Below are 70,577 nucleotides of genomic sequence, written 5' to 3'. Positions count from 1 at the left end.
TCTAATGCCTGAATGCTGGCTCCGGTTCTTCCAAAAACGAGTTGTGTGCAATCGCCAGGGCATCAAACACACTCAACCTCAGTTTTCCTATCTATGAAAGGGGTACATTGGAGCAAATCCCTCAGGCCCTCTTCAGAGTCAGTGTTCTAGAACTCTTCTCAGAGGCCACTAACTCTCTTACCCAAAGTGCACACCGACTTTCCCAGACTGGCCCAGTGAAGTTGGTAAACTAGACCTGAGAGCAGGTGTATCTGATCCTGTCCCCACTTCCAGCCCCTGAGCACAACCACGCCTCTGTCCTGGTAGGGGACACTGTATACTTTCCACTGTATCCTTTCCAGTCCTGCCTGCTGAGCCACGGTGAGCCTGGTGGGAGTGAGGGGCATGCGGACTGCACTGAGTTGGAGGGTCCCGAGCAGGGTGGGACGGGCAGCCAGGGGCAGAACCGGTCAAGCAACGCTCCAAAATGGAGTTGAGGAAGGAAGGAAGGTTGAGTTTGCAAAGTCAGAAGTGGAACCTCAGGAGCGAGGACGATCTGGAGCGAGCTGGCACACGGCATGTAAAGTGGCAAGAGAAAACAGCTCCAGACCAGTTTTAGGCGGTGCCAGTTTATGGCACAGGGCAAGCCCCAAACCACAGAGAGGTCGGCAAACCCTTGGCCATGGCCCTGGAAATCACTAGGGCCGATGCGTGCAGAGTGAGGCTGGAAGGGGAAGGCAGAGACGAGGGAATGACAATGGTCTACAAGCCGGTCCACTTCTCGGCCTTTCCTAAGACATTCACAAGGGAGAATCGACACTGCACTTCGCCCAGGAGCAATTCTATCCACACCCAGGGAATGAGGAAACAAGCACAGAAGACACAGAAAAGCTTGCCATTCCTTAAAATCTGTTCTGGAGGCTTTTGCACTAGAACCTCCAAATGGATGCTTTTCTGCTACTGGTCCAGCGAGAAGGTGCCCACAGGGATCCATCACTGGCTGTAGTGGCTGGACTGAAGAACGGGACATTTCAAGGCCTTGCCCGGCATCCCCAGCCAGTGAGACCAGGACCAGCCTCAGGCTCTGCACACACTGTCCAGCTCTTAAATCATAGAGGGACCACTTAATATCAATTTTCAATACCTTCCGTAGAACAGATATGTATGCCCTTTGAAGCCAGGAGGACTTGGGTTCAAATCCCAGCTTCACCTTTACTAGCTGGGTGACCATAGAAGATTGTCTTAATCTCTTTGTTCTCTACTCTCATCTGTAAAACAGGCATGAATAATGCCTACCTCTCAATGTTTCTGTGAGGTGTTTATGAGAACCTAGCTTATGTCTGTCACATAGTAAGGACTCAATAAATGGTGATCTTCTTTCCCTCTCCTCTTCTGGCCCCATTGGCCCCATCACAAGTTTTAATGCGGCTGGCTGCCTCGCACATGTCAAAGAGAAGTCTCCTGGGGTGTCCCTGAGTCTCTCAGGTGAGCACACCTGAGCATTCACACTGTTTGTCTTTGGGTTTAGGGTGTCATGGGAGTGGGTGTCCTGGAGGGGTCAGGGCCCCTCCAAATCTCAGGTCAACTGGGCCTCCACCTCTTTGCACAGCTGAGGGCAGGGAGTCACTGGTTGTCCTGGGAAGCCGTCAGCAACCAAGGTCAGCGCTGTGTCTGAGCATACAGCCAGAAGCCACCTTTCAAGGCCATTGACTAAACACTGTTGTTCAGGATGACTCTGTTTTTTTCTGGCATGGTTTGCTGATAAGAGTATCCCCCAGACTTAGCTGATTCCCCCCATGTGTATATTCAGTGGCACATTATGCCATCAAGAAACATCTCCTGAGCTCATTGGCCAAGCCCTCGGGTCAGAACCAAAAGGACTCCCTGTCCTCTCCTCCTGGTGAGAAAAATCTTCTGGACTAAGTGTCCCCCCCAGGATCTTCCTGAGCTTTGGGGAAATCCATGGGCCAACCACAACCTGATCCACTCCCATCTTGTATGAGCACCATTTCAAACACCCAAACAGAAGATGTGGTCCATATCCCGTGGGTGGCTCATTAGCATCCTTGATCTGGCCAGATATTAGAGAAGCATCATATCCTGGGCAAAGTGGGATCCTGGACTCTGCCTACCTCTCCACCTTCTATTCACCTCCACTCATTCTCATGATCTACGTTCAGAGCTTGCTGAAACCCTCTGCCCTCAGCCCTGTACAGTCTCCCTAGGCTTCATGTATTGCTCTCTCTGTTTGGAATGTCCTCCCTGTCATTCCCCAGCTCCTCCAGATCAGGGAAGGCTTCCCGGAGGCAGTGAGTCCAGGGATCAGTCTGGAGGGATGAGCTGCATCACCATTTACCTGCCTAATTCCCATTCGTTCCCCCAAAGCAGCACACATAGCTCCTCCCCCAGGAAGCCCTCTCCGACCAACCCCCCCTCCAGGTAGTTAGATGCCCATCAGGTAGCGTTCTTCAGTGACTGCTTTGGCTTCAGTGTTGAGACATGTATCGGGAAGCAGATGGCACACTCAAACTAGCTAATTGAGAAGAGTTCAATAAAGGAACTGTTTACAAAGGTATAGACAGGGTTCAGAGAGAACAAAGAGAGACAGAGCCCACACATGGGACTAGCAGCCGAGGGCAGCCTGAACCACACACAGGGGCGACAGGAGACCAGTGGGGAGTGGTGAGCAGGACCAGGACAGGAGGGCAGAGAGGAAGGAGTGGGGGCTCGTGGGGGGCAATTGCACACATCAGAATGATAGCAGAATAATAATGTATTCTCTGTGTTCATACTTTAATTAATACTTTTGGTTGACGTTTTGTAATCTGTTTATACACAGTTTATATTTGAAAGGTATTAAGGTTTTAGTGTCACTAATTATGTAAAAATAAATTTTAAATACTTGATTTTAAAGTACAAGTATTCACACTAGCATTTCAGCATCCCGTGAAATAAATACTAAGCCACAGTACTATCATTTTGTCCCGATATTGAAAATTAGCATTCTTTTAATTGGAGGCAGTAAGAACCCAGCCCAAACTGGCTTCCCCAGTCTGATGGCTCCAGGCCCAGCTGGGTTGCAAGGGCCTGAGCAATGTCACCAGAGCTTGGGTGACTCCTTCCTTTCACCTGGCTCTCTCTGTTCTCCTCCATGGTTGTCTTAATACTCAGACAGTCTCCTCTTCGGAGTCACTAGGGGGCTGTAGCAGCTCTAGACGTCCGACCCACTCACCTTCACATCCAGCGGAGAGAAGCCTCCTTCCAGGGAGTCCACCGAAGGCTCGCTGCCTCTCGCGGGCTCTGGAGGGGAGACTTGTCCATCGCTACAGCAATCCTGTGACCTGGCTTGTGAGCTTCGACCATCCTGGGGGCCCAGCATGGGCTCAGCTTTTTCTGAAACATAAACATTGAGGATGAGAAGGAGGTGGTTCTCCCAAAACATAAGAAGCTATCCCCCAAAAGTGAGGTCTGATGTCGAGTGAGAAAACAACAGATACCCACCTCAGCCACACCTCTCTACACTTCCACAGAATCCTGGACTTGCCTCGTAAGTGACTCAATTCACACTCTTAAAAACAAAAAACAAATAAGCAAAAAAGCCCTCTCTCTTGGACTGAATTCCTAGAGGACAGAGACTTTCTTGTATTCCCAGTCCCTAGGAAGTGCCTGGCATTCCGGGCTTCCTCCACACTTGTTTGTGGAGTGCACACATGATCACCAGTGCTCAGTAAGAATGCCTTTGCCTGTGGCCATCTATCCAATAGGCTGGAGCTCCGTATGTAGACTTGAGCATACCTAGGAATTCCCGGGGCAGTTTTTTCAAACACCAATTTCCTGGCCCCAATCCCAGAGATTCTGATTCGAGATGTCTGCAGTGAGGCCTGGGATTCTGCATTTGCAGCGAGCTCCCCGGTGGTGCTGCTGCTGGTCCGGGACTATATTGGAGCAGCATTACTCCAGGGAACCTGCAAGGGAGGCCCTGAGCATCAGGGCAAGAGCATTGTTCTGGCCAAGAGTTGGATTCCCCTTTGTGATAAAACAATATATTCAAAATGATGCTCCAGTGACTGCTACATTAAGCGAGCATTTTCAAATGGCTTTGCTCGATGGGGCTTCTAATGAAAGGACTAGAATTTTCAAAACTATCTGGTAAAAGATTTATTCAATTAAAGTGATTCCATTTTTAAAGGTATTTGTCCCTTCGTAGAGGCAAAGACATGCTTTTCTAATTAAAAGCTAATTACTGGCTAATATGCTGGTCTCACTGTGTTCAGCACAATGAAGCAGAGGAGGAAGAGGGCCTGGGGGCGATGTGAGAAACACCAAGAGTAAAGAAAGATGGGCACTCCTCCCCCATGCCTCAGAGGTCTTGCAAAACAAACCTACACCACTTGTCTTTATTCATTCAACAAATGTCTTAAGCCTTTTTTTTTAAAGTTTATTTGTTTATTTTGAAGGAGAGAGAGAGAGACAGAAGGAGCAGGGGAAGGCAGAAAGAGAGAGGGATCAGAGGATCTAAAGCACAGATCCTCTGTGCTGTCAGCACAGAGCCCGATGCAGGCCTTGAACTCAAGAACCATGAGAGTGACCTGAGTCAAACAAAGTCAGATGCTTAACTGATTGAGCCACCCAGGGGCCCCAAGCCTTTTTTAAAAAGAGATTTTAAGTTCCTGCATAAACCAGATTATGTCACCCCTTTGCTTAAGACCCTTCAAAGCCTCCCAATTGCATAAGATAGGTACAAAAGCTTTCACATGGCCCATGAGGACTAATCAGGCCCCTCCCCATCTCTCCAGCCTTGTCCTGTTCCATGTGCTTCTTCTCTTGAGGACCAGCCGCACCAGGCTTCTCTCTTTTGGTTCTTCCAGTGCACTCTTTTCCTGCCTCAGGGCCCTTGCACATGCTGCTTCCTCCACCAGAACAGCACTGCCGGCCTTTCCTGAAATGTCATACTCTTGCATAGACCTTCCCTGATCACTCCTCCCTCAGTCTATTATTTTAGAGAATCCATCAGTGAAACAGATTTCAGATTCCAGAAACATACCCAAATACAGGTAAAAATATAGTACAAGGTCAACATAACATTTTGAATCAGTAGAACAAAGGATATAGTATTTAACAATTGATGTTGGGATAAACTGTGTCTCTACCTGGAAAAGAAAAGTTTGATCTCAACCTATTCCTTACACCAAAATAAATCCCTGATGGAAGAAAAGTTCATATACATAAAACAAAATCACAAAGAAAAACTTTTACATTCTTGGAGGGAGAAAGGCCTTTTTCAAAGTATGATACAAACCCAGAAACTATGATAGGAAAGACTATTACACTAACTTCACAAAAATAAATATTTTCTTTATGAGAAAAAGAGTCATTAGAAGAGTAAAAACTGAGGGAAACATTTGCAACGTGTATCACAGACAAAAGGCCAATCCCTCAATATACAAAGAGCTTCTACATATCAATAAGATCAACACTCCAACAGGAAAATGTGGACAAGATAAAAGCTACCAATAACCGAAGTGGAATGGATTTTAAACATAACAAGATGTGAAATTTTAAATGAGATACCATTTTTACCTATCAGGTTGGCCAAGCTGACAAAGCTTAATAACAGACTATTAGCAAAGGTGTGAAGAAACTAACACGCTCATTCTCTGCCTGTGACCTTTCTAGAGGCAGTAAACCATAATATTTAAAATGTGCAGAGTCACTAACCCAGCAATTGCAGTTGCAGAAAATTATCCTACGGATATTCTTACACATGTGTGAAATGACATATGTATTCGCTGCAGCATCGTTAAAAATGTAAAAGACTAAAAACAAACTAAGTACCCTTCAATATCAGACTAGTTAAATAAATCATGAAACGATCCATATAATGAATAGTATATAGCCTTTCAAATGAATGAGGCGGGCCGCTCCCCTGAACGAATGTGGAGCCTTCTCTAAGACATATTACTATTACGTGGAAAAGCAAGCTATTGAAGAGGGTGTAGACCGTGCAAGAATGTGTTTTAAAAATAAAATGCGAGGCGTGCATATACTTACATATACACTGATTAACTCTGGAAGGAAACACAAGGGCTGGTAACTGAGGTTGCCTTCCAGGAAGGGAACTGGGCGGGGGACTTCCGCTTCCCTGCATACCCTCTGTAACTTTTGAATTTTGTGTATACAATGTATCAAAATGAATTTTTGATTAAGAATAAATGAATTAAAAGCCATTTCACAGTAGAAAAATACCAAAAGGCGGGGAAAAAGCAGAAACAAGATGTTACCAGTGATTGTGTGGTGGTACCGGGAATGCCTTTTACTTACTCTTTGTATTTTTCTATATTTAACCCTGTTTCTTTAATGAGCATGTACTGATTTAAAATGGGGAAAAGAATCGTTTTTAAAAAGCATTGGCAGAGTCACTAATCACCATCTTTCCTGTTGAGCTGCATGTGTTCCCAGCTGGATGTGGCACGAAATCCCCCAGCCACATCTGTTAATCCTGAGCTATCCTCGTAAAGACCCTCTGAGCCTCTGCATGTGGCTTTGGAGAAACAGGTCACCCCAGCTGCTTTTCTGGTCCCACCCCAAGCAGGCTGGGGGCGGGCCCTGTGCATGAAAGACAACAGAGTTCCAGGTCCAAGAGCCACCGTGGGTCCCCCAAATTTGGAAAGACCACGAAATAGCAGTTAACATCTGAACAGTGCCCCGGAGTTTGCCAAAAGCATCTTATATGACATCTTACTTGATTCTCACAACTGCAGTGAAATGCAGCTCTGATTATTTCCCCCTTTCGAAAGCTGGTGAAACCGCTGTTCTTCCAGAGAAAGTAACTGGTCCAGGCTCACACAGCATCGTGTCCTGGGGTTAGGAGTTCAGTCCAAGTCTTGGATTCCAAACCAGAAGCTCTCTCCACTTCATTAAGTTGCTGTGGTATAAACACTCAGTGTGCTCCCCAAAATTGATCTCTTTTCCCTGGGCAAACAGCTAGATTACATTTCCCTGCCTTTCTTACGATTCACTGTGTCATTGAATTAAACATGTCTCCTTAGTCTGATGGTTCCACATCTGGAGTTTTAAGATGCTGGGGAAACTGCCCTCCCAGAGTTACCAGATTTCTAGAGACAGGCAACTCTTCCAAGAGTACGTCTGTCACCTGAAAATTAACCAGCCCAACCCAAGCCCCTACTTTCTCCGCTCTAACACTGCAGGACATTATTTCTCTGCCCGAATCACACCAGGGCCAGGTATTAGACAACTAGGGTCAGCCCCTATACCTTGAACCCCTAAAATTATTCAAAGTAGCCAATCCTAAAGCAGCTTACCCTGCCTCACCCATCCCCCTCCCCATGAAAAATACAGTTAAGGCTTTTCACTCTCCCTCTGCCTCCTCACTGACCCTGCTGCTTCCCTGTGTGGTCCCCATGGTGCGGCATAACAAACTTGACAACTATGGGCAACAAACTCTTTTCAATGGCAGCCTGCTCCTTCACCCCTTATCTCTTGGCCTCACCGATGAGATGTGATCAGCAGTATAAGACAACACACTTCCAGGGCTGATCCACCAGAGCCCCCCTTATAAGTCTCTCTCCCTCTCTCTGTCTCTCTCTGTCTCTCCTCCCTGCCTCCCTCTCATTCGCTTCCCCTGTCTATTAGCTGGATATAGAGCATCCCAACCCAGCAGAGAGTACTTTGAGGCCCTAGGGGACGGTGGGGCTGCAAAATGGAAGGTGTTTGCATGCCTGAATTACCACATGGGAGGCCACCTGTCAGACACACATCAATACTGCGATCTAAGCAAAAACTAAACCTCTACTGTGTTAAGACATTGCAACCTTGAGCTTCTCTACTACAGGAGCTGGACTATCCTGACAGAATATGTTGCTTCCACCTCCTACCACATCCCGGCTTCTCAAACCTCTGCTCCCTCCTCCCTATTCCCCCAAGGCCTTGAAGCTCCTCAGCTCCCCTCAGACTGTCTAAGTCTCCCTAGAAGAGCATCCAATTATATCAAGTATATTCCCCCAAATTCAGCTTCACAAATGCTGCCTAAGTACCTATCACATGCTGGGCACAGAACAAGACATGAGACCAATGTCACAGTCCTATGAGAGGGCTGGCTATCAGCTCCTGGAGATCAGGAGGTAGGATGTGCCCCAAGGACACAGGGCTGAAGCAGAGAGTATCTGCCACCTTGTATTATAGACTCTTTGATTGCTAGGTGTACAGATCTCAACATCAAAAGAAAAGGAGAAGGAGGAGGAAGAAGAGGAGGAAAGAGTAGCAGTGCAATTGGTTGAGACTCAAAGAATAGAGATAAGACCAAGTAGGAGCTAAGGGGGGCTGGGGAGCAACATGAAGAACTCCAATCACAGGAAAAGGGGGCCATAGGGGCTCTAAAAGCATAAGTAAGAACAGTGCAGACCGGCAACATTCCAGTCCCATGTGGTTCTGGAGAGGATGCTAGAGCTGTTTGGTTTCTGTCACTGAAACCAAGCCTTCCTTAGGAAATCCTGGAAGCATCCACAGCTCAGCCCTCCCTGGCCTCCCCCGTCCAGTTAAGAAGCATTTGTGTCTTCACCCTGGGTCTCCACCTTGGGCCCACCGGACTACCGAGGCTCCTCCGTCGCAGCCACACAGCACTCAGAGGCGCACATTTGCCTTTGGCAAACAGGCAGGGTCTGCTGAAAGGAGCTTGGGGTGCAGGAGGTGTGAGATGCTGTCCTAATCGGGGAGCATTTGGCCGCAAGGAACAGAAGTGCCTCAACTAAGCTCAACTACTAGAGGGTTTTATTGAAGGATGATCAAGAAAACTCAAGGAAGTACCAAGCAGGAAGTGAAAGTCTTTTTCACAGGAGCTGGAAAATCGTTCCTCCCATTCAGAGCTTCTCACTCCCTCCCTCTCTCCTGTTTCTAGTGTCATGACTGTGTGTCCAGTTCTCGCTGTATTACAGCTTCGTCTACCCACCATGGCCCAGACTCACCCCCAACACAGGTTTTCCATGGGCATCCGTGTGCCGGGCCCACTCAAGCTTGGACTCTGCAGGACTCCCCGGCTCAATGCCCCAGAGCTCATCAACTCAGCCCCTCAGAGTCCTCATTTCAAATTCTTGAGATCAGATGTGATCACCTGAGGTCACGTGTCCACCCTTGGTCTAATCAGTTAAGGTCAAGGGAGAGAGACTGCATGGAACAAACGAGGTGCCCCTTCCAGCGACTAGGAGCCCCATGAGATGAATAAGTAGATTACAGAGGCAGAGACACAAACCCACTCACATGTCCACTACAGACTGGCTCCAGCTCTCAAAATCCTCACCATCTCCTGGGAGAGCTTGAGCTCAAGTAGATTCTCCATCAAGGAAATGAGAGCGAGGCATCAGTCCCATTTCCCAGAGAGGAGCAATGAGTCCAAAGCAGGAAGTCCCTACGGCAGGTGAGGAATTCAGCTGGACCCTTACTGGCTCCTTATTGGAGCCATCTACCCACACTTCACACAGACATAATCTTTGTCCCCCAGTGACAGCCTGACGTTTGGTCCACCCGGACCTGTAGCCCAAAAAATAACCCCCTCCCCATCCTCAGTCTATCACCAGAAACCCCTGCTGTACTCTTATGTGAGCAGAATGCCAAATTAGAGGTGGCCTTCTGACCCAACCAAACAATACCATGCCCGCTCCCTAGGGGCATAAATGTCAGTACACACCACACGGATCTAAAAGCATCTAAGATGTCACGATGTAAAAATACAGAATGTAAAGGAAGAAAAGCTATTAACAGTGGTGGCAGGAGGGCTGAACTAGAAATGCAGAGACCTGGTTGCCTGTCCTGACCCTGAAACTAGCTCACAAAGTGAAGGTGGACAAGGTCCTTCTTCACTTTGTACCTAGATGACCTCTATGGCCTGCCCTTGCAGCTTCTTTGGCGGAGGGTCATCTTGGACAGGGTTAGAGGGGTGGTGTGTAAACAGGAAGATGGTTCATGCTTTCCCCTGCTTAGAAAAGCGTCCCTGCATGAGGTCGGGTCCAAGAATTGGTTACAAGAGAGAGGGAAGAGGGCAGTAAACTGGACAGAGTTTTCAGGCCTGGTGCCATCTGGGAGCAAGGAGCTGCATCGCTGTCATGTACATGTGGCTGAATAGCGGCCTGGTATCCTGCTGTTGAAAGATATGGTCAGTTGTTGGGGGCGCCTGGGTGGCTCAGTTGGTTGAGTATCCGACTTTGGCTCAGGTCATGATCTCATGGTCTGTGAGTTCAAGCCCCACGTCGGGCTCTGTGATGATGGCTCAGAGCCTGGAGCCTGCTTCAGATTCTGTGTCTCCCTCTCTCTGTCCCTCCCCTCTCATGCTCTCTCTCTCTCTCTCTCTCTGTCAAAAATAAATAAACATTAAAAAAAATTTTTTTAAGGTATGACCAGTTGTGAAAAAGGAAATCCTACCATTTATGACAACATGGTGATCTTGGGGGGTGTCCTGATAAGTGAAATAGGTCAGACAGAGAAAGACAAATACTGCATAATCTCACTTATATGTGGAATCTAAAAAAAGCCAAGCCCATAGAAACAGAGTAGAATGGCCGTTGCCAGAAGCTACAGAGTGGGGGAAATGGGAGATGTTGGTCAGAGGGTACGTATTGCCTATTATAAGATGAGTAAGTTCTGGGGTCTAACGTACAGCCTGGTGACTATAGTTGACAATACTGTATCGTATGCTTGAAAGTTGAAAGAGTAAGTGAGCAAGAGTGAGTGATCTTAAGTGCTCTCACCACCACCACAACAAAAAAGGGAAGTATGTGAGGTGAAGGATGGGTTAACTAACCTTATTGTGGTGATCCAATCATCACATTGTATACCTTAAACTCACACAGTGTTTTACATCAGTTATATCTCAATAAAGCTAGAACAAAAGGTCCTGATGCTACCTCGGGTGGCAGGTATGGGTATGTACAGAGAGGAGCTAGAGTAGTAGAAAGCACACATGAAGTGAAATATTTGCTTTGTGTGGTCTTCTCTATAGGGTCTCCAGGGAGCCTACTGGCAAGTCTTCATGGTATTCTGGTGTGAGTTAGGGGCATTTCTGTCACAAGGCACAGAAACCCCACCCAAATTGTCTTAAGCCCCAGAGAGAATTTAGCAACACATGTAACTGAAAGTTCAAAAGTTCAGGGCTAGTGCTAGCTTCAGGCATGGCTGGATACAGGCGCTCAGAGTATCACGAAAATTTGGCCTTCCATCTCTGCTTTCTCTGGATAAGATCCATTCTCAGAAGGGCTCTTCTGACAGTTACCACAAGATGACTACGGTGCCTCCAGCACCACATACTTCTAGGTTCAAGGCCTACAAGAAAGTGTGAGTCTACTTCCCCAGTACTGAAACAAATAAAAATCCTAGAGTTCAATCCGACTAGCCTGCCTTCAGTTATGTGCCAGTTCCTGAAGCAATTACTGTCAGCAGGGGAATGAAATGTACCCATTATTTAAGCCACAGCCTTATGCTCCACCCCTGGGGCTGGGGATGGAGTCTACTCAAAGTGGAAAGAGAGAGAGAAGTACACCCTCAGAGGAAAATGGGAAAATGCCATTACAAGAAAAACGGGGAATGGATGCTTGAGAAGCAAGTGACTTGTGGCCACTAGAGCAAGTAACCCAAACTGGACATACTGCTAACAGTGCATTTCCACTGCAGACATAAATCCACGTTGAAAAGAATTCCATCACCACTACTTTTGACACGTCGTAGCCTCCTCCCAAGAGCTGATTCTTACTCATCATTCTAACACCTGAAGCATAATACAGGATCCGCCTGGTAAACAGTAGGCTTAGCACCTGCTTCTTGAAATGAACTGAGTATCTGCAGTGGACATAGTACCATTAGCACTGTCTGCAACCTTTAAATAATTTCCCAAGCTCTCTTGTATCCGTTATCTAAAATCCCAGTAAAAATAGGCATTACTGGCCTTGTTTTATAGATGAGAAAACTGAAGATCAGTGAAGCTAAGAAACTTGTCAACTCTAAGTGACTTGCCCAGCTAGTGAGTATTGGAGCAGGATCTCACCCCAGGATTTCTCAGCCCAAAGTATGGGCTATTTCCCCTCCACAGTGTGGTCAGCCAGAGGACCAAAGACAGGACACAAGGGCCAGAGTTTGGGTCCCTGCCACCCCAGCCCAGACAGATTCAGACACGATAAACCACTTCCCCCCACCAAGCTGGCCAACAGGGCTTCCTTCCCTAGGGATGGTCCTGCTGCCATGTCATGTGGCCTGGGGACAGCAATAAATACTCAGCTGAACTCTGTAATGCCAAGTGACCTAATGGATCCTCTCTTAGTGCCCCCACCTCCTGCCACCCTTCAGGCCTCTACTGAGGCTGGGGCCAGGGCAAGGTTGAGTTATAAAGCCCATTTAGTGACATATAAAATCCAAAGGTTTGTTTCCTCAAGATTCCGCTGAGCACACATTTTTAAAATAATGACTCCAGCCACTGGAAAACATGTCTCTCCATTTGGTGACTGCCTTTGAAAGGACTGATATGCTTCTGAGCATTTGTTGACTTAATACTTACAAATTAAATTTAGAATTTTTACAGCATTGATATTAAATATGCGTCACCTATCTTGAACTGTATATAAAAGTGTTGATAAGAACTGTACGCATTTCCGAGTATTTACTTAATCTCCTAAATTAACCTTTGAATTTCTGCAAAGTGCCTCGCCAAGCAAGTCACTTTTTTTCCTCTTAATGTAGTACATAAAAATATGCACAAGAATTGCATTGTTTTTGAGCATTTATCTGCTTAATCAAAATTTGTGTGTTGGCGCATTCATTTAACTAATTGAAGGTTTTTAATTCTCAAGGAGGGTAAAGATGGCTAGCCAAATGTAAGAACTCTGAGCAACCACAGAGTAACTGCTTCTACAACCTTGGAGCAGCGAAATAAATGCTAACGCTGACACGAGGCGAGGCGGGGGAAGTGAAGGTGAGCAGAGGCCTGGGGGTGGAGGGGAGAAAACGAGAAACAGAAGAGAAGACACTGCAGAACTGCTAGACAACGAGATGTTCCATTGATAAGTATTGGTAAGTGTTACGGGCTAAACAAAAAGCATTTATGTCCTCTCCAAATTCATGTGTTGAAGTGGCACCCCCAGTGTGATGGTATGAGGAGGTGAGACCTTTGGGAGGTAATTAGGTGTAGATGGGGCCATGAGGATGGAGCCACCATGATGGCACTGGTGCCCTGATCAGAGGACAAACACACACCAGAGCATCTTCTCTCCACCCTATGAGGACACAGCGAGAAGGCCGCCATCTGCAAGTGAGAAAGAGGGCCCCTCACCAAGAACCAAATCTGCCAGCACATTGAACTTGTACTTCCCAGCCTCCAGAACTGTGAGAAATCAACGTCTATTGTTTAAGCTCCCAGTCTATGCTATTTTGTTATAGCGGCCTGAGCTATAATAAGCATGGTTGGGCCCAAGATAGGAAGTGTCTAACAAATAATGAGTGTCACAGTGAACTCAGACACTATTCACCTCTGACTCCCCCTGTTGCCCTCCATATTCAAAAGGACAGGTTCCTGGGTTTTTCTCAATGATCACAAACCCAAAAGAAAAAACTTTTCATAGAATTTCAAATCATGGAGAATAATATGCTCTTTCAAGACCTCGGTCATTGAGCTCATTAAGAGTTATATTTGAGGGATGCCTGGCTGGCTCACTTGGTAGAACATGTGATTCTTGATCTCAGGGTCATGAGTTCAAGCCCCATGTTGGGTGTGGAGTCTATTTAAAAAAAAAAAAGTTATATTTGAGAAGAATAAGATTAACCTTCACAATGAGGAAGATAAAAATAACATGGTTTTATTAATAGCAGGTGAGATCTGCTAGAATGAAGTATGTTTGTTATACTGGGTATGGCTCACTTCCCATCAGTCCCTGCCCCTAGAGCCATTCTCTACCCTTTGGGTCCTTCTGACAGACTTCCTGACTTCACTAGACTTGTAGAAAGGATGGCCTTGCATTCTGTCCAGGTCTGTGGGATTATACAACACATTGGACTTGGTGATTTGGATTGCCCTACCCAGATAATTTAGTTTCTCCAAGTGCTCCCCACCAACACACAACACACACACACACACACACACACACACACACACACACACACACCCTTAGCAACCTCAGTTCCTTCTCCTCTTCACTCCAGGAGATCCCATCCTGTTTGTATTCCAGGTAATGCTTGCTGTGATCCAAGGATTTAAGTGATTGAAGCACTATCAACCACAAGCACCAAGAGCACAAGCAGATTTATCAAGCCAATTCTTACCATTTTCACCATCATAACACTTGTGAACGATGTGAAGAACTTAAGCATGATAGAGTTTAACAAAACCCTCAAACTATTTTTCAGGGAAATAAGTAGGATATTATAGTAATTTATAATTATTCCATCAATGATTTTTTAATCAATATATAATTTTAGATCAGAGCTATAAATGTAGGCTAGAAGGGGTCTAGCTCACAGAAGTATTTCCATTAGCCTTCATAACATTTTTTTAAATATTGCAATTTTTTTCTACCTTGAAAATGAGATGATTTCACACTAAAGGAACAATCATCTGGGCTTCCAGTTAAGATGGAGAAGGTCAGGAAATACCATCACTCTTACCATAACAACGAGAAAACATCAGGTAAACCATAAAATCGTATCTTGTAAAACCAACAAAGAGCTAAGGATGCAAAGAAATCTAAATGAACTAAATTCTAAAGAGAGACAAGCCTTTAATAAGTGAACAGAGACTAGTGGCTGCTTTTATTCTTGGGGACATGGGCAGGCAGAGAAGCAAATCTGCAATAGATAGGGGTACTTTGCTGAATTAAGAGGAAATCGGATTAGCTCATAATGACCATAAAGCCTGGCATGATGGATTGGATTCTGACTGAGCCCTCACGTAGAGATGGCACTTGCTGTCCACCAATTCTCCCCCACAGGATGTTTGTCACATGCACAGCAGCATGTGATCTGGGCTGGAGAGCAGAGCAAGAATCTCCCACAGAATGAAAATGTGAAGGCAGGAAAGGAAATCAGAGAGAGAGCTTATGATCATTTACTATTTAGATCCCAAGGAGAAGCATCATCCCATTCTCAAGGCATTTGAAACCAATGGTGATTAAACCATTATTTTACTGCTGAAGGAAGAAAGGACATCGTGTTTCTGGGGATAAACCTTACTCACCTCAGTTTCTACTGTCTTTTTACACACAATATCTAGTTTGTGATCCAAAATTACAGTGAACACAAAAGAATGACAACTCTCAGCAACAGAAAAATGGTCAATAGAAGCAGACCTATAGATGACCTAGATAATGAAATTAACAGATAAGAATTTTTATAAACATTTTAAGAAACAAGTGTAAAGTATAAACATCATGGGTAATAAGATGAAGAATTTCATGAGAGAAACAGAAACTCTAAATAAGAATCAAGTGGAAATTTCAGACCTAAAAAAGATATATATATCTGAAATGAAATCACTTCATAATGGACTGAATAAAGTAGAGGAAAGGATCAGTAAACTCAAAAATAGGTCAATGAGAAAAATTACAAAACTGAAGCACAAAGAAAAAGAATTTTAAAAACAGAATATAGCATCAAAGTTCTACAGGGAAAAAAGAAAAAGACAGTGTATATAAATACAATTATACAAAAAGAAGTAGAAAGAGAGAATTGGAGAAAAAGAAGTATTTGAAGAAATAATGGCCAGAATTTTCCAAATTTTGTGATATATACCAACCTACAAATCCAGGAAGCTCAGTGAATCCCAAAGAGAGTAAATACAAATAGTACCATTAAGCAAGTTATAGTAAAACCAGTGAAAAATAAAGATGAGAGAAAATTTTAAAGTAGCCATAGAAAAAAGGGACATTAAGTTTAAAGGAATAACCATAAGATTTACAGCAAATGCCTCAACAATGTAAATACTGTTTACAGCAAACAATGGAATGCAAAAATAATAGGATGACATTGTTTAGACACCACAAGAAAAAATGGTCAATCTATAATTCTATATGCTGTGAAAACATTATTCAAAAATGAAAGCAAAATAAAGCCATTTTCAGAAAAACAAAAGAGAATATTCATCACCAGCAGATTGCACTAAAAAAAAATACTAAAGGACGCTCTTCAGGCTGAGAAACAGATGGAGGCCCAGATCTTCAGGAAGGAATAAAGAGTACAAAAAAAGGGTAAATATTGGCAGTCATATACTACATATATGCTTATTGAAAGCAAAGACATAATATCACTGAACTGTGGGGTTTATATCATGTCCAGATGTGAAATACATGAAAAATAGCACAGGGGCACCTGGGTGGCTCAGTGGGTTAAGCATCTGATTTTGGCTCAGGTTGTGATCTCACGGTTCATGAGTTCGAGGCCCACATCAGGCTCTGCGCTGACAGCTCAGAGCCTGGAGCCTGCTTCTGATTCTGTGACTCCCTCTCTCTCTCTGCCCATTCCCTGTTCATACTGTCTGTTTCTTTCTCAAAAATAAAATAAACATTAAAAAAAAAAAAGAAAAAATACCACAAATGGTGGGAGGTAAAGTAAAAAGAATCATACTTTCTAAGATTCTTGCATTATTAAATGTAATAATACTGATTATATATATTATTTATTAAATATGAAAAATTAAAGATGATTATTATAATTTCTACAACAGACATTTAAAATGAATATGAGACAGGCAACAACAGATGTTGGTGAGGATGCAGAGAAAGAGGATCTCTTTTGCATTGTTGGTGGGAATGCAAGCTGGTGCAGCCACTCTGGAAAACAGTATGGAGGTTCCTCAAAAAACTAAAAATAGAACTACCCTACAACCCAGCAACTGCACTACTAGGCATTTATCCAAGGGATACAGGTGTGCTGTTTCGAAGGGACACATGCACCCCCATGTTGATAGCAGCACTATCAACAATAGCCAAAGTATGGAAAGAGCCCAAATGTCCATCGATGCATGAATGGATAAAGAAGATGTGGTATATACATACAATGGAGTATTACTCGGCAATCAAAAAGAATGAAATCTTGCCATTTGCAACTCCGTGGATGAACTGGAGGGTATTATGCTAAGTGAAATTAGTCAGTCAGAGAAAGACAAAAATCAAATGACTTCACTCATATGAGGACTTGAAGAGACAAAACAGATGAACATAAGGGAAGGGAAACAAAAATAATATAAAAACAGAGAGGAGGACAAAACAGAAGAGACTCATAAATATGGATAACAAACTGAAGGTTCCTGGAGGTGTTGAGGGAGGGGGGATGGGCTAAATGGGTAAGGGACATTAAGGAATCTACTCCTGAAATCATTGCTTCACTATATAGTAATTTGGATGTAAATTTTAAAAAATAAAAAATAAAGTTAAATTTAAAAAATAATAAAATAAAATGAATATGAGAAAGTACAGTTTAAAATTCAAAAAAAGAATAAAATGGAATAGTTAAAAATGCTTGGTTAATTCAAAAGAAGGCTGAAAATGATGAACAAATATATAAGAAAGAAACGTCACACATATTAAAAGGGCAAACTTAAAGCTAGGTATAGCCTTAATTATACAAAATGTAAATACATGAAACACTTCAATTTAAAAAAAAAAAGAATGTCTAGATAAAGAATCAAGCTCAAATTATTCCATTTACAAGAGACAAACTTTAAATATAAGGACATAGTTTGAATGTAAAAGGATGAAAAAAGACATGCCATATAGAGGTTAATCAGAAGAAAGCTGGTATAGTTGTATTCATATCAGACCAATAGATTTCAAAACATGGAGTATCGCTAGGAGTAATAGGAACATGTTATAATGATAAAAGTGTCCACTTATCAGTTAGACTTAACAATCATTAATGCATGTGCACCTAATAAGAGAGCTTCAAATTATATGAAGCAAAACCTCACATATATAAAAGGAGAAATAAACAATCCACAATCATAGATGAATATTTTCATAGAATAACTAGTCAAAAAGTCAAGAAGTATAAAGATTTGGAGCACCTGGGTGGCTCAGTCAGTTAAGCATCTGACTGCGGCTCAGGTCATGACTTCACAGTTCATGGGTGCAAGCCCCATCTTGGGCTCTGTGCAGACAGCTCAGAGCCTGGAGCCTGCTTCAGATTCTGTGTCTCCCTCGCTCTGCCCCTCCCCGCCCCTCTCTCAAAAAAAAATAAACATTAAAAAAATTCTAAAAAAAAAGTATAAAGATTTGAAAATATTATCAACTACTTGACCTAATGAATATCACAGAAAACAATATTCAACACTACAGAATATAACTTTTGTTAAATTCATATGGAACAGTCACCAAAATAACTATATGCTGGGACATATATCAAGTTTTGATAAGCCTCAAAGGGTTAAAATCATACAGAGTATGTTTTATGACCACAGTGGATTAAAATAGAAATCATTAACAAAACAAAACCTAAAATATATAAATATGTAGGAATTAAGTAGCACTCTTTAAAACCACAATAATAACAACTCCAAGAATCAAAGAATAAATTTTCAAGGAAATGAGAAAATATTTTGAACTGAAAATACAGCATACTAAAATCTGTGGGATTCAGGTAAAGCAACATTTAGAGGAAAATGTATAGCTTTAAAGGCATCTATTAGGAAAGAATGAAGATGTATAGATCAATGGTCAATGATTCTACCTCAAAAAGCTTTAAAAAAAATCAACCCGAATAGAAGGAAGAAAATAAACGAGCAAAAATTCAATGAAATAGAAAAGAGGAAAATAACAGAGAAGTCCAACAAAGCAAAAATGTATGTTATTTGAAATTAATAAAATTGGTTAATGTTTACCAAGAAGGAGATAAAAACACAATACCAGTATTAGGTATAAAAAGGAGAGTATTATGATAGATCCTTAAGATGTTGAAAAGATAATAGGAGGATACAATTAAGAACTTTATCTTAATAAATTTGACAACTTAGAAGAAATAAAAAATATCCTTTGAAAACACTATGTTATGAAACTCATCCAAAAAGAAACAGAAAATCCCATATTTGTTAGTTGAATTTGTAGTTAAAACCCTTATACAAATTAAACTTCAGGCCCAGATGGCTTCACTGAGGGATTCTTTTCTTCCTTTTTGGGGGGAGTGGGGGGAGAGAAAGAGTGCAAGTTGAGAGGGGGAGCAGAGGGAGAGAGAGAGACAGAGACAGAGAATCTCAAGTAGGCTCCACACTCAGCGTGAAGCCTGACACTAGGCTCAATGGAGGGCTCGACGCAGGGCTCTATAATATGGGAACATGACCTGAGCTGAAATCAAGAGTCGGTCACTCAACCAATTGAGCCACCCAGGCGCCCCTTCACTGATAGATTCTACCAAACATTTAAGGAACGAAATAATAACACTATGAAGAATGTGAAAAGGTAAGCAACAGACTGGGAGAAAATATTCGCAGCACACATATCTGACGAAAGGCTTGTACTCAAAATATATGAAGAATAGAGAACAAATATATATAATACATAAATGCATATATAACATAATAATAACTCATCCCGATTTAAAAAAGAGAAAAGGGAATTGAAAAGGAACTTCATAAAAGAAAACACTGAGTGGCCAATAGATACATGTAAAGGTGCTCAATATCGTTATTCATCACGGAAATGCAAATTAAAACCATAATGAGGTACCACTCTACACCCACTGGAACAGCCAAAAGTGCTGGTGAGGATGTCGAGCCACTAGAACTTTCATACACTGCTAATGAGAATGTAAGTTGATATAAATTTTATGGAAAACTGTCCATTTCTAACAAAGTTTCATAGACCTATTTAATGTCCTAGCAATTCCTCTATGTAGATACATATTAATATATATATATTAATATATGTACATATATACATATGTACAAATGTCCATATACAGAGCACATATGTGCAGAAAAAAGACTTATACATGAAGGTTCATAAGCAGTTGTATTCACAACAGGCAAGAAGTAAAAACAATCCAAATATCCCTCAATAAGAGCATGAATAAATAAAATATGACATTTGGTACTACCCAGCAATAAAAGGAATGAACTACTGATAACATGCAAGATGGACAATCTCAAAAGTATTATATTGAGAAGCCACATACTGTTAAGATTTTATTCATAGGAAGTTCAATATAAGACAAAACTAACTTATGGATATAGAAGTCAGTGGTCACCTTTGGTGGAAAATAGGAAACTATTGACTTGGAAAGGAGCATAAGAGAACTTTCTGAGAGATGGAAATGTTCCCTATCTTTATATGGATGGAGGTTACAAATGTAAAATGTATACATATGTAAGAATTCATTAAAATTTGTGCATTTTCAGGAAAAAAACAGTCTCTTCAACAAATGGCATTGGGAAAACTGGACAGCCACATGCAAAAGAATGAAACGAGACCACTTTCTTTCACCATACACAAAAATAAATCAAAAATGGATTAAAGACCTAAGGTGAGACCTGAAACTCAGCACCAAAAAAATCTAAATAATCCAATTTAAAAATTGGCAGAAGACACAAACAGACATTTCTCCAAAGAAGACATCCAGATAGTCAATAGACACCTGAAAATATTCTCAGCATGACTCATCATCAGGGAAATGCAAATCAAAACCATGAGATATCACCTCACACCTACCATAATGGCTAAAATCTACAACACAAGAAACAACAGGTGTTGGCGAGGATGTGGAGAGAAAGGAACCCTTGTGCACTGTTGGTGGGAATGCAAACTGGTGCAGCCACTCAGGAGAACAGTATGGAGGTTCCTCAAAACATTAAAAGTAGAACTACCCTATGATCCAGTAACCACACTACTGGGTATGATTTTTTACACAAAAAATACAAAAACACTCATTCAGAGGGTTACATGCACCCCAATGTTTATCGCAGCATTATTTACAAGAGCCAAACTAAGGAAGCTGCCCAAGTGTCCCCTGATAGATAAATGGATAAAGAAGATGTGGTTTCTATATACAATGGAATACTACACAGCCATAAATAAGAATGAAATCTTGCCATTTGCAGCAACATGAATGGGGCTATAGAGTATTATGCTAAGCAAAACAGGTCATATGTGGAATTTAAGAAACAAACCAAATGAGCAAAGAAAAAAATAAGAGACAGACCAAGAAACGCATCTTATCAGGGAACAAACGGATAGTCACCAGAGGGGAGGTGAGCAGGGGGATGGCTGAAATAGATGATGGGGATAAAAGAGCATACTTATCATGACGAAAAAATTAAAATTAAAAAGTACAAAATTAATCATAAAAATTGTTCACTTTATTGTATATAAACTATGTCTCAAAAGCAAAACCCAGCATACATCTGGTTTCTTTTGAAAGCATGTGAAAATCTGGCAACACGGAGCCCACACTTGGCCACAGTTGGTTGAGGGAGTGCACCTGCCGCTTCACCACAGACCCCACCACTCTCTATTGCACACCCCCAACACATCACACTCACTTCCACTACCCACTGGGCCCAGATCCAGGCACCTTAGCACACAAGTTCAGGAGGGGAGCCTGGATGAGGACACCACAGCCACCACCCACCCAGACTGCCAGCGAGCAGGCTACTCAGACTCTAGTTGTTGTTCTGCCTGGTATTTGGAAGTAGGTCTCCTTCCTTCATACGGAGCCAACAATTCAATGGGGGCAGGAAGCCTCTAAAGGGAGAACCTGAACTTCTGAATAATAAAGACTGCTCAAGCAATTAATTGGAGAAATTAAAGAAATGTGACAGTATTTTCATTCCAACCTCGTGAAGCAGTTCGTATGGACTGCATTTTTCAGTCATTTCAGCAAATCATGCACAAACTCTGTTTTAAGAGAAATGCGCACTCCCTGTAGCCCAGTTCAACCTCCAGACACAGAGCTCCGTCTTTGTCTAGTGGGTGTGCTGGGGAACACTACGGGCAGGAAGTCGGACGAGGAAGACAGTGGTGGGCCCGGGCATCAAGTCCACAAGCCAGAGTCACTCAGCCCATTGGCCGGGCACCTCTTGGTTGCAGACTTGTGATATTCGACTAATTCGCCGACTGGTCTGGCCCAGGCTTGACCTATCAGAACAGATTTTGGCCAAGTGATGGGAACTCTTTTAGTTAATGGGCCTGTGGGAGGTCTGGGAGGAGCCTGAGGGAGAGGCCAGAGCTAACAGATCAGGAGGAGTTCTCTTAAGGCAGGGTCTATTTACCAGCCGGTATGAAATTTTTCTAGTATTTATTAACCAAGCTTATCACACCAGTGGTGCCGGGCCGGGGCTGTGCTGTGACCAGCTCCCGTCACCTCCAGAGAGCCAGAAATGGGCACCTCTTCCCAATTCCCCATTCAGTGACACCACAGTGGCGGCTCAACACCGGCCACAGTGGGAGTGTTTACACCACGGAAATCGGCGAGTAGTACCCACCGACTGCCCACACCTCCAAACACCTGTTGGCCAGCACGTTGCTGGGACTAAGTATCAGCTACAACCCCACACTCGGGACAGTCTCTGGACTCACGGACCCTGGTGCCAGGCAATCTTCCAAGTGCTTTAAATATATACTTTCACTTACCTCACAGCAACCCCACGGGTATGTCCTATTTGGATTCCCATTGTGCAGATGAAGAACGGAGGTGCAGAGAAGTCAAACGACTTGCCCAAGGGCGCTCAGCTACTGACTGAAACACAGCTGAGTTCAAACCTGACCGTTTGGAGCCAGAGTCTATAGGCCTCACCTGTACGTGACACGCCCTCCTTCACTTCTTCTTCCCTCAAAAGCTTAAGTGGGCTCTGGGCCTTCGGTCAGCCATGGAAGCAGAGCCCAAATTACTAGCTCTAGAAAATCTGACTTCCCACTCCTCACAGGCGGGGAAAGCCCAGGCCTCCGGAAGTACACTCCATTCCTCAAGCTGCACCCCTTAAGAAGGCTGGGAGATATTTGCATCCAATTGAGAAAAATCCCCCTCCGACCTCCCCAACCCCAGAAATGTGCCCAATGATCCCTTCTAAAATGAGTTTCCACTGCACACACAGGTGGACCATCCACACGCAGTATTACAGGCAATGAATGGGTATCCACATCCCTGCCTGAGCTCCAGCTGCCCCGTTCCTGCCTTCCCCCCCACCAACTCAGGTACTGGGTTGGAAAATCCTGGCCTGGCCTTGGGCACTACGATCTTGTCCAGCCCTGGCCCCAGCCCTGCGTGGGGACCTGAGAAGGTTTCTGGGAATTCTGGCTAATGGCGCCAAGACCAGATGGCCAGGGAGATTACTACAATTTGATTTCCACAAAATCCATAAACTTGGATGAGCTAATGTTCCTTCATATGCCTTATCTTGTAATCCCAGGGAAAGCTGTGCAGAGCCATGAGTCTGGCTCCTCTCTACCTCCACAGGCCGTGGTGTGCTGGGTAATCCCTGCTCTCCTGGGAGGGGGTCATGAAGGCCAAAGAGCCCTGCCAGGGGGCTGAGGAAAGCCCATCACCATGGTCATGCTGGCTCTTCTGAGCCTGGAATTTGAGGACAAGAGGGGAAGACCTAGGTTCTCAGAGGCTGCCAGGAGGTCCTGGATCTCATGCTGAGGCCTGGCAGACTCCACATGGTGTCTAAACAAAAGCCCCAGGGGTCTCTGGCCTTTGCCTCTGGCCCTGTGTGAGGCTCAAGACAAGAGACTCCTCCTCTGGGCCTCACGACTCTAAGCGTCAAAGAGCTCACCGGCTTCGCCCACTGCCATGTGAGAGTCCGGCCAGCGCCACCTCCTGTCACATGTCAGGAGCTGCTCACCAGCCAGAACCACTCGAGGCTGCCCTGAGGCACGCGACCACCTTATTAACTGTGCCCAGTTCCCAGGGGTGGCCCTCGCAGCTCCTAAGGACTTGGATTGGAGCCCCAGCTCTGCCACTTCCCAGGTGTGTGACAAGGGTCGTGCCACTTTGCATCCCCAGCTCTCAGCTCCCCTCGTCTGTCAATTAGGAATATTGACACGGCCCTGCCTTCCTCAGGCACATTGTAAAGCCCACATAATTGTTTGGAACAAGAGTTCCCACAAACTCTTCGTAATTCTGCCTAATGTTCCTAAATTCCTCATGAGCTCACTCAAATGTGTTAATGCCTTAGTTGGTGACTTCTGCCTCACCATATCATTGCATGTTTGCCTTGGCCTTCAGTGCTTTAAGTCAATTTGCAACAGGCAGATGGCTACTCAGAGGCACTCACACACAGGGAGGCTCAGCGGAAGGACACCTCGGGCTTTTGGCCCCCAGAGTCCGGGGCTGTGTATGCATTTGCGTGTAGAGCCTCCCTGTGGACAATGCATGTACTGCCTGGGACCCACCCCAATCACCAACACCTAACCACCAGCCCGTGGCAACCCGAGCAGCATCATGAATCCAACCTCCTTATGTTGCAGATGGGAAAGCCGAGGTTTGCATGGAGGCATATTACTTGTTCAAGGTCAGGCAGTTCTTTTGACAAGTTGTAGACAGGAGTTAAGTGATGGGTGACAGTTCCTCATGATTCCATAAGCAAGGAAGCTAAAACAAAGAACACCCTGCCCCAGTTTCAGAACTAGGAATTTAGATTTGGGGGTCGGTGCACCCAAAGCATTAGAGAAAGAGAGACACCTCCATCCTCTCTATTTATCACAGGCACTGAGAGTCCCCTTGTTTCTGAAACCAGGTCTAGCCTGCTGATGCAAAATCTGGTTACACACTAGGCTCCTTGAAAGTTTCCATGACTCCACTCTCCAAATGGGCCCTGGCTGAGATATCCTGGATCCCATGAGACCGGGCTCACTGCTGTCATTTGTGATCGCCCAGAGAGGGCTGAAGATGCCCCTGAGCCACTTAGTTCAGGGATACAACATGCTCTGTCCCACAAAAAATCCTGGAACAGGGAGGAGGGGCCACCATGCTCATTCATTCAACAAATACTGAACACCTACTCCGTGCCAGGATTTGATCCAACAAAGATCTGAGCACAGTTAGAAGAAAATCTGTTGGCCACAGCAGAGAAAATCCTAACATGTGGACACCAGCCGAGTAGCCATCGGGTCCAGGTAGGGAAAAGTCGCCCGTGCCAGGTAGTTCAGAAGAGGGACTGTAATACAGGTGACTACTGACACAAGTGTTTGGAAAGACTGAACAAAAACAGAGGAGGGTGAAGCCACCCAGAGATGAGTGGAGGAACACGGGAAGGAAGGGGTGCTGTCTAGAGTCTTGGCCATCCTGCAGGAACTGGGATCAACAAGGAGGCTACTGGTGGGAAGGAGTCCACAGAAGTGATGCTGGGAATACCACCAAGGCAAAGAATATGGAGAAATACGTGGCCCTCCCCTTTACCCTCCCATCTCTCACCAGTACCTCCTACTGGACAAACCCAACTGGAACCCAGTGGCAAGAAGGCTTGGAAGATGCAATTTTCAGGGGCAGCACCTGCCTCGATGCACATGAGCGCATGCGTGTGTGCAGGCGCGCGCACGCATGCAAACACACACACACACACACACACACACACACACACACACACACACTGTAGAGCACAGCAGGGAAAGGGTGAGGAGCAGATCTGAGAGCAACAGGCAAATGACCCGAACAAGCATGTGAGGTGAATACTCAAGTCTGTGTGTGATGTGAATGCTCAAAAATGTGCATGTCATTATCAGTTTCAAAGGTGCGTGTGTGCATGTGTGTAGAGTGTGTGTGTGTGTTTTAGTGTGACTGTTTGAGGGTGTGTGTGCATCAGATGGATTTCAACGTTTTGTATAATGTGTGATAGAAGCAAGCATCCAAGGGTTTGTGTGTGATGTGAACATTCAAGAGTATGTGTATGTGTGATAAGAATATTTAAAGCTCTTGGGTGTGTGTGTGTGTGTGTGTGTGTGTGTGTGCGTGTGCTGTGAACACTCAAAGCTGTGTGTATGTGTGATGTGAATCCTGAAAGCTGTGTGGCATGATGTTCAAGGGTGTGGTGTGTGTGGCTGTGTGAGAGACTGGTGAGAAGTGGGGACAGGAAGGAGGAAGTGTACAGAAATGTTCTCAATGGACATGGGAGGAAATGTGGCCGTGTGTCTTTGTCGGGGATGGATATGCATGCAAAAATTTTCATTGTCCTGTATGCACACAAAAAGGCTAGGAGGACAGTGTTCGGAGAAGGATGTATATGAGGTGGGACTAGAGGACACGTAATTTTTTTTTAGCAAAAAATAATTCTTAATTCATTGATGGAACCACACAGCTCAGTGAAGCTTTGGGACCTGCTTTCTGCCAGTTTGTGTGCCACACATAAAATCTACAATCATCGCTACAGTCGCCCCATAGTCTTAGAGGCTGAGGCCAGAATTACCTTAATCACTTAAGCACTCCCATTGCTGGCTTAAGAACTTTTCCAAAACACAAATCTCGCTTCTTAAAAAAGAAACGAAAAGAGAAGAAAAGAAAAGAAAAGAAAAGAAAAGAAAAGAAAAGAAAAAGAAAAAATAAAGTGCTAATTTGTCAGCTTTAAGGCCAAGCCTCTTTGGGGTATGAGTTAAAACACAAGTTTTGTTGTTTAATAATGAGTCACTGCCCAGGAGATTGCGCAGGGAGCTACGGAAACAATTGCGAACCAAATAAATACGATGGAACCACACCATATGCACCTTTGACTTTTGAAAATTAAAATTACTGGGGCTCAGTCAGTTGAGTGTCCAACTTCAGCTCAGGTCATAATCTCACAGCTCGTGGGTTCGAGCCCCACATCAGGCTCTGTGCTGACAGCTCTGGAGTGAGACTGAGATGGGTGAGGAAACACCACCTTGGATCCTGAATGCCTAACTTTGTGGGAGCACCTCCTGATGACTGAATGTGAGTCTCAATCCCTTTTGTGTTCTTCCAAATTGCCCCAATTTGGGCCTCTCCTCAGGAGACATACACTAGACTCAATTTCCCGTTGGCGACAGGTACAGGAGTCCTAGGATTTTATTTGATCTAGCCCCTAAACACAAGCCATTGGGCAATCTTAAGCTCAACCAAATCAACCATAATTGATTCCATCACTGGAAGAAACACTAGCCGTGTTCGATTCCCCTAATGTGACCTCTTTCTAAAGGATAGTTCAACAGGAACTTTGTCCATGATTTGTGCACTGACTTTACAGTTCCAGCCCCCAGGATGGATGTGGCTTCACTGTAATAAGAGATCATGGAACCCATTCTCCTGCCTGGCAGGATGGAAGTAATGAACATCCTTCCAACAATGCAACTCTTAAGCTGTCTTTACGACACTGTAAGATAACACCCACATGTACTGCCCTCCAGACCCACAGAACTTTAGGGCCTCTGTGGGCACCTGCTCGCTACTCCCTCCCCCACCCCAGCTCACATGCCTTTATTCTTCAGGCCTCAGCTTCATCGCGTGTGGCCCGGATGCCCTCCCTGCCCCAGACCAGGCTGGGTAAAAACCACTTGTGGTCCCATGGCAGTTTCCCTTCGCTGGTGGATGAGTCGGCTTCCTGAACCCCACCCGCAGCACTAAACCATCAAGAAAACGTTGGCCAAGAGTATTTTGATCAACATTTTATTCCCGGTGCTTGGCAAACCACCTCCTCCAGAATTATTTGTTGAACGGTCACTGGAATGTTTCAGGAATTCACTTTGATGTTTAATAAGGCTAAATGTCAAGGAACTCTTCTCATGTTGTAGTCTCCCTGAAATTCCTCCTCCTGCATTTCAAGCTCACCACCTCCAATCCAAAGGAGACTGATCACCTTCCCTTGTAGAAGTAGCATGCAAACTTGAGGACCGTGACTCTTGTCATTCTCCGAGTTCAGTGGCTTCAACCTCTGCAGTCTCATTGTTCTCAACTCCAAATCCTTTCCATATTCTCCCAAACTACACCAGTTCAGGCCTTTCCAGGGCTCCATGGGTCTGCAGCAGACTGCCCCTGGGCCACAGGTGCGGGAACTAGATGACGCAAAGGTAACTGTCTAGGCAGCATGGCTGTGGGTTCAATCATGGCTCCACCACACATTGGCTACGAGACCTTCACAGAGTCCCTTCACCTCCCCAAGCTTTTCTGCTGATCAAAACGTGGTGAGAATACAAGTTGCCACGTAGGGGTGGGTGACAGGAGAATCCAGTGAGGCAGAGTGGGAGAACATGCCCCACATCTGTGCTGGCCGGTTGCATGTCAGCTTGAGGCTACCCCCCTGATCCCAGGGGACATGGCACTGGCGGTTCTGCAGAGCCTGGGCAAGGAGCCTCTCCCAGGTAGTGGCCTAAGGCCAGGCGCAGGGAGATTGAGGGACAAAATGGTTGTCAAGCAAATTCTGCCACCTTGTGGTGCTCATGCAGAAGATCCAACCCCAGCTGAATCCCAAAGCCCTGCCTTACTCCTCTTCCCCTCCACCCACTCCACCTCTCCTCAGCCCCATCTACCCCAAGACTTCCTGACCTGGAGGTGTCCTCCCAAACCCTGTACTTCCAGGATGTTCCCAATTTCGTCCACCAGTCCTGTTGTCCTCAATGGTCCTCATCTGACTGTACTATGGCCATTTTCCCCCTTCTGGGCCAAAGGAGAACCCGGGGGTCTCTCCCCCCTCCCCTCCCCTCAGTCCCTTCTTCAACCGCACAGCAGCTACTTGGGGCCTGGGTATCTGATTCCTCAGCAACTAGTGGTGTGTCTGTACTGCCGGATCCCCCAAACAAAACCTGCTGCTGTCTCCTTCAGCCCATCTGAGGGTGACTTGAGACAAGGTAGCTGCTGTGTGTGTGTGTGTGTGTGTGTGTGTGTGTGTGTGCGCGCGCACGCGCGCGCACCTATCCCCTGCTCTGGACTAGTGCCTCCCTGGCTGTCCCCAGCCCGACTCACAGGGCACCTCCAGCTTCAGGCCCTGGGCTGTGGCAGTGATTCAGCTGTCTGGACCTATCCCTGAGCCTGTGTATCCGGGACACCTCTCCTGGAAACAAGAGCAATTCCCCCCCCCTTCACTTCCTGTGGTCTGAAGCACTGACATTCCAAGGTGGGGTGGGGGGGTGGGGGTGGTGACTGACAGCCTGCAGTGACAGGTTATCCCCCAGGCTTCCAGGAAACGCAGCGAAGGGGGGTACAAGGCCACCCCAAGATTTTAGGCAAACGGCCTCTATCTTGCTGTGTGTGCTTGCAGCTTAGTGACCCGTGAGCTCTTAATAACTGGGTTGCTGACCTTTTAAGCTGTGTTTTCTCCCTGCTGGGGTAAGAGGATGGGCCCCCAAGTCCACTCTTGTTGGTGCCCCACAGGCCAGCGCCTAGCAATAGCTCCGGATTTCCTGGCCCGGGTGGGACAGTGCTGGCATGCCCAACCAGACACATGTGCGACCCACCCAATTTGAAAAGGGCTACTGGAATCCATTAATCTCCAATTTCCCATGTCCCTTTCCAAACAGGTCAGAAACGCTTGGTTGCCACAAGGTAGCACCTGGACAAGGTGGGAAATGGGAGCTACAAAAGCTAAAGAGGACACAGGGGGCTCCAGAGAATTCAGGAGCCTAAATACACTGGAAAGGGGAAACATTCTTACTTAGTGTTTAAGAGCCGTGCGCAGTGCTAAGTATTTTCACATGAAGTATCACATTACCTGAGAAATAATACCGTCTTCCTCTGACAGATGAGAAAGGTAAAGTCAAGAGAACTTAAGAACTAGCTTGGTGCACAGATCGGAGTTCAGACTCTGATCCCACGATGCACTAGTGAGTCACGCTACACACATTAACCAGCCCCTTGGAGTCTCCTTCCTCATCTATAAACCAGGGATAATGACGCCTGCCCTACTGGTTTAGACAGAAACGGATGCTGTAGGTACAGACACTAGATCGGTTTCTCCACTCTGTCAACAGAGACTTGTGTAGACTTCAGGATGGAGCAAGCCAGCCTAGCTGAGACAACGTCCTTTCAAACAGGGTCCAGGGGCGCCTGGGTGGCTCAGTCGGTTGGGTGTCCGACTCCTGATATTGGCTCAGGCTGAGCTGTGATCTCACGGTTGTGATACGCAGCCTGATTGGGATTCTCCCCCTCTCTCTCGGTCCCTCTCCTGCTCATGTGTGCAACGCTCGCTCTCTCTCACAAAATAAACATTTTAAAAATGAAATAGGGTCGAGGTGCAGGCCCGTCCTCATGGGAGGAACTGGGAACTTTCTGCCAGCTACAAGCCCTCAGCGGTGACTTCACTTACTCATCACCCCATTCTTCACTTTGAAAAGAACCAATTCAATCTCTCATTTGCATATTAACCCAAGTAATCCCAGCTAACCTAGCATTAATCCCTGTTTTGCATAAAGGACCTGATGGAGAGCTGTACTTGTGACCTTTCCCCTTTTTCACTTTGCCCCTCTGTCTTCCTCAGGACACAGTCAGGTTTTTGACCTGAGACTGTGTATCCCAAGTTGCAGAACTAATTGCCCAAATAAAATGCCTGTTTGCTTAAATTTTCAATGAATTCCTTCTTGGCTGACACTTGCCTCAGGTCAAAGGACAAATCCAAACCCAGGTTTCCTGACCCCCAGGAGGAAGTTCAACACTTAAGGGGAAGGAGGCTGATTCACTTAAAATATATTTTTTTAAGTGTGGCCATGAGGCAGTCCCTGTCCTGGGATTTGGAAGTTCGGTTAGGTGTTGGAGCCAGACATACAACTCCTTGTCCTATAAAGTGCTAAGTACAGAAGCAGGAAAGGCACAGGAGGAACTTACTCGTGACGATAAATTACCAGGAAAACAAGTTTATAAGAGTGGTAATATTTCCTCCATAGAACCAGCAAAGGTAAACAAAAATGAAGTGACTGGAAATCACTTGGGGAGCAATGACCAGGTCGGGGCTCAACTTCCAGAGGGGCTTCTAAGGGCGTTCTCACTTCTAAGTGGCATTTTCTTCTAAGGGTGCACAAACATACCTCAAACTGCAACTCCTAACCCCCAAAACCCACAGCTTACTTTTAACTTCCTCCTACCATTTTCCTGGAAGGTGCTCATCCCCTAAAACACAGAACACACCACCTCTTGGCTCCCTGGAGATCTTGTCCCTAAGGATACACTAGGAACAATTTTCTGGTCATGTCTGGCAGCCAATGGAAGATTCAGGCTGGCATTCAGCATACACAGTCATTTCAACTCTAATGCCAAAAAAGCTTGCATTTTGTAAAATCACACTCCAAAAATAACAAGGCTTCTGGGGAAAGGGGGTTAAGGCAGACCACGCAGAAGCTATGGGATTTTGTAGCCAGAGCACAAATAAAACAGAACCAAACCCAGGGATACCGCTGCAGTTAAACTCCCACTGGCGTGTGCACTGGTTCCTCGCACCTTTACTCCCGGGCCTCATGCTTCTTCCTGACGTGCAGAGACTACTTCCATCAAAATAAAAAACATCCAGGAAAGGGCTTTCTCATCAGTTTTGTAAAACAAAGGGGATGCCTTCCCAGCATCTTTCTTTCCGCGCCATTTCCCCAGACAGCCTAACACGGTGGAAACGCTAATAGTGCTTTTTGAAGCTACTAAACCAGCCACTATTCGTAATAAAAGAAGGCACTTCTATATAATTCGTGGCTTTTTTCTTAAGGTAATTCAATCCTGTCCCTGAACACTTCAAAATATTAATGCTCTGGGGAAAATGTTATAGGAGCTAACCTAATTTTGGGTTATCCTGACACCATTTCTCTATTTACCAATTGTATATATGTTACTTCCCATTAAAGAAGCAACTTTATAACAAAACGGAGCACCTTAAGAACAGTCATTAAGATTCTGGTACCAATTCCAACGTGTGAGTTTTTCCCCAACACAAAGCAATTCCTCAGACACCAGCTGCGCGTCCTACAATTCAGCTCAATTCTGATACCATCTACCTGGAGGGAGCATCAGATCTCACAGGTTAAGGGCTCTGTCCTACCAGATTCCCCCACCCCACCCCACCCCCTCCAATCCCTGAGATGCCAATCTCCTGTCCAGGTATTTGTGCTTCCAGACAACTGGTTCAATCAGATGTTCCAAGGACCTCCCATCTTGGGTTCCCTAATTTGCTAGATTGGCTCACAGAACTCCAATAAATAGGTTACTTACTAGAATACTGGTTTATTATAAAAGGACCTAACTCAGGAGCGGCCAGATAGAAGAGATGTGCTGGGCAAGCTACAGGAAAGGGTACAGAAACACCATGCTGTCTTGGAGTGCGCCACCCTCCCCAAATTCCCACGTGCTCACCAACCCCAGGAGCTGTCAGAAGACCATCCACTATCCTTTTGGATTTTTATGAAGGGTTCATTTCATAGGCAAGACTGACTACATCATTGGCCACTGGTGATTGAACCCCAACTCCTGCCCTTCTCTCTCCCAGGTCATGGGATTGGACTGAAAGTTCCAACTCTCTGTCACAAGGTTGGCTTCCCCAGCAATCAGCTCCCATCCTTAGGTTACCAAGGGGCTTTCTAAACTTCACCTCATTAACAAAAGACAACTTGATTGCTCTCAAAACCACTAATTGCATAGGAGTTCTGTGCAAGGAATAGGTACAGAGAACAAAAACATACATTCTTATACACACACACACACACACACACACACACACACATAAATCATGATATCACAGTCTTAAAAAACAGTCTCCACCTCACCCTGGGGATCCCTTCCCTTCTAGGCTGGAGTTCCCTGAGGTGGCAAATATGTTCACCTCTACAACTCACTCCAAATCCCAGAAAGAGAAATGCACTCCTGGTCCTATGTCTGGACTTACCCTCTCCTGGTGGCCAGGTTTCACTCCCAGGGTGGCACTACTGCCCATGAAATCAGCAAGCCTCAGCTAGGGGACATCTCCATCTGCAATGAGGGGAAAGAGCACGTGCAGGAGGTACATGGGAAGGAGGGCATTGTCAGGAGGAGACACCTCAACTTTGAACTCGGAAAGCAATCTCCCTGACCCCAAGGAAGAACACAAGGCTACGTCTGAAGCAGACACAGAAATCCCGGTCCACTAGCTTACATCACACGGGCCCGTCTATTCAACCCAGAAGGCTGTGTGAGAGGAAACCAGGGAGCTGGGAGCCAGAAAGCCTTGCTAGTGGAACCACTGTCCTGTGCAGACACAGGTGGGCCTGAGACGCTCCCTCTCTTCCACTCGTTTAGCAAATGTTCCCTGGGTGCCCTCCATGTGCCAGCGACCAGGGATGACTCAAGCAACACAGGGAGGGATCAGGAGCCCCAACACAGAGGCAAGAGATCAGCATTCTCCTCCTGCACCCTCAGTGCCGTTAAGACTTGGGGCCAAGTCCTGTGCGGCCAAGATTCCACCATTGATAAAAGGGAGAGAACAGTCCGACCTGCTTATTCACATGACTGTCTCAGAACAGATATGATTAAATTCTGCTTAAATATAAAATGTTTAAAAAAAAATGAAAAAAGAAAATAAAAACCAAAAGAAAAAAACAAAGGAAGAAATTATTTCCTAGGCTAGACTTTCATATCAAGTACAAAGGGAGAAAAACACAAAATGGATAGAGGCTAAGACACTGCACAGAACTCGTTTTTTCTTTTTTTGCCTGAGCCTAGCAGCTTTCACAGACCTCAAGGCTTTTAGAAGTTCAGTTTCCTTCCTTGGGTTCTCTTTCTGGGCCCAGGGAGCCAGCTGATTCACTATGAAGTAACGCAACACTCAATTATCAGCTTGGACACAAGCGAAAGGCGCCCTAAGAGACGGCCCTCTCTTCACAAGGAAAAGCCAGTCGTTCTCAAAGGAGAAATCAGCCAAGACCCACACAAGAATAAACTCGTTTATTTCTCTGAGTTGGTTGCACGATGTTCCCCGCAAAGACGGAGCCAGCACATAGTGTCCTTGAGGCCCCGGTCGCAGGCCTGTTCGAGCACTGTCCACAGCAGCACTGTTCACTGTTCGTCAGAGGTCCAAGAGAAATCTCCTAACCTGGGCCAGGTACTTCGGTTTCAAATAGTCGCCCAGCTCTTCCTTACAGACCCAGACATGCTGGCCCTTCTTCCAGGCCTGGGAGAAGTCTCCTCTGGTTAAGAGCAGTGCTTTGAAGAAGAATACTCTGGCCCCGAGGCTACTCTCTGTCCGCATTGCCTGAGGGAACTTGAACTTGTAGTGGCCACAGGGGGCGTTTCCCAGGAACTTGGCTTCCACTTTTTTTTCTGAAGGGGGGGATGGGGAAGAAACAGAATTGGAAGATAAGGACACACCCACCTGTTCACTCTGGCTCCCCAAGTCACAGGGGGTCTCTGTGAGAGCCATTTCCCCCGAGAGGTAAAAGCAATCCCTGGGAGTAAGGAGTGAGGAGTGAGGATGAGGGTCATTCCTGAAGAGCCTCTTCCCGTCTCCTTCCAAATGCTCCTGGCCTCGGGCTCCGGCTCCAGATTCGCTGGGTCTATCACACTTGCCAGGATACTGCCTTCAAACTGAAGTCAGCAATGCAGTTCAAATGCCACTACCTGGAGTCACAGCACCAAGCTTCTAGACTCAGCCCGGCCACTGTCTGCTGATGAAGGACCAAGACACTTGGTATCTGTAAAGCAAAGCTCATTAGCCTCTTAAAGGGAGGGTTACTTGAAAAGCATGAAAAAGACCCAATTTGACTTCTGTAGGGTGAAAACATAACCAAAGTTAAAAGACAAAGACAGATGGATAGATATTATCTGCAATCTATAATGAAGGGTTAACCCCAACCAAGCATTAATTACTAAATGGCATCTGGAGAACTAGCTAAAGAGGAAAAATAAAGCTGGATTCCACCAATCTCAGTCCTCATATCAAAATTGACACCATACAGATCCAAGATTTAACAACAGACATTTAACTTTCATAAAAGGATTGTTCATTCTGGATCATGGATGTTTACTACTTCCTGAATTGTTCTGTCTCTTCAAATTTTTCATTAATGAAAAAAGAAGCCAAAAGAGTACTAGAAAAAACTGTGGGATACTTTCCGTACCATTTTCGAGAGGGAAAACCCTAACCAAGACACAAAATTCAAAAAATCCGTAAAACAGAAAACTATGTATTTACATAAAATTTCTACCAGGAAAAACAAAGCATAAAAGTGAAAGACAAAAATGACACACTGAGAAAAATATTTTTGACACGCTCCACAATAGAATATCTTCAGGTATAAGAAGTACTTGGAGATCAATGAGGAAGAAGCCAACAAATCTAAAAGAAAAATGAACTAATAAGCATATAAACAGGACCTTCCACACAAAAATAAATATCACTGACCTATAAACTCTTTGAAAGATGCTCAGTCTTATTCAATTAAAGAAACGTAAATTCAAACAACAACGTGTCATTATTACCCAAGTCCCAAAACTTTGAGCTATACGCCGCCTGTCAAGGGTAAGAGAAAAACCAGCACTCTCATGTATGTTGCCAGGGTAGAAATTAGTATTAGCCGTCACCTTTGATGAGAGTTACCAACTTCAAGTAGGCGTACCCTTTCATCCAGAGACTCTGCTCCTAGAACTTGATCCCCCCAGATGGTTTCTCTGCGCACGTGAGCAAAGGCGAGTATTAGTGGATGCTCACTACAGCTTATTTGTAAAAAGCAACAGACTGGTAAGGAGAACTGCGGTACATGCCTATTATGAAACCGCTGGCTGGTGTCAGAAAGCGTAAGCTATGGCTTCCCGCGCTGATACAGAGAGATGCTTACGAGCTGAGAAAACGGAGGCATGTAACCATGTTCCTACTACGTGGAGAACAAAAACCAGATGGGATATGTATGTGCTTGTGATTTCTTTTTCGTTTTCTAATTTTTTTTTAATGTTTATTTATTTTTGAGAGAGAGACAGAATGTGAGCAGGGGAGGGACAGAGAGAGAGGGAGGCACAGAATCTGAAGCGGGCTCCAGACTCCGAGCTTTCAGCACAGAGCCTGACGTGGGGCTCGAACCCACAAACTGAGAGATCATGACCGGAGCCAAAGTTGGACGCTCAACCGACTGAGCCACCCAGGCACCCCTGTGCTTGTGATTTCTAACAGGATACACCAAAAAGTGTTAATGGTGTAACTGCTCTGAGACAGAAAATTACTTCTTATCCTATTTACATTTACTAGGCACCATATATAATGAACTGCTTCTCTCAATACTAAAACCAAAACAAACAAAAAACACTATTAGCATCACATGAGGAATTTATGTATGAGGTGAGCTCACCTGCAACACACACACACACACACACACACACACACACACACACACACAAATGTCAGCAATGGGTATCTACCGGTGATGGAATTATTAGAAAGTTTCTTTATACTTTCCTGAATTTTTCACTTATTTCAATGAATATGTATTATTTTTCTATAATCTGGAAAAACAGATTAAAAATATAAGCCAAACAATATGAAAAAAGAAATGGTTCATTATCAAATGAGCAAAGAATCTAAATAGGCACTCACAGTGGAGCCGTGGTGCTCAGTAGCTTAAGCATAAGACTTCGGCTCAGGTCACAATCTTGCAGTTGGTTAGTGAGTTCAATCCCCACATCAGGCTCTGTGCTGACAGCTCAGAGCCTGGAGCCTGCTTTGGCTTTTGTGTCTCCCTCTCTCTCTGCCTCTCCCCGACTCAAGCTGTCTCGCTCCCTCTTCCAAAAATAAATAAACAGGGATGCTTGGGTGGCTCAGTCGGTTGGGCATCCAACTTTGGCTCAAGTCAAGATTTAGTAGTTCATGACATCTGAGCCCTGCACTGGGCTCTGTGCTGACAGAGCCGAGCCTGGAGCCTGCTTCAGATTCTGTCTCCCTCTCTCTCTGCCATGCCCTGCTCGTGCTCTGTCTCTCTCTCGCTCTCTCTCAAAAATAACAAATAAACATTTTTAAAAATTTTTTAAAAGAAATAAAAATTAAAAAATAAACATTAAAAAAATTTAAATAGGCACTCACAAATAAGTACAAATGCCAATAAACACTTGAAAACATGGTCAATCTCACTAGCAATCAGGAAAACCCTAATCCAGAAGAGATGTTTTACTAAGATAGGCAAAAATTAAAAAGAGATGATTACATATGTTGGTGGGGTCTAGACAAACAGACGCTCCACTACACCACTCCTGAAAAGGTCAAATGTTACGGACACTCTGCAGGACAACTGGGTCGTACTTATCAAATAGTTAAGTGGCCATCCTTGAGCATTTAGCCCACCTCTAGGAATTCCATCTTGCAGAAGGACTTGGGAAGGGAGGTGCCAACAAGCAGGAAATAAACGGACTCCGACTTTTACACGTACATATACTTTTATATTTCGTGAGCTTTTCTTCGCCACTTTAATCATTTTATATTATTTACCATTTTAATAACTTCGCAATCAACACATTTTGTTTGTTATGCACCCGTTTAATGTCAATACCTCTTTTATACATTTCCCCTCACATTTAATTATTGCAACGGGAATATTAAAAGGAGGAAAGTGGGTGCCGAGATGGAAGCCTGTCCACGTGGCTCACAGGAGGCAGAGCTGAGCCAGCATCAGTCATGACTGTGTGAGAGAAGCAGAGGATCTGAACACAGTGATCCTGGCGAGACACCCAGATGCCACCTCCTAGGTGACAGCTGAGGACATGGGAGCACAGCTAAGGTCCCCACCCACTCCATTCTGTCTCACCCCCTCTCTCGCAGATTGGGGAAGGACCGACGGGGCTGCTGCTTCGTTAGCACGTGCTTGTGCCGGTGGCAGGGCAAGTAAGGTGACTGGGAACCGATGCTGCCAAATCTACATCCTCGGTAAACACGCGAGCAGTGAGCCAGGTACCTGATGGGAGCTGGGATGATGGGGAAGAACAGATACTGTCCGTCCCTCCAAGGGAGTCAGAATTCTAGCTGGGGAGAGAAATGTGTCGATAAACAATTGCCAGGCGATGAAGGAAGTGAAAGGGCGTATTCTCCACTAGAACACAAGCTCGCACAGAGCTGGGGTAGTGTCCCGTTCGTCGCTGTGACCCCACTGCCTGAAGAGCATCCGGCAAACGGCAGGCTCAGAGTAAATGTTTGTTGCATAAAATGAATAAAGGCACACACAAATTCTATTAAAGCCTAGAAGGAGGAGTAGCTCTGTCTACCAAAGGGCTTGGAGAAGGTTCTACCACGGAAGGTACAATGTACAAGCTGAGTCTTCAAAATTGAGCAGTCAGACCAGGGAGGAGTAAACCGCTCCGGTCAGAGACCAGCATGCCACAAAACAGAGACGCACGCATGACCACGTTATTCGAGGAACGCAGAAGGTCTGCTGGGTTGGAATTCAGAATATACGGCGATGTGCGGCCAGATGGAAGACCGGCAACCTCAGGACCAGAGCAAACAGATTTGTGGGCCATGCTCCAAAGTCTGAACCTTTATGGGAAACCCAGGCAGAGAAGGGACACGGGACCTGTGTCTGAACGCTCATTCTGTCAACACTGAAGAGCATGACATGAAAGCAAGGGGGAACTTTTTGGGCAACTATTTCAAAGGTCCAGTGCAGTGGTTCTCAACCACCATGACTTAACTCCCCAGGTAATACGTGGCAACATCTAGGGACATTTTTGGTTGTCATGGCTGTCACAATAGGGGGAGTGGGGGATGGGCGAGTGCTACTGGCATCTAGCAGGTAGAGGTCAGGGATGCTACTGAATCCTACAACGCTCAGAACAGCCCCCACAAAGAATTACCCAGCCCCAATGTCAACAGTGCCAAGGCCGAGAACCCCTGATCTGGTTAGAAGCAAAAGGGGTGACAGCTAAAGCTGTGAGAATAAAGAGAGGAATATTCAGACCAGACAGGACTCAAGAAGCTCTGGAGGTCAGACTGAAGCCAAAGAGAACTCTGAGGTTTCTAGCTGGGTAACTGAGTTAAGTGTCGGGCCAGTAAGCAAGGCTTCCAGGATAAGAAGAGGTGCAAGCTGAACGTGGCAGGATTCTCACTTTTGAAAGTACACACTAAAATTTTAAATGGGGGGGGGGGGGGGGGGCGGGAAGCAGAGAAGGAACAGGGATGGCGCCTGCCAGCGTCCCCAAAGGGTATTTGAGCAGCCCCCTAGATTTGTGTTGAATTGAATGCTTGCCCCTCAAGCCAACTATTTGAAGATAAGCAAATAAGCCTCTTTCATAGATAGTCTGGGTACTTTTCAATTGGCTGCCTCTGTGCTGGGCCCTGAGGCAGAACCTAAATCTGAGGGGAAACAGCTTCATCAAGGATAATACAGTCTGTCAAATACTGAGCCACCAAAATATCTTCCTCAAAATGACAGCAGACAGCCAAGGAAATGAAAAATGTCCTCATTTTCAAAGAGACACTCAAACTTCAAAGCTAATTTTAGAACACAGTGACTTAGAAACAGAGGTTCTAGAAGACTGAGTACTTCTTCAAGATCTGAAGTATGGGCTAAAGAGTGAATCTGTGACAGACCATATTCTAAATATGAAAGAGCTAAAGACACTTCATGTCATTTAGCCTCTCAGCACAATGCTGTAGCTTAAAAAAAAAAAAAAAAAGAGGAAAAGATAACTCTACACAAAGCAGATCAGGAAAAGATCCATCCTATACAGAGATTAAAGAAAATCCACTTCCTCAAGAAATCCAGATTAAAATAATCAAAACGTGGGAAAAGAGAAAGCCAAACGGCAACTCCTGATCTGTTTTATGAACAATAAATAATGAAGCTTTCAGTGGTGTAAAAACTGAAAACCATTTTACTGTAGATATTGATCCTGCAAATACCGTCTGCACTGTTAGTTTCACTGGTGTTCCAAACGGAGACAGAAACCCCACCGAAGGCAACGAGTAGGACCCAGCAAGACGGCAGGATCCGTCGTAGCTACCCACTACGATAAAGTATTTCACAACAGTGGGCTCAAGAGAAGATGTGGGCCAACGAAACCAGGAAAAGTACTAGAACAATCCATCCCTGTGGAATACGTAAAAGCGTGGAAACCTGAAGATGAATGTTTTATACTCTGTTGGGAAGACAACAAGTCTCACTGAGAAGTTGAAGCTCCCCGCTCTTCAGCTACGAAAGCAGTTGTTAAATTTACTGATGAAGGGCAACCACGAAGAAGCACCACTTTGCAACACCGGCCCGCGGAAACAGAGGCATGCGGGGAGGAAGGACATACAACCAAACTCCTGAGTTCCGCAGACGAGGTGAAGGCCAAACAACAAGATCCACTCGGCCAAGCCAGCAGTTTCTCCAACCTTTCTGGCTTGGCACTAAGACCCTCAGAGTCTTTATAAAGAAAAGGGCCACTGACTGAAACTTCAAGATCCAAACCTGTAGATGGACCTCTTCCTTTCCCTTCAAAAGCAACTGCCATGTGGATGTTAGTAGTTAGAGAATGAAAATGTAGATTTTAGGGGGGAAAAAATTCAACCCACACAAAGAGTAGAAAAAAAATATAGAGAGTTCAATAAAGCGAATACATTTTACAAGTGAAAGAAAGAATTGTTTCTTCTGCCATCAATAAGACCGATGTGCTATCATATAAAGAAAGAAAAGAAGACATAAGAATTCCTTCTAGCTGAAATGTTTAGAGACATCAAAGTTTCCATCAATGACCCACCTCCAACCCTTAAAGCCATCCTCGTAAGTCAGCCTGGGACTGAGTCGGAAGGGAGTCTTGTGAAGTTCAGAGAAGGGCAGAGAACTCACCTGACAGTGTGGCCAGGGTTCGCTCAGCTGTTCCTCGGAGGGTCTCCCCAGGCTGCCACTCGGCCTGGGGAAGTATCCACACATCCTTGTCTCCAAGCTTCTCTTTGACCAATAGAACAAGGTTCCTGTCTAGCTTCCGGTGCAGCGAGGTTCTGTCGTTCTTTTCATCAGCTTCTGTGAAGAAAAGGGGGTCAAAAAAGACAAGAAGTCTGTGATCTGCCAGAACCAAGGAGAACAGAATTTTACAATCTTCCTTTGAGGCAGACTGTACCTCGAAGCCACAACCTCTGTCCTCCTTATAATCAAATTACAACCCTGACACATGTAATTCGTACCTCTTTCAGGGCAGGGTCTCACAATCTTGAGAAAACTACAATGTAAGAAGAGAAGACCAAAAGCTGAACTTCTCCTTTGAGGAGCACAACACAAAGTTCTTTGAGCCTTTGGAAAAGAAGCTACACCCACACTACTTCAAACACCACAACTTCGCTGGGTTTGACACTATTACTAACTTCACTAGGCCCGACTTTCTCTGTTCTTCAGTCTTCACGTGTGAACTAAGATAAGAGAGCTCAATCCTCTGCTTTAGGAAGGATTTCAGATAAAACACAGGAAACTAACGGGAAAGGTTTAATCTCCCTCCCGTTCTCACTCCCAAACTGGAGTTAAACTCAGGTAACATTCATGAAGTTCAACTGAGAGAGAAGAGGCTATCCCACCAGCACCCTTACCTCCCGCTCAAAAATAACAAAGGCCTTTAAAAATGATATTAGCGTAGATGTGAGGAACAGGGAAAATAATTTATTCTTCACCAACCTGAAAGAAGTTTTGCAATTACTTGTTACTTATAACACAAAGTAACGGCTAAACAAATGTTCTCTGTCTGGGAACCAAAATACCTAACCACCCCTTCCCTTGTCTCTTGCTGGCCTGAAAAGACCACAAACCTGTTATGCGAGCTCCAGGTTTGAACTGTAGGAATTTCTGCTCCCATACATCTTCCAAATCCTGCACCAACAGTACATTCTGTCCGTCTTCTTCTTCATCATACAAGTCAGCTTTCCTCTTTGCCAGTCGCTGGGCTTCATCCAAAGCACGAAGCTCATGGTCTGAATACATACTTCTCTCTACCTCAATCTGGGAAAATTAAAAGGACAAAAAAAGAAAGCCACAGGCAGAGTAGAAAACAGAGCTATAGCACGCCTGACAAAGAACTTTACCACTCATCGTAACCAGACATACAATCAAAACACCATGGAAAAAGAACCATGGAAAAAGAAGAAAGGTCACCTGCACTTTGGGCTTGGGCTACGTTTGCTAAAATGTTAGAAGGTGACTGAAGGTCAAGCTGCTTCAAAGAACAGAAAACTGGGACAGGCATTTCCTGCCCACTTCCTATGCTCCCGTCCTGTCAGTCTTCTATCAAGATCTCATCATGGATTTTCCTGCCTCACAGAATTTGTACAGGCGCTGTCCCTTCTTCCTAGAATGTTGTCCCTCATGTTTTTCTAAGAAATTCCTGCTTATCCTTCAGATTTCAATTTAAATATCACTTTCTTGGGGAGATATTCCTTGACACCGCCCATAAAATCAAATTAGATACCCCTGTTAAACCTTTTACAGTATCCTGTATCTTCCTTTATGACACTTAACAAGATCTGCAGTTATACAGTCATGTGGTTATTTGGTTACTGACTTGGTCCACCTCCACTAGACTGAATAGTCTGAAAACCAAAGCATGTCTGTCTTACTCACTACTGCGTGCCTACCACTTAGCACAGTGTCTGTACAAAGCAGGTGGTAACGGATTATCTATAAAATGGTTAATAAAGTGTTTGCAGAATAAGCTAATAAACCAAGTAAAAAGCACAAACTGAAGTTTCGAGCTCTCAGTAGCCAAGACGCAAAACATCTCAGACTCTGGGAAAACAACCTTCAGTCAGTATCTGAGGGGATTTAAGCCCCTCACGGCCACTACACTGAATACTTGCCCTTGTTTTCTCACTTGGCCCTCAGACAGCCTTGATCGCACCATTTTATCGATGTGCCCACTGCCTTCTCCTAAAACATCACATCAGACTTTCTCCTCTCTACATTATTGACGACCTAGGAGAGAGACGTCCGTCTTCTTCACCACCGCATACCTAGCGTGTGCAATGAAAAGGGAAACCATTTTCCAAAGAGCTGCCTAACGTGACAATAAAGAACAAGGAAAACAAACTATCTTTTAATGAACGCCTTCTATGCACCAAAACAACCCAGGAAGGTAGATACCAGAGCGCAGGTAAATACCCTGAAGTTCAGAGAGGAGATAAGACTTGCTCAAGGACCCTCGGACTAACTGGTGCCGGAGTCGTGATGGAACCCAGGCCCACGTGTCTCTATTGGTTCCCCCAAGAGCCTCCTAGAAGCTGTGAGCCGCACCTCAATCCTACCTGCTGTAGTAGAGCCGCCATCTCTTCCTGCAATGGGGTCAGCGGCTTCGAGACCAACGGTGGCCGCTGCAGGCACAACGCGCCCACCAAGCGCCATGGAGACCCGCTGCTCAAGGGTGCGGCCGCAGGGGCCAGGCTGCGGGAGCCAAGGCTACCGGCCCAGTGCCCCTCGAACCGCCGCCAGCCCTTCGCCGCCTCTAACAGAGTCCGCCTTACGGGCGCCGCCATTCTTCTGCTCGCCCACAAGGTACCGCGGCTCCCCGCGGCATCCTAGGCCAATCCCATGCTCCCACAAGGCAGCGCGGCAGCGGCAAGACGGAAAGAGCTCCGTCCCGGGACCTACTAGAACGAACCATTCCAATAGGGGGGGAGGTGAGCGAAGATATCATCATGTTAGACGATTAGGGAAAAGGGATGACACTCCCAGTTGGTACTATAAACTGAAGTTATTGCGGAGTATTTAAATTGGAACAAAAAAATCTTTAATGAACGCTTTTAAGAGGAATGAGATGACTTTCCTTCTAAGCCCCCCCCACAAGCGCTCCTGGTGCTGGCGCCGCTCCAGCTACGCCAGGTTCCGGGGTCGCGCGGACGGGAGCTGACAGGGGTCAATTCAAGTCATGCAGGTGGTTCGAAAGACGGGGTCTTGGTTCTTGAGGTCTTGGGCTCGGTCACAGACTCCCGGGTAAGAATGGTCACCCCTTCCGAACCCACCTCTACCCCCGCGACTGCGCTGCTGCCCGTGTCCTTGAGCCGCCCGGACTGCAGTAGCCGTTAGGCCTGGGCCTCACCGAGATTTCCTTCCCCGCAGGGTCGTGGCTGGGGCGCCAGCCTCCACCATCCGCACCGGCGCCCGGCAGCTACAAGATGCGGCGGCCAAGCAGGAAGTTGAGGAGAAGGCGGCCGCTCCGGCTCCGAGCCGCAGCAGCTTCAGGTGAGAGCCACTTAAGTCTAGCCCACGGAAGACCCATTCCACCGACCAAAGTCAGAGAACCAGTCAATCCCCTACTCTGCCACTTGCTATCTTTGGGACCTTATGCAAATTAACCTCTCAGACTCAGCTTTCTCGCCTACCAATGGAAAGGATACCGAGAGACGCTGTGAGAATCACATGAGATGCGCCTGGGCACAAAGTGGATGCTCTGTTAACAGTCTGATGAATGAATGAGTGAATGTCGGAGGTGTAGAGTAGATGTCACCTTGTTTCCCTCTGAGGGGTATCCCGGCAGACTAACAATTTTCCCTGGGCTCGGATACAAAATAGAAAGCGGGGGAGCGGGGCGGGGGGTTTGGGGGACAGGAGGCTCTAGGCTGTGGTGTAGATTATTGCGTTGGTGCAGGGTGGCTTTTGTGCTGAGCCCTAGGGATTGGCACCTTGCTTTCCATCAGTGCCACCACCCCTGTGTGCCATCACATGCATTTAACACATGTTTACTGAAAACCTATTTGGTGCCAGGCACTGTGCTAGGTGCTGAGAACACAAATACGAAAGATCATTCTTCCGCACAAGCAGTTCCCATAGTACTAGGGAAGACAGATGTGCAAGAATTTTCAGCGTAATGTGGTCAGTAGTGTACTGGAGGTAAGAAATGGTTGCTTGGAAGTGTGAAGGAAGAGATGTCCCACTCCTGAGGAAATCAGGCAAGTACTGCCAGGAAGATAATATGGAGCTAAGAACTGAATTGAACGGGAGTTCAGCTGGACAATGTGAAAAGGATTATTTTAGGCAAAGCTAATATTCTGGGTAAAGGCATTGGTATGAAAGAACGTGGTATGTTCGGGGGCGGGGGAGAGTGATGGCAGAGGAGGGCAGCAAAAGAAGGAGTAAGAATGCTGAGGTCTTCTCTGTAACAGTGGGGCTTTCACCCTGAGCTGCTGAAAGAATTTAAGCTAGGATCCTGCTGGAGTCTTTCAGCAACATCAGGCATTGTTTGAGGTATTGGGACACATCAGTGACCAAACACCCCAAAACCCTGCCCCCATAGAACTTAAGTTCTAATGGATAGGGGACCAATAAATAAGAAATACGTACAACATGAGGATATGACATGGTGAGAGTGTGTCTGTTGTCCAGGAGGAAGAGTAGGAAGGTCAGTGTGGAGTGAGGAATAATGCAAGAGATGGGGGAAGGGAGTGAGTGGTGCAGCAGGCATACAGGGCTGTATCTGTATGGCCTTGTAGGACTTCGTGAGGACTTCAGTCTTGACACTGAATGAGTTGGGAAGCCGCTGGAGAACTTTGAGTACAGGGTTGACATGATGTTTCTTCATTTCAAAGAGTCCCTTTGGCTGCCGTGTTGATATTGAACTATAGGGAAGCAAGGATGGAAACTGGGAGGAGTCCTGTAAGCTGTTAGAAGATTATTGAAATAATCCAGGCAGGAAATGATGGTGGCTTGGACCAGGGTGACAACTGTCTGGGTGGAACACACAGAAAGTGACGCCAACAGGATGTGTCCGTGTAAGGTGTGAGAAAAGGAGAGGAATGAAGGAACGCTGTAAAATTTTTGGCCTAAACGGCAGGAAAGGTGGAATTGTACCTAAGACAGGAAGATTGTAAGAGTTTGGTTTTGGGTGGTTATGTTTGAGGTGCTTAATTAACATCCAATGGAGATACAGTGTGGGCTTTTATTTATTTTTTTTTTTTTAATTTTTTTTTTCAACATTTATTTATTTGTGGGACAGAGAGAGACAGAGCATGAACGGGGGAAGGGCAGAGAGAGAGGGAGACACAGAATCGGAAACAGGCTCCAGGCTCCGAGCCATCAGCCCAGAGCCTGATGCGGGGCTCGAACTCCCGGACCGTGAGATCGTGACCTGGCTGAAGTCGGACGCTTAACCGGCTGCGCCACCCAGGCGCCCCAGTGTAGGCTTTTAGAAATGGAGTTCAGGGGACTGCTGGAGCTAGAGACACACATTTAGGAGATTCATCGTATAGATGGTGTTTAAAACCACAAGACTGTACAAGGTCATCAAGAGTATAAGTGTAGGTAAAGAGAAGAGGTCCAAGGACTGAAACCTGGAGTCTTCTTATGTTTAGAAATTTAGGAGATGACGAAGAACCAGCAAAAGAGACAAAGAAGGACACTCCACAGAAGTAGTGAGAAAACCTAGAGGGATTTTTTTTTTTTTTTTTTTTTTTAATGTAGTTCAGGGGCAGAGAGATCAGCTGTGTCAGATGTTGTGGGTAGGGTAAGTCACTGTGTTGATGGCAGATCTGCTTATGGGATTTAACATCGTGAATTGGTTAGTGACCTTGCCTAGAGCATTTTTGGTGGAGTCATAGGGCTAAAGTCTGAATGGAGTGGGTTCAAGGAGAGCAGGAGATGGAAAAAAACGGCAAGTACAGTCAGTTCTTTTAAGAGGGAATCAAGAGATGGGCAGTAGCTCCGGGAGGCTTTGGGATCAAGAGGTTCTTGTCTGTTTTTAGGCTGGGGAAATGACAGCATGCTTTACCAACGGGAAGGATACGGGGTGGAAACGTTGCTAGAGTGGTGTCCTTGAGAGGCTAACACAAGTGGAGCATCCAAGCAGGAGAGAAGGCAAAGATTGTGGGCACAGATGTTTGGTAGAGGAAGCTGGCAGAAATTCTGATTGCCTGTATTTCCCTGTCAAGGTCATCAGCTGGCTGTGAGGAAACAGAAAGCAGGCGGAGGTTGAAGGAGACAAAGGAAGGTATAAAGCATCATCCAGGAGAGTGGAAGAAGGATAATTGAACTGGGGACATGGCATACAGAGCCGGTCGCCAGGCAGTGCTGAGGGCCCACTTGATGTCAGAAGTCATTAAAATAAAGCGGCGGCTCTCAACTGGGGCGACTGGGCCTCCAAAAGGACTTTTAGCAGTATCTGAAGACATTGTTGATTGTCACAACTCAGGACGCTGGAGGGACAGCGGGTAGAGGCCGAGGACGCTGCTGTACACGCCACAGTGTGCAGGCCAGCCCCTCACAACAAAGAATTGTCCTGCCCAAAATGTCACTAGTGCTAAAGTTGAGAAACCATGATACGTGGAAAGGCCAGTCGACACTGGTGTGTAGTTTTCCGTAGTCAGCTGTGCAAATGCACGCCCAGGCTCAGAATGGCTGCAGAGATGGGTCGGCCGGGGTTAGGGTTTGCCAGGAGGGTACGATGGAGAGGAGGCAGAAGATTGAAGGGGTATGCGAGGGAGTGATTATAATGATTGGCCGGTGGTGGAATTTACTGGCGGCCAGGAGAGAAGTGAAGGCCTTGGTGGGGGGAAGCATATGAGTGGGGAGAATCAGTGGGCTTGAAGGGTTCCCGGCATGAGGTTCTGTGGCTGCGCCTGCAGCCGGTGGCCTGAGTGGTGCTCGAAACCGAGGTGATGAGGCTGCAGACGTGGTAATGACAAAGGCCAGGTATGACCACAGGAGTAAGTAGCCAGGCTAGGATAGAGGACACAGGGTCACTGGAGAAAAGGAGGTCAAGAAACAGAAGCCGTATATACCATATATACAATTATGATAGGAGTGGTGAGCCAGGAGCTATGACCTCTGTGTTTTTCCACATTTATTTACATTAAAAAAAAAAATCCTCTCCAGCCGCAATGAGAAAGTGGGCTGAAGAGCGGGAGGCCAGGCCTTCTTTATCCGGGAGCGGAACTGCAGACTCCCCTGCCCGGGTTCCAGCACCTGCCAGGCTGTCAGGGTCAGTTTGGGTTGGTGGCATGCAGGGCCCAGCACACACCCATGCCTCAGGTGCTTGCAGTGGAAGTCAGACCCCCCCCCCCCCCCGCCCCCACTTTCCAGCCCTTCAGCAGAGAGAGCAGCGGCTGTTTTCAGTCCTCACCCTTCCAAAGAGACGCCGTGTATGCAGGCCTCTCTCCCTCTCCCTGGTATGAGGACGGGCGTGAAGAGGCTGCAGACCGGCGCCCGAAGGCTTTGTCTTTCCTTTGTCTGGGCTTCCCTGCGGTGAACCACTCATTCATCTGTACAGTGGACCTGGTTGGCTTAGAGGCCCGATCTCGTCCGTGCCCTCGATTAAAATGGTTCACGTTCCAAACCCTCCCTAGCTGAGAACCCTTGCTGTGTATAAAAGGCAGTGCACTGGTACGTTCAATCTTGGGTAGCCTTAAGTTTTGGGACCCCAAGTCAATAGGGGAAATGATGATGTTTTAAACATTGATGTCATCGCAGAGCCTCATCCACTGTCTGTCTTGGCTTGTAGGTTGAAAAGCCAGTGACCTGCTGAGGGGCTGAATCACCTCCACAATCTGCCCTAGCAGGAGGGAGCACACTTGTAACTCTTGAATACTATTGTGTTATTTTCTGTTTTGGTTTTTCTTTTTTTCTTTTCTTTTTTTTTTTTTTTTTTTTAGCGTTTATTTTATTTTTGAGACAGAGAGAGACAAAGTATGAACGGGGGAGGGTCAGAGAGAGGGAGACACAGAATCGGAAACAGGCTCCAGGCTCTGAGCTGTCAGCACAGAGCCCGACGCGGGGCTCGAACTCACAGACCGCGAGATCATGACCTGGGCCGAAGTCGGCCGCTTAACCGACTGAGCCACCCAGGCGCCCCCTGTTTTGTTTTTTGAAACTATCTAGGAAAGCAGGTGGGGCTCCGGGGCAGGACCGTGATCCTCTAGTAGAGTATTTTCTAACCCAGCATCCACTGAATTTCAGGAGGCAGTGGGAGGTACAAACACCGTCTGATTCCTGCGTGTAGGCGGGATACAGCAGTAGGTTTACTCAGGTCTGGAATGTTGAGTCACAACTGTGTGTGTTTGAATAAAGAAAGCACAGCATGGTGAACAGAGCTTTGAACTGAGGCAGGTCTCCTAAGCCCGAAGCCTGGCTTCCCTTGCTCACCCTGCTCCCCTATTTGTACCTCCGTGTCTCCACCTGCAAATAAGAGTACTGACCTAGAGATGACCAGAGGACAGATTCGACTGAGCTAGAAAAAGAACTTGAGCCCCACACAAAGTCTAGGTCACTGCTCTCAGCCTGAGTTCACATCTGCTTCACCAGGGATATTTTAGAAATAGATTCTCAGCCCCTTCCAGAAGTCAGGCGTGGGGCGTAAGCATCACAACCTCGTGATTCTGCTGTTCAACCAGCTTGGAAAACTGGGCCCCTGCTCAAATCTGGCCAGTTTCCTGGTTTTTCATAAATAACATTTTACTGGAACATTGTCCCACCCATTAATTTACCGTGCTCTGTGGCTGCTTTTGTACTCCTAGCGGCAAAGCCGAGTAGTTGCAACAGAAACTTCATGGCCAGCAAACCCTAAATTGTCTATTATCTGGCCCTTTACAGAAAAGGCATGCTGACATCTCTCATAGGGGATACTGGCTTGTTGTTGTTTTTTTTAATAGTGATGATATATTATTTTGTCTTTTTTTATAAAATAGAGAGTCAAGATGCCACCTAAAACCAGAAATAGAGATTTGACCTTATTTTTTTTAATTGCAGAGAGTGGCCCATAGAGAATTGAAAATAGTGATCTGATCGTACAAGAAGGGACAGGGGAGGGTCGAGAGTGTGGATGAAATCCTCTTCTCCTAGCAGAAACTCACTAGGAGTGTCCAGAGTCGGCACACAAGAAAAGACCGCTGAAGCACGGTGTTCACCCATAATGGCAGTGGCACCGGACGGATTGGGGGCAGCTGCCACAGGAGCAGGTCCGGGTGGCAGACTGCTGTTTTTTGTTGTCTTAAAACAAAAAAATCAGGATTCACCTAAAGTGTTTCTTTAATTGCAGCATTTATCCTCCAGTTCCAGGACAGGAGAGCCCTCTGAGGTGGGCGGGAAAGAAATTCGAGGAGATCCCGATCGCACACATTAAAGCATCCTACAACAAGTAAGTGGTAGGAGCGCCTGGGCAGGTCTCGTGGGGGCTTCTGTCCCCTTCGTGGGGGAGGGCAACCCCGGCGGGGAGGGAGGGCCAAGTTCCACAGGGCAGTGTTGATGCACACGCCCCCCCCCCCCCCGGCACTCCTCCCTCCTTTTTTGGGGGGGAATCCACCTCTGTCTTTATAAAGTTTATTCAGGGTGCCTGGGTGGCTCAGTCATTAAGCTCTGACTTCTGCTCAGGTCATGATCTCACGGTCTCATGGTTCGAGTCCCATATAGGGTGAGATTGAGCCCCTCTCTCTCTCTCTCTCTATGCCCCTCCTGGGATTCTCTCTCTCTCCCTCCCTCTCTCTGCCCCTCACTCACTTGCACCCTCTCTCTCTCAAAAAAAGTTTATTCAGATTTCACAAGAGTGTGAACTAGGTTGGGCATACTACGTTGATAAGCTTTCTTTGCCTTTCTTAGGAGTAGTATTTCCTGGTTCTGCTCCAGAGCTGGAGAGAATGTTTATTGAGGTGTTTGTTTAGTGTTACTGTGCAATGGGGAACAGCGAATGGGTGATACATAAATGAGAGAGGCGGTTAAAGAGTATGCAGTTTATTTATGAACTAACCAAAATGTCAATCTCCAAATAAGCATTGTCCCTTTGAAGTACTCACCTTGGGCCACTGTGCGTTGACCTCTCACCTTGTAGGGCTAAACAAGAATAGTGATTTAATGTGACAAGACCAGTATTCTGAGTGGCTGACGGGTGGGTGCCCAGGGACGCCTTGCTGACGCTGAGGACAGCTTTGCAGGCCAGGCCCCCACATGGAGGTGGGGTCACTGTTTGGTCTCAGCCTGCCAATGACGCGATTCAGAGAACCACACGGGAGACTGTTGGTGGTCAGGGATGGGGCATGGGGCACACGTGAGACACTGCAGGATTCACCCAGCATTCGTCTGATAAGCTCAAAGTGAGAGCAGCTGGATTTCTGGCTCCCCCTCTCCGGCTAATAAGGACGTGGGTTAGCTGTGCTTGTTCGAGCCTCTGTGGCCCACCCTGTCCGTCTGCTGAAGTTGTGTCGGGGACAGGCAGCTCTCTTGCACTCTGTTCAGTACAGAAAACCCAGGAAGCCCTGCCAGGGGAAATGGCAGTTCGTAGCCGGGCCAACAAGGTCATAGCCAGTCCAGCAAGCAGACTGCCCGGGGCCGCCTAGGGTCCCCTGAGCCCCTTCAGGCCAGAAAGCAGAGCAGTGTTGACCAGGGGGAAATAAGTATGTCTAAGTATTTCTTTTTTTTTTTTTTATGTTTATTTTTGAGAGATAGAAGGTGCGCACGTGTGCAGGGGAGGGGCAGAGAGAGAGGGAGGTCGGCTCTGCACTCACAGCAGAGAGCCTGACACAGGGCTCGAACTCATGAACCACGAGATCATGACCTGAGCCAAAGTCGGACACTTAACCAACTGAGCCACCCAGGCACCCATGGCTAACTTTTTCTTGAAGTCAGTTAGAGATGACTATAAAAAAAGTTTCACTTCTCTAAAAAAAAGTTTTTTGGTCATGGAACAGAGTGTCATTAGCATTAAAATTGTCCAACAGGAGGGTCGCCTGGGTGGTTCAGTTGGTTAAACGTCCGACTCTTGATCTCAGCTTAGGTCTTGATCTCAGGCTCATGGGTTCAAGACCCACGTTGGGCTCTGCACTGGGTATGAAGCCTACTAAAAAAAAATTATCCAATACGGTAATATTGCTCACTTTTTAAGGTATGATCATGGTTTTGTGGGATTTTTTCAAAGTCATTATCTTTTAGAACTAAATACTGAAATATTTACCGATGAGATGTTGGGTCTCGGATTTGTTTCAAAATAACCCATCGTGGGGGAAGACCAGAGTGGAAGCAGGATTTATAGATGAGACTAAATTGGATATGAGTTAATAATTCCTGAAGCTGGGTGTTGGGCCCATGGGTGTTCATATACTTTTCTATTGTTTTTGTGTATATTTAAAACTTCCCCTAACAAAAGCCTTTTTGCTTTTTTTTTTTTTAAGTTACCTGATATAAAACATCTAACTTCTTAGGGAAAAAAGCCAAACAGGGATATCAAGTCTAGACACTGGCCACAGGGAAGACACTAGGAGGGAAACGTGCCACCCTTCTGGATGACACTTGCCCACTCCAGACTGTGCAGCCTGTGTTAGCTCAGCCTACTAAAACCACCACAAACAGGGGCTTCGACGGCAGACATGGATGCCTCACAGTTCCAGAGGCTGGAGTCGGGCATCAGGGAGCCAGCACGGTGGGGTTCCGGTGAGAGTTCCTCTGAGTCACAGGTGGCCGGCTTCGCGTTGTGTCCTCACACGATGGAAGGGGTGAGGGAGCTCTCCGGGGTCCCTTTTATAAAACAGAGCACTGACCCTGCTCGCGGGGGCTCTACCCTCGTGACCTACTCACCTCTCAAAGTCCCCTCCTCCAAATACCGTCACATTTGGGATTAGGATTTGAACATGAGTTTGGGGAGGACACACACATGCAGTCCATACCTGAGCTGTCCTTAGATTCTGTGACGTGTCAGATTTTGACGGGGTTCAGGGGGTGATTGGGACCCTTCCTGACGCCTCCTGTAGGAGTTCAGAACATTCATCTGACAAGTTCAGAGGGCACTCAACTGCTAGTTGAGTGCCTTTGTCTTTCTCAGCCAGGCGTGCAAGGGCCTGGCTTAGTGTTATTTCCCTGACCAGTGCTGTGTCCTGTGTGCCTCCCTGCTTTCCCAGCACGCAGATCCAGGTGGTCTCTGCCGCCCACCAGCCCCTCGCCCGCGCGTCCTGTGGCACCGAGGGATTCCGGAATGCCAAGAAGGGCACCGGCATCGCCGCACAAACAGCAGGCATAGCTGCGGCCGCGGTAAGCGTGTGTCTCTCTGGCGGCCCCTGCGGCGTGTGCTGGTTTGTGCAGGCCTGATCCCTGGGAGGGAGCTTCTCCTTGAACTAGTACCCCAGGAGCAGTGGTGTTTGCCAACTGTTGTTCGATACCCTAACATTGGGGGCAGTTTGAAGGGACCTCTTTTCTCTCATGAAGTACCAATCTGATTGTGAACTGCTGCAGACCTTTCTAGAAGCAAATTGGCAGTGTGCGCCTATTTGTATATTTATTGACCATCTGCTGTATAGCAGGCACTCTGCTTTCGTGATCTTTCCTCAGAGGATGCTCAGTATTACCCACGTTTTTAAGAGCCAGTTAAGATCCGGAGTGTGGGCCTCGCTCAGAGTAATTGGTCTAGGACCACGGCCTATGCCTGGGCTGCCATAGCACGGGCCTTACAAAGGTTCACACTCTGCCAAATTGGAAGTATTTCCTAAAGGAAAACTTCAGCCTGCAAACAAAGCTGGATGCCCCAAAATAGTATTTGCTATGTATAAATGACCATCAGAATGTGTTAAGTGTCCACCACTGGACAGACTGTATACACTAAAATATGCCACCGTTAACAGTGACCTCTGCGTGGCAGGTTGAGTGGACTTCTTTGTGTTTTCCAGACTTTCTATAATGAACAGCCTTTATAATCAGGAAAGAAACTTTTCAATGATAACCCTTAAAATTTAAAATAACACTTTTTAAGGGGGTTACTTAGTATTTAGGCTCAACCTTAAAAATCTGCATTCGCTCCCCTGAGAACACGGAAGCGATATTTAGAAATCTCCATCAGGTGGCAGTGCTGACCTAGGGTTTGACAAGTTCCATGCTCCCTGCCGGTGTCTGCCCTGCACTGTGGCCTTTGCTGCCTTCCCTGTGTTCTGCCTGTTTAAGGACAGGGATGCCTCTTCCCTGCAGCTCATAACTCTCTTGGTCCCGGTAGCAGTAGCAACAGATCTAATGGAGCAGTTCTCTCCCTGGAGCACTGACACTCTTCCCTCCTCTCCAGAAAGCTGCCGGGAAGGGCGTGACCCACATCCGAGTGGTCGTGAAAGGCCTGGGGCCAGGGCGCTTGGTAAGTGAGCCGGGGTCTCCGCAGGGTGTGCGCTTCCTTCCTGAGAGAAACGGGGCTTGAGCGCAGAGTCAGGAGACTGGGAAACCCTGTGGTGGATTTCCATGAGGGCTTCAGTTTCTTTCTGGTCTTCGAACCTACTAAGCTTCTCAAAAGCATGCCCAGATCACTTAGTTTAACTCATCAGACACTTATTGAGTGCCTGCTGGGAATAGAAAGGTGCTCCCTGGGGGCTGTCACAGATGGACCCCTCGGCACAGACAGCAGGTGCAGTGGTAAAGCTTGTGCCCAGCGTGTTGGATGCCCATGGGGTATTTCCCCAAAGGTGACATCTTTACTGACTTTTCAAGAATAGCAAGGTATTAGCCAGGTGTGGGGGGAGAGAGAGGACATTCCAGGCAGAGGAAACAACAAAAGCGTAATGCTTACAGGGTGTTGGGGTTTACAGATACTCTTAGTTGTCAGATTCCAAAGCACACGGTGGGAAGTGGTCAGTGCACCTAGAGAAATGGAAGCATCAAGGACGTGGTTGAGGGGTTTGGTCGGGAGTCCTTTGGGAGAGATCAGAGTCAGGATTGTAGGTATGAAAGCCCCACCCCGGCCCTCTCCAAGGCCCGTCTGGACATGCTGGGTCACCATCTCTGGGACCATGCCATTCTACTGTTCCTTCTGCCCCTTCTAGTCTGCCATCAAGGGACTGACCATGGGGGGCCTGGAAGTGATCTCAATCACAGACAACACCCCCATCCCACACAACGGCTGCCGCCCCAGGAAGGCTCGGAGGCTGTGACGGAAAGGAAGCCTGCCCCTGAATGTGACCTCAGGTCCCGCCTCCAGCTGGACCTCGTAGAAAGCACACTGTCAGAGCTCTCTCCAGAGGAGGGCTTGCCAGAGACCCTCAGGGAGTAAGACAGAGCTTTGCCCCCTTATGTGGTCTTCTCACTTGTTCCTTCAACTGGAGACCGGTACCCAGAAGTGACTCAAGAGGAGCCCCAGGGTGGCTGATGCCCAGACTCCAACCAGGAAATGCCGCCTCTGCTCTGGAAAAATAAAAATGTCTCTACACTTGCAGTGGTTCGTGCGTGCTCTCTTCCAGAGTTGCAAACAGCATTCCCCGCTGCCTTCTGACAGTGAGAAAGTGATCGTGGGTCGAGGTGAGAGCCTAGACAGAAGCTGAAAAGGGAAGTCTGAGCTGTTGTTTATCAGATAGCCTCCTCATTGGTTTCAGGTATTTCCTTTCGGGCCCCAAACCGAGGGCTTTTTGCCTCCTACCTCTGGAGTATCATGGGAGTAGAAGATCCCACTGTTAGCAGACACGTCTAAAGTTCGCACCCGTGGTGGAGGAGGACCCTGCCTGAGCTCAGGTTCCGTAAGTGTGGACGGTCAGAGCTTCCCCACAGCGAAGTCACCTGACGCCCACCCAAGCCCTTCAGCATCCCCAGCACCCAAGATTGGGGGACCCTAAAGGGAAGAGATAGAGGGGTGTAAGATGGGATTCTCTAGAAAATCGGGTGGGTGGAGGGGTGGGCAGGAGCAGGAATTGGTGGGGAGCCCAGAAGGTGTGGACACCAGTGGGCTCAGCCTGGGAACCCCAGGCAGGACTGGCTGCTCGCTGATGGGTTCTGGGCTCCCCGGATACCACGCGGGAGCTGAGGGTGAGGGGTCTAGAGACCCTGGGGCTCTGGACCCCCTGGAATACCACACGGGAGCCGAGGGTGAGGGGTCTGGAGACCCGGCAGGAGGGACCCGGCCTCCCTGGACAGCAGGCCAGCATCCAGAACGTCCACACACGCCGTTTCTCCCACGTGAACAAGGCTGCAGGAAGGGCCTGCCGAGCACAGAGAGGTGGGCGCCGTGCAGTCCCACATCTGGGCCCAGCCGGCCAAGCAATGTCATCTGCCTGAACTCCTGGGACTTCATCCACAGGCGCTGTCTCAAACAGGAAAGCACCTGTGATATGCAGGGTTAGAGGGGAGAAAGACCACAGGCTGGGCGTGAGTTTCGAAGGAAAAACTGTCTCCCTACTGCCTTCTCTTCTGTCCTCGGAAGGACCTGAGGCTGACTTGTGACCCTTGACTGAAGAAACCCAACCGGAGGCTTGTCGGGTTAAGGCCATTGCTGGAAAGTGTTCTGTTGTCTCAGCAAAAGCACATAAACAGGATTCATGAAAAAAACACGAGCGCTCACACAGCCTTTGAGAACGGCTCTGTGATTTGTTGGGGTTTAGCCTTTATTCAGGTGGGCAAAGGACCATCGGACGGTTTATCAGGCAGGGCCCAAGCAAGAAACAAATGGTTCCAAAGTTTTAAGAGAGAAGTTTAACGAAGGTTCTCTACAGAGGTGTGGGCGGGGTTGAGGGAACCAACAGGGCCGCATTCCCCTTCTAGCAAGAGCCGGAAGCCCTCCCACCCGCAGCTGTCAGGGGCAGGGGGAAGCACGGTTCCCAGAACCTGGCCGCGGGGAACGCAGCCTCGGTCCCGGAGGCTCAGCCTCACAGGCCACAGTGGTGGTCCCCATCCTTCCTGAAGAGCGGTCCTCTGTACGCTAGTTTTAGAAAACGTTCTCTTAATCACAGTGGGGCTTTGAACAGGAAGATCACGCCCAGGGGAGCCTGCAAGCACAGACAGGACACCGGGGCCCTAAAGGATCGATGGTTTTGGGTCCAGAAACAGATGCCTGGCACTGCCTCCAGAGCCCACAGTCAGGGTATGCTGGAGGGTGCACGCCATGGTGTGCAGGCTCTGTGAGGCCAGGCCAGGCTCCGGTGCTCTCTTAAACTGCAGTATGGTCTTGACCTCTCAAAGATCTGTTCCCCACCCCTCCCTCCCCCCACCCCCGAGAAGACTAAAGCGCGTGCACCCAAGTCTGATTTAGTAAGGCAGTTAACCATTGACCTGAACTGCTGGCCAGCCCGGCCCCTGCAGCTGCAAACCCTTCCGAGCATCGGGCCCCACGGTCCTGAGAACACAGGCGGGCCGTGTGCTCGCACCTTCCGGGGGGCAGAGAACAGGCAGAGCTGGGCGGGGGGTCCCCACTCTGCACCAGCAGAGTGTCGGCATCAGCTTGTGTGACGACTTCCTCGTTTCCGGGCAGCAGGGCCCCGGACTCTCTATGAGGCACCTGCAGTTTTGCCCCAACCGCCTCCAAGCCGGTGGCACAGGACTGGCTCCATCACGGAAGCCTCTCTGCTCCCACGCAGGCAGAAGGGCAAATACGACTTCTCTCCTTTCCGCAGAGACCCAGTGTTTTCCCTTTTTCCAGCTGAGGTCATCACCTGACACTGACATGTACCGTCACCGCCGAAATAAGCCTGCTTCACGCTAGAGCACCTGGACGCAGGTAGAACATCCCTGCACGTTAAGGGAAACCATTCTCCAATTACCTCTGCCTGCAACCTTGCCCTGACACGTCCATTCAAAAAAACCCACAAAACATGCGTATATACCTTCCCCCTGGGCTCCCTTATTATTTTTCTCTATTCTAGTTTTTCCTCTAGTGGATAGACACACTGCTTTTTAAATCTGAGTAGGATCAGCCCCAAGCAGAAATTACCCATTCAACCGAATTAAGCAAACATAGGTTATTTTTTTTTTTGCACAAACAGGTTGGGCACCGGGGGAACAGAAATGCCGTGACCGTCCTGCATGAAGCTCACAGTCTGGGGGAAGCTAGACAGACACGGGGCCAAATCAGAAAGAAGTTCCAGAAAAGAGGCATGAATGGCCTCGGTGTTTGAGTGTAAGAATGGCCCCCTCAGTTTCAGGGACGGAAGGGAGGGCTTTATGGGGGAGATGGCAAGCAAGAGAAGCCACCGGACCGGACTGTGTCCTTAGGATGGTAAGCTGGCAAGGCAACACAGCCCAGGTGGAGGGGTCAGAGATCATCGGGTTACTGGGTGTAGCTTGGTTGGCATGGAGGGGGTAGTCCCGGGGTTCAGACCGGAAAGGAGGACAAACGGAGGGAGAAGCTTACAGAAGGAGTCAAACACCTTGTGGCTACACCAAGAATACAGAGTAGGTTCGGCAGATGCGGAGAAGGGAAGGTGGATGTGGAGAAGGCAGGAGACAAGAAGGAACTCCAACATTAGGTACTTTAACGCTCGCTGTTTACAGGTGATGAAATTGGGTAGGTAGGCATCGTCTAAGATCAACTGGAAATAAGAATCCCAGAGGTATAAGGCAGGAAACTATGAGCTGCAGACAGAGTTGTCCTTCTTAATGCTGAAGCCACAAAGGGAAGTCGGAAGGGGACAGAGAAGAAGGCTGTGAGAGCAAAGGTCCCTAAACGAAGCTCAGTGGCCCAGAGAAGAGGAAGAGCAACCCCCTCCTGTGGCCACCGCTGTGTGTGTGAGGTGCAGGGTTGGGGGAGCGGAGCTCTGGGGGCCAGGGAGGAAAGGGAGGGGTGGCGGGAGTCCCGAAGCAGAAAGCAGGCTGCGCGCTGGGATTGGGGTGCGGGTGGGGGGGAGGGGTGCAAATGGAAGGGGCCTGTCATGCCTGGAGGAGGCAGGGACAGGGACCCACCATAGCCCCGGTCTGCACGGACAGAATCTGGGTCCAAGGTCTGCTCTGCTTCTAACCTGCTTTTATATGGAATATAAAAGGTCAGAAAGCATGAAGAGATGCTCAGTCTTACCAGCAAGCAGGAAATGGGAGTTAAAATGCATGACCTTCCTTCCCCAAATGATGCTAATCAAAGCCATGGTGGGGCAGAGACTGCCCAGGAAAAAAGTAGAGAATGAGGAAAGCAGGAGGCTGAGTTGTAAGAGTTGTAAATGCTCCAGGAGGACAAGGCTGCGGGGGGGGGGGGGGGGGGGGGGGGGAGGGGGAAGCGGTCAGAGAGGCAGCAGGTGTGGTGTCTCGGGAGCCAAGGGACAAAGTGCAGGCTGTGGCTCAGAGCTCTAGCCAAGTGAGGACCGGGCAACAGCCACCTGGATTTGGCAACACGAAAGTCACCGTCCGCCAAAGGGAGAGTGGCTGGGGAGCGTGGGAGGTGAGGAGAGAGGCGGAGGATCCTGGTAACGTCTGTGTCGTGGCTACAGGGAGCGTGCCAGAACACCCGCACTCTCCCCTGAGAAGTGGCGGGCCAGGAGTTGGGGTGTGGAGGTGCCCCGGACCTCAGGGAGGAGAGGGAAGTGGCTCGGAGCTGGGGAGAGGCAGCCCTCAGCAAGGTGGCAGGAAGCCAGGCCTCAGGGGAGAGGCAGCCCGTGTGGGGCTCCCCGTGACAGGCGTGCCCGCTGTAAGTTGGGGACAGCAATGCTTGAATGGTCACCAGCAACTGAAACAGAACATCCCTGCAATCAGCACACAGGGAACGTTTCTCCCCACCTACCCCACCACGACTGCCCCCACACGCCATACAATTGTTCTGAAGTGAAATAAAAGCGCTATTCCTCTCTGAGCCCTTACTGGGGGGACTAGAAATAGCTAGAGCCTCTGCACAAGGAAGTTTGGCAGTATCGTATCTGTCAACACTTAGGATGTACAGACCTTTGGCTTCAGAATTCCCTTCGAGGAATACATCCTGGGGAGCGAGCGGCGCTGTCCCAGAGAACATTGTCCCTGTGCAATACAAATGTTCCACCTCCCCGCTGGCTTGTTGGCCACTGGCCCCATGTGGCTCTTGAGAACCTGAGATGTGGGTAGCATGACCAAGGAGCTGAATTTGGGGTTTTATTCAGTTCGGATTAACGGACACGTGAATAGAAACATGCTGGTGGTACCTACTACCTTGGACAGTGCAGTTTAGATCTTGTTCATGGGTGTGGCAAGTATATGCAAAGATACAGATTTCCTGAAGCACTGTGAGTAAGGGCCAAAAACTGCAACCAAAATGTGCATCAATAGCGGGCCAGTAAAAGACATCACGGTGCATCCATTATAATGGAGCGTTAACCCTGAAACAAGCCAACATGTATCGCTGAGTGAAAGATAAAAGGGTCCAGGGGACAGTGTGCATAGGATAGTCACTAATTTTTGTACAAAAGGGCAGGATATGGGGCTCCTGCGTGGCTCAGTCGGTTGAGCACCTAACTTCGGCTCAGGTCATGATCTCACGGTTCACAGGTTCGAGCCCTGTGTCGGGCTCTGTGCTGACAGCTTGGAGCCTGTCTTGGATTCTGTGTCTCCCTTTCTCTCTGCCCCTCCCCTGCTCGTGCCTGTCTGTCTCTGTCTCTCAAAAATGAATAAACATTAAAAAAAAATTTTTTTTAAAGGGCAGGCTAGGTGTATGTAAATGTATATGCATTAAGAACCTGAGAAGACAGACCCAAAATGGCAGTGTCTCTGTAGGGAGAGAAACGGTAACTGGGACACAGGCGGAGAGGAGTCTTCACTTTTTATCTTTTTCACCCTTAGGATAGGGTGCCTTGTAAACACTGGTGCTTGTTCAGATTAATTAATGAACCAACTACAATAAAATAGAAATAAAGGACAGGTTTGTAAAAAAAAAAAATGTATAAAAGCTGCGAAGTTAGACATTATATATAAATTATCTGCTAAAGTATGCACACAACATCATTAATGGATATTTTGACCCACTCGGACCCTGTAACGCACCCCACCCCCATCCTGCAGGTGGTCCGGTATTTGAGGGAAGACATCTGACTTGGCTCAGAAATGTGTTGTGGTAATTAATCTGGCTTCTCCCCTCTGCCTGCCTGGGTTCAAATTAAATTGTGCACACGCTCTGCGATTTAGCATAACAAGTCTTGCCAGAGAAGCCGGCCTCGGTGTCATTATTGCTGGGCTGGAAGGAGGGGGCAGACAGAGCGAAGTGCTCTGTTTCCATAGTGCCCCGTGGCGGCTTAACCACCATGGATTTGCGTAATCCCCTTGAACGGAAACGAAATGTCAACGAAGGGGCAGCCTAGTGTCCAGGGGGCCCTGGCTGGCAGAACAAATGTCATCTAGACCCAGATGAGCACAGACTCGGCACACAGGCTGTCAGGCCACACTCCCCACCCCACCCCCTCCAGACCTCAGGGTCTCCCTCAGGTCAAAGAGGGGGTGAGTGGGACGCAGCTCCAGCATCCCAGGAGCCCACAGCTCATTCATGGAAGGCCCAGGTCCTGACACACTGGTGGCCACACTGGGGGAGAGCCTCTGGGGTGTGACAGAGGCCTGACTGTGTGTCCCAGAAGTGCAGTTAGCCCTTCTCCCCCTAATCCCGTCTCCCAGGGGCCTTCAGGCTCCTCCAGCTGCCCGTCCCTTCCAGCCTGCTGAGGTGGGAAGGGCTTGGTCGTTGGGAGACCAGCCCTGCCTCAGTCTGAACCTCAGCCTCTCCACGTCCCAGGGCTGTTAGGGGCATTTGCTAAGACCACCGTGTACTCCGCTGTATACAGCAGGTGCTCATCCAGGGTGCCTGTGTCCCTCTCACACCTCCTGTGGGCTCTGGGCAGTGTGGGCACCGGCTGGGAACATGGTGGTGAACACAGGTGTGGGTCCAGCTTGCTGCCACCATCATTATTACTTTTTAAAAGCTTTTTTTTTCCTGTGATTTTTTAATCAGAAAATGTTCTGTAGGAGCCAATCACCTGTCCTCCTGCTCCCTTAAATCCACTCAACTGTAGATTAAGCCAGATTGTTAAAAATTTGCAGCCAAAAATTAAATTAAAAAGCCAAATGACTCAAGAGTCTATCCCTCAAGGGTTTTTCTTCCCTCCTTCCTTCCTTGAAAATCTATCAACACTCAGACACAATATGCCTGAAACCTGGTACCTGCCCTAAGCAGCTTTGAGGCTAGTGAGAGAGACAAATTCTGGAAAAGACCGTTGTGATACCACTGGTGCTACCACAGAACAGGGGCACCTGTGTGTGTGTGTGTGTGTGTGTGTGTGTGTGTGTGTGTGTGTGTGTGTGTAAGCACGTGCATGTGGGAGCACATGTATGACAGTAGGTATCAAGGAACACTTCCTAGAGGAGGTGACATCTGAGCTGAAGATAAGAGTAAGAGAAGGCATGGGGCGCCTGGGTGGCTCAGTTAAGCGTCTGACTTCGGCTCAGGTCATGATCTCGCGGTCCGTAAGTTCTAGCCCCGCGTCGGGCTCTGTGCTGACAGCTCAGAGCCTGCAGCCTGTTTCAGATTCTGTGTCTCCCTCTCTCTGACCCTCCCCTGTTCATGCTCTGTCTCTCCCTATCTCAAAAATAAAAATAAAAACGTTGAAAAAAAGAAGAGTAAGAGAAGCCAAATGTTGGGGGTGAGGGTGAGGGGGACGTGTCGAGCAGAGGATGGCATGAACAAAGGGCAGAGTGCGGAGATGACAGCCTGCAATAAACTGCACACTGTTCAGAGCATAATGTGAGAGAGGGAGGCTGCAGGGGGCTGCATCATGGTCCCCAGAGGTATCAGATCTCAACCCTGGAACCCGCACTTGTCACCCTATATGCAAATAGGGTCTTTACAGATGTGCCAAAGGGTCTTAACGTGGGAAGATGACCCTATCTGGATGGACCCTAATGAGATCACGTGTATCCTTATGAAACGGAGGCAGCGTTGGGGCGCCTGGGCAGCTCAGTCAGTTAAGAGACCAACTTTAGCTCAGGTCACGATTTCACGGTCCGTGAGTTCGAGCCCCGTGTCGGGCTCTGTGCTGACAGCGCAGACCCTAGAGCCTGCTTCGGATTCTGTGTCTCCCTCTCTCTGCCCCTCCCCTGATTGTGTTCTGTCTCTCACCACCACTACAGCCCCCATATTCCATACGATTATTCTGAAATAAAAGCAATATTCCTCTCTCCAACTCTGACTCTCTCTCTCTCTCTCTCAAAAATAAATAAACATTAAACAAATAAAATGGAGGCAGCGTCTGATTGCACAGACAGAAGAGGGGAGGCCGGGTGGCCACACAGACAGAGATTGGCAGAGATGCGGCCACAGCCAAGGAGCACCTGGGGTCACCAGAAGCTGGTAGAGGCAAGGAGCGGACTCTCACCCTAGAAATGAGATGAGAATCTGGTAGAAAACAACAGCAGTTGAGACTGTCGGGCAGGGCTCATCCAAGAGAGGTCCAGGAGGCAAAACTGCTATTTCCGGGTGAAAGAGGGCCGAGAAGCACCAAGCTGTCACCGGTAATGTCTCACGGAAGAGACCTGGAGGGTGGCAGTGGCCCCAGCTCCTCACAGGCACCCAGGAACAGATGGGCCCCAAGAGGGCCCTGCACTGGGGGGCAGAAGGGGCTCCCTTCTCGGGCTCTACTTCCCGGGCCCTCTGAAAATGAGCCTCAGCCATTGGGATGACCCATCTCTAGCCCCTCGGTCACGCGAGCTGAAGACAAAGCTGCTTCTGGGGGAGGAAGGACAGTCAGGGGATCCTGACAACTGTCCCTGGGAGCAGGCACATGTTTTTGTCCTGCTGGGATTGGGATAATTGGGGCACTAACAGAAATGCATTTCTCGCCTATTTCCTGTCTGATTGAAAAGTACTTTGCGGTCATTTAGAGCCCTCACACCCCCATAATCAGAGCTCAGTCGCTCTGGCAGAGGCAGGAAACTGGGTCACCAAGTGGGCTCCAGGACCTCCCAGGATGCAATACCCACAGAGTGCAGGCCCACCCACCCTCCAGAACCCCCAAGGACATGGCCAGCTCTGTGCATGCCCTGGGTGAGGGACAGGTTCAGGAACGGGCTGGACTTGGATGGAGTCTAACAGGGTCCGGTTTCCTTTTTCTCCCATCACTGCCTCAAATCGACTATGTCAGACCTCCTTTTCTATAGTCCTGAACCCCATTGCAGGAAGATTCCATGGCTTCCTGGTTACTTTTCTTTTTTTTTTTTAGTTGGCATACAGTAATATTAGTTCAGGTGTACAATATGGAGATTCGGCACTTCCATACATCAGCCGGTGCTCATCACGACAAGTGCCCTCCTTAGTCCCCATCCCCTATTTAATTGTAAGAATAAGTCCCAGGGGCGCCTGGGTGGCTCAGTTGGTTAAGCGTCTGACTTCGGCTCAGGTCACGATATCACGGTCCATGAGTTCGAGCCCCACGTCAGGCTTTGTGTTGACAGCTCAGAGCCTGGAGCCTGTTTCAGATTCTGTGTCTCCCTCTCTCTATGACCCTCCCCGTTCATGCTCTGTCTCTCTGTCTCAAAAATAAATAAACGTTAACAACAACAAAAAAAAGAAGAAGTCCCATTTGGGGGCACCTGGGTGGCTCAGTCAGGCATCCAACTCTTGACTTGGGTTTGGGTCATCATCTCACGGTCATGGGTTCGAGCCCCACATTGGGCTCTGTGCTGACAGTGCTGAGCCGGCTTGGGATTTTCTCTGTCTCTTGCTCTCTGCCCCTCCCCTACTTGCTCGCTGTCTCTAAAAAATAAATAAAAATAAAACTGAAAAACAAAAAAAGAGTAAGTTCCATTTGGATAGTTACCACTCCCTTTCAGAGACTCAAAGTCCAGCCCAACCCATAACCAAACTTCAACCTCATGGCAGCCCAGAGCTTCTCCCCCACTCTCCACCCTGTGTCTGCAGCCTGTCTCCACTCCCCCGAGCACAGGGTTGAGGGGAATGCAACGTGGGGGCGAGGGGCTTGGAGAGTACCTTGTCCTCCTGTCTGGGGTTCTCTTGGCCGACGCTAGCATTCACACCTCCATAGGACAGGCTGGCGCTTGTACAGGTCCATGGGGGCTCTCTGGAGACCAGTCCCATCCACCCAGCCACCGATGCAGGGACCTCAGCCCTGGGCCCGTGGTGGGCATGGAGTTGTGCTGTCCAGACCCCCTCAAGGAAGGGGGTTGCCCAGCTGCCAGAAGCTCCATCAGCCTCAGGGTCGCCTGCAGAGAGCTGCCCTGAACCAGTCACACCCTTCCAAAGGCACACCCACCCACAACGACCTATCTGACACGAGTGAGCGAGTGTGCACCTGGCCCCCTCAGCTCCAGGCTGTGGGGCCTGCACCACCTCTGTTCGACCCTGCTCCTCCCCTCCCTTCCACAGGCCTCGATGCTGGGCCACTCCCTAATGAACAGTTTGTACCCAGGGCTGTCACAGAGTCTGCTCCCCAGAGAACCCCAACACGACTGCTTCAGCGACAAGCATGTGCACTCCGTGACTGACCTCTCCCACCATCTCAGCACCCAGCCTCCTATGGAAGGAAGATGAGGCCATCCCCTCCCCGCTGCTTTGGTTAGGGAGATACTAGACGTTTTCCAGTTCTGCAGGTGGTGAGGGGTGGTGTGGCAGGGGCAGGGTCCCCATCCTTAAGTCAAGGAGAGACAGTGGTCTGAGGTCACCCACGCCTGGGCGCTTCCAAAGGCACTGTAAACACCTAATTTCCAGTAACAAATCCTTTTCAACTTAGAGCAGCCAGAGTAGTTTCTGTTTCCCGTGACTGTACTTTTTCAAATTTCTAATCTCTTCCTTTGCCTGGATGGGGGGGGACAGTTATTGGGTTGGTTCTGCTATCTTTTATTACATCTCACGTGGATGTGACTGGTCCTCCTCCAGGACCGTGCGCGTAACTCTCCAGGAGACCCTTGTTAAAATGCAGGTTCTGATTCTGTTGGTCTTGGATAAGGCCCAAGAGTCTGCCTTTCGAGCAAGTTCCTGGTAACAATGCCTTTGCAGTAACCGGACCCCTGGCCTGCTGAAGGGCACAGCTGCAGACTGTGAGGGAACCTGGCATCTACCGTGCTCAGCTGCAGGCCTTTATCACAATTCCAAGGCAGCAGGAAGTAGCCCCATTACTGTCCTGCACAAGCGGGACCAGGCCAGGTGAGTGGGAGCCACAAAGGTGAGTCAGACACACTCGGGAACCTCGAGGATCACAGCCAGCAGTCTCTACTGTGCACAGAGCCTCGTGAGTGATGGGGACACAGCCGCCTGCCTCCTCCATACCTTGTGACCGAAGGAGTCTAGCTTCCCAGGCACAGGTCAGTGGTGCTTCCTGGTGGGACTGGGGTTTCCGGTCGTCAAAGGACCGGCACTGCAGAAGCACAGGGGAGAAAGTGGGCCTGCCGGCTGGGGCTGGGAGGAGGAGCAGGCAGTGACCGGGGAAGGAAGGCTCAGAGGTGGCTCTGAGCTGGACCTCTGCAGCTGTGACGGTGGACAGCATCACTGGGCGGGGGGGACAAAGAACAGCAGAATAACTGATGAGAAACAGGGAAAGGGTGCTGGCCAGCCAGGTGCCCCCTGAGAGAGGATGGCACAGGGTGGGGTGCTGGGGCAGGGGCAGGCTGGGAATGCTGACAGGAAGGACTGAAAGGGAGATGAGGCCACCCAGAGGAAAGCCATGCAGAGGAGTTTGGGGTGCACCTGATGGTTCCGAGCAGGGCTCTGTCAGAGGCATGACAACATCCCGGAGCAGAGGAAGGTGGCAGCCTGAGTGGCCTCCCACCAGCCCGGGTCACAGGGGCCTGGCCTCGTGGGCCTTATTAATTATATTTTATAAACAGATCTATTCATTCATCTGGCTTTCATGTTTCTTCAAAAGTTAGAATACTAAGGGGCGCCCGGGTGGCTCAGTCAGTTAAGCATCCAACTTCGGCTCAGGTCACGATCTCGCGGTTCATGAGTTCAAGTTTCGTGTCGGGGTCTGTGCTGACAGCTGGGAGCATTGACCTGCTCGGATTCTGTGTCTCCCTCTCTGCCCCCCACCCCCGCTAGCACTCTGTTTCTCTCTCTCAAGAATAAACAAACATTAAAAAAACAAAGTTAAAATACTAAATGGAACAACAGAAGTGGACATGTTGTCCGTTTAGATTGTCATAAACATGTGGCTTTGAGGGGCAAGTGGAAAACACACAGCACAGCACTCAATAAACATGTGTTGCATGTGCCAAGTGAATGAATGAATGTACAAGACGAGCTGCCGTGGGCGGGGGGTGTTCCAGAAGAGTCCGGGTTGCCCTGATCCAGGCAGCACTGCGTGGGACAGCCTATCCCTTTGGGACCATCCCCTCTGTTCCTGCATGTCCAGACCACTCAGAAAATTATAGATCTTTTTTTTTCCTTTTCACTGAAATGACATCTTGACCTCACATGGCCAAAATAAAACTCTTTCCCTCTCCTTGTCTTACCTAAGGTACCTGATGCACCGCGGGCCCACTTCAGGCCAAAAATCTTTGGGCGCATCCTTGCTTCCTTTTCCTCACGCCCACGCCAAACCATCAGCTGGTCCCGGTGGCCTTACCTCCAACAGACCCCATTCTGACCGCTTCTCCCCATGTCTGCTACCACCCTGCTCTTGCCCGGCCCGCTGTCTTGGCCTCCCGATTGGCCTCCCTGTTTCCCATCACCCCTTCCCTCAAGTATAACCCATGTGCCACCAGCAGCCAGAGTCATCTTTTTAAACCTTAAACCAGATGATGTCTCTGGTTTTAGTTTTCCTGTTTAGATTCTGCTTCATGGGTGGGAATGTAACTCCGTGAACGTAAGGGTTTGTGGATTTGAGGGGACCCAGGGTGGAAGAGAGGGTGCACACGTAAGGAGTACTCAACAACCACTCACTGAACAAAGTCCACTAAGCCAGCATCTGGGTGGGGGGCTGGCCTCTACCTCAGTTCCCCGGGGGCTGCCCCGACCGGCTCCACACTGCTGAGCAGTACTACCCGGATGCTGACTGAGCTGTTTTCCAGAAAGATGCCATGAGAATCGTTGGAGAGCATCACATAAAGTGGGTTTTTTTTTTAAAGTGGTTTTCTAGAATGTTTCTGGAGAAACATTTCCAAACAAGAAGTAGAAAGACTCTGGACTACCAACTAGATGAACAATAATACCCAGGAGTGGATTCCACAGTGTTACCTGGGATTCAAAACACTCGCCAGTGTCTGGTTCGGAAAGGGCACCACAGCAATGTTTCCAAAATGTGACAAAAGAATTCAGAAGGTGGGGGGTGGTTTTTTAAGTAGGTACTTAACAGATATTTACTGAACGAATTGACTGCTAATGTAATACTAGAACTTATGCCCAGCATGTCATTCATTCTAAGCTTTACAGTGTAAGAAGCAGTGATCTGGAAAGGGGTCCCTAAGGGGTCCTAGCATTCCACACACACCTCTGGTGGCTCCCCCCTCGCATTCTTCTGGCCCTGAGTTATGCAAATATTTATTGTCCTATTGTTTTGAAAGCATTTTTGACAGCTGCTTCAACCCCTCTGTGAAATGAGGCAGGAAACACAAGGGCAGACAAAACAAATGAAATCAGCAGACCCAAGTTGGAGGCGGCACAGAGGCCGGGGAAGAGAGGAGAGCTGAGAGCAGGCCAGGAGAGATGGTTCACTCCAGTTACGGACTCTGGGTCCATCACTGGAGATTCACATCTTACTTTCTAGAAGGGAGAAGATTCTCTGATCCAAGGTTCCCTGGCCGTCAAGAGGCGGGAGATGCCACGGCCTGAGCGATGGCCCTGTCACCTCCTGCTGCCGTGAGGACAGAGATTAGCAAGCACTAAGCCCCGAGGGCTGGGAGGCACTAGAAGAGCCAGCCAGAAGGGCGCACTCCGCGTGCCGCACGCGCTCTGTGCCTCTCCACCTGACGGTCCCTGAGGTTGCTGGGTACACCTAATCCAGCTGTCACCACGCACTCTCCCTACTCTGCAAACAACAGCTGGTCAGGGCTGGGCCCCACGGCTGCCCATCTGCCACCCGCCCTCCCTGGCCAGAGATTCATGGCTCTCTTTAAAGGCCCTTATCCCTTGGAGCATCTCTCCTTGTCCCCCTGGCTTGGATCTATGGCCCTGTTGGGGATTTTCCATCCTTCCCTCAGACTCGCCCGCCGGCAGTGGGAGTCTCAGACATGCCACGTGCCCTCCTCTACCCCACGTCCTTCCCCAGGGCCCCTCGCCACACGCAGGGACTAGGGAGGGACTTAGCTGCAGACTCTGAAGTCCAATTTGAATTCCGGCTCCAGCTTTGTGACCTTCGGTAACTTGCTCAGTCTTTCTGTGCCTGAGTCCCTCATCTATAAGATGGAGACAACAACAGTAGGCACTTCGGGAAGCTCAGAGCATTAGCCGAGAGGACTCGCTAAGTTAACACACAGAAAGAATTTCATCTGGCTGAAGCGCCCAAGAAAATGGCAGCTGCTTTTAGCTCACCTGCATTCCCTCTGACCTTCCAGAAGACCCGCTGGGCGGCAGATATCCCCTTTAACTCAGGCAGGGCTGTCAGCTCCGTTCGTGTGCGTGCTAATACTGATGGCCAAAGCAACGGCTTTATAACCCTCTTCAGAAAGTGTCCTGACACCCACGGAGGGAACTTAAGAATCTAGAGAAAGACTATAACATGAAAGGTCTGCACAGAGACCCCCACGCTATTCTTTTTTTTTTTTTTTAAGTGTATCTATTTATTTTGAGAGAGACAGAGACAGCGTGAGCAGGGAGTGGGGGGAGAGAGAGAGGGAGAGAGAGAATCCCAAACAGGCTCTGCACTGCCAGCCTGGAGCCCAATGCAGGTCCCAAACCCATGAAATCATGAGATCATGACCTGAGCCGAAATGAAGAGTTGGATGCTCAATCGACTGAGCCCCCCAGCCCCCCCCCCGCATGTTATTCTTAGTTACTTTCCCATTCTATAAAATGGGGATTATTTTACCTAATCCTCGTTACTCCAGCAGTAATTATCCAGATTCTCCATAATCGTATGCTACTCACAGTGTGCACTGTATTTGGAACAGGCAGTTTTGATAGTAAAACTTGAGTCGCTGGCCCACAAGTGTGGCGGGGCCAGGGGGCGGGCAGAGCCTCAGCCGTGACACCCCTGCCAGGGGGCTGGTCTTGGCTCCCGATTGGGACTCGTGCAGTGCAGGATCCCGCAAACCCAAGAAGAGGTCCAAATGCCGCGGGAGCCAAAGAAATGACAATGTCACTCGATGGCGTGAAAAGCAGAGCCGTGGGAGTGAGCCCACGACCTCACTCAAAAGTGAACGGAAGGAGGCTCTGAATTCGGTGCTGTGCGACATTGCCCTCAGTTCTGTGACACCGAGTCCAGCCACAGCTTTGTTTTTCCTGGAGAAGAGAGACTCCATCTTCCACAGCCTCCCTCTGCACGGCCACCCCCGAGCCAGGCTTCCTGCTGTTCTGTGGCTCACACAACACCAAGCGTGCACCTAGAGGGTGCCTGCGGGCTGGGACAAGCCGGCCTTTGCCTCCACAGTGGGGGGACCCTGAGGTGATGGCTTCCTATTCTCACTTCAGCAATAAGAAGCAGCTGGAAAGGAAGCCAGAACCAAGGGTCATCGTCCCCCATGGTCTCTCTAGAAATGGGAAAAGCGAAGCCTTCCCTCTCATGGGCGGAAGGACGTGAAAATGCCCGGTAACCCCTTCCAACCCTCCCTCGCACCCACCACTCCGAGAGGGTGCCTTCTCCCACGTGTGTTGGGCACCGTGTCGGGCGTGTGGTCTCCTCCTTCATCCTCCTGACCCTTACATCAGTATTCTTGTGCATATTTATAGGTGGAGAAACTGAGGCTGAGAAGGGGTGGAGTCAGAATCCTAGACGCCACACTCTCAGCCCTCACTAGACTCCCTCCCTCGGGAGTGCCGGGTGAGTCTGCCCTCCAGCCCTGTCCCTCCCTCACTCTCCCCTACACTCAGGCCATCTGACCACCCACTCCCGCCTCGGTCTTTCATGGGGTCCTTGCCTCCTTCGCTGTCTGGCCCGGCCGTGCAGGAGAGTGCTCAGGCATCAGACCTCGAGAGAACTGGATTCACACCCTGACTTTCCCACGCACTGCGTGTGTTATTTGGAGCAAGTTAAGTCTCCAGGCCTCGACGGGCTCCTGTGAAAACAGGAGTAACGTTACTTC

The 70,577-nt window shown here is 47.9% G+C and overlaps 3 protein-coding genes across 6 annotated transcripts in view; 1 reads left to right on the top strand and 2 right to left on the bottom strand.

The window, feature by feature from the left end:
• The window catches only part of NTRK3 (neurotrophic receptor tyrosine kinase 3), a 551,343-nt gene extending 548,086 nt beyond the window's left edge, over window positions 1-3,257 (bottom strand). Inside the window, exon 1 of the mRNA XM_047863605.1 lies at window positions 3,212-3,257. The gene's annotated coding sequence lies outside the window, so the exon portion shown is untranslated. The remainder of the gene's footprint in view (window positions 1-3,211) is intronic.
• A 30,495-nt stretch (window positions 3,258-33,752) lies between these two features.
• MRPL46 (mitochondrial ribosomal protein L46) lies at window positions 33,753-43,527 on the bottom strand. 3 transcript variants are annotated; one of them, XM_047862862.1, is made up of 4 exons: window positions 43,067-43,510; window positions 41,579-41,768; window positions 40,632-40,805; window positions 33,753-34,149 (listed from the first exon to the last, which is right to left on the bottom strand). In XM_047862862.1, the coding sequence occupies exons 1-4, from the start codon at window positions 43,292-43,294 to the stop codon at window positions 33,896-33,898; spliced, it is 846 nt and encodes a 281-aa protein (XP_047718818.1). In that variant the 5' UTR covers window positions 43,295-43,510; the 3' UTR covers window positions 33,753-33,895. The 3 variants fall into 3 exon arrangements, with proteins under 3 accessions (XP_047718818.1, XP_047718820.1, XP_047718819.1); XM_047862864.1 differs by having other exon boundaries at window positions 34,034-34,149; window positions 40,628-40,805; window positions 43,067-43,526; XM_047862863.1 differs by lacking the exon at window positions 33,753-34,149 and adding an exon at window positions 36,160-37,828 and having other exon boundaries at window positions 43,067-43,527.
• An 84-nt stretch (window positions 43,528-43,611) lies between these two features.
• Window positions 43,612-58,235, top strand: MRPS11 (mitochondrial ribosomal protein S11). 2 transcript variants are annotated; one of them, XR_007153002.1, is made up of 7 exons: window positions 43,612-43,751; window positions 43,878-44,000; window positions 49,783-49,881; window positions 52,628-52,757; window positions 53,776-53,841; window positions 57,074-57,177; window positions 57,443-58,235. XR_007153002.1 is itself a non-coding variant. In XM_047862865.1 (6 exons), exons 1-6 carry the CDS (start codon window positions 43,687-43,689, stop codon window positions 54,626-54,628), a joined length of 591 nt encoding a protein of 196 aa, XP_047718821.1. In that variant the 5' UTR covers window positions 43,612-43,686; the 3' UTR covers window positions 54,629-54,909. The 2 variants fall into 2 exon arrangements, 1 of the variants encoding a protein (XP_047718821.1); XM_047862865.1 differs by lacking the exons at window positions 57,074-57,177; window positions 57,443-58,235 and adding an exon at window positions 54,521-54,909.
• The last annotated feature ends 12,342 nt before the right edge of the window (window positions 58,236-70,577 follow it).

The sequence above is a fragment of the Prionailurus viverrinus genome, chromosome B3 (genome assembly GCF_022837055.1).
Source record: "Prionailurus viverrinus isolate Anna chromosome B3, UM_Priviv_1.0, whole genome shotgun sequence".
NCBI classification, from domain to species: Eukaryota; Metazoa; Chordata; class Mammalia; order Carnivora; family Felidae; genus Prionailurus; species Prionailurus viverrinus.
The sequence above is the reverse complement of the archived record's forward strand: the minus strand, read 5'-3'. Positions and strand labels throughout refer to the sequence as shown.

Bases quoted from the DNA above. Each gene is read 5' to 3' on its own strand.
- MRPL46 (XM_047862862.1), bottom strand. From the start codon at position 43,294: ATGGCGGCGCCCGTAAGGCGGACTCTGTTAGAGGCGGCGAAGGGCTGG. The intron at 40,806-41,578 runs GTTTGTGGTCTT...TTTTCTTCACAG, and splicing joins ACCTGGAGCTCGCATAACAG to AAGCTGATGAAAAGAACGAC. The intron at 34,150-40,631 runs GTGAGTTCTCTG...CCCCCCCTTCAG, and splicing joins AACCCTGGCCACACTGTCAG to AAAAAAAAGTGGAAGCCAAG.
- MRPS11 (XM_047862865.1), top strand. From the start codon at position 43,687: ATGCAGGTGGTTCGAAAGACGGGGTCTTGGTTCTTGAGGTCTTGGGCT. The intron at 52,758-53,775 runs GTAAGCGTGTGT...CCTCCTCTCCAG, and splicing joins CAGGCATAGCTGCGGCCGCG to AAAGCTGCCGGGAAGGGCGT. The intron at 53,842-54,520 runs GTAAGTGAGCCG...TGCCCCTTCTAG, and splicing joins GCCTGGGGCCAGGGCGCTTG to TCTGCCATCAAGGGACTGAC.